At 32.2% G+C, this 71885-nt stretch overlaps 8 protein-coding genes across 9 annotated transcripts in view; 7 read left to right on the plus strand and 1 right to left on the minus strand.

The window, feature by feature from the left end:
• Positions 1-5021: 5021 nt before the first annotated feature.
• On the plus strand, positions 5022-16347 carry LOC133316791 (histidine kinase 4-like). The gene is made up of 12 exons (XM_061518568.1): positions 5022-5123; positions 5806-6224; positions 6335-6568; positions 6652-6821; positions 7507-7725; positions 7809-7995; positions 8077-8128; positions 8233-8462; positions 8656-8754; positions 8956-9671; positions 14797-15300; positions 15799-16347. Exons 2-12 carry the CDS (start codon positions 5880-5882, stop codon positions 16055-16057), a joined length of 3015 nt encoding a protein of 1004 aa, XP_061374552.1. The 5' UTR covers positions 5022-5123; positions 5806-5879; the 3' UTR covers positions 16058-16347.
• A 559-nt stretch (positions 16348-16906) lies between these two features.
• On the plus strand, positions 16907-17179 carry LOC133316817 (dehydrin DHN1-like). Its single transcript, XM_061518601.1, has one exon. It carries the CDS (start codon positions 16907-16909, stop codon positions 17177-17179), a length of 273 nt encoding a protein of 90 aa, XP_061374585.1.
• Positions 17180-21331: 4152 nt separating this feature from the next.
• Positions 21332-21889, plus strand: LOC133316818 (B3 domain-containing protein At2g31720-like). The gene has a single exon (XM_061518602.1). It carries the CDS (start codon positions 21332-21334, stop codon positions 21887-21889), a length of 558 nt encoding a protein of 185 aa, XP_061374586.1.
• Positions 21890-28081: 6192 nt separating this feature from the next.
• On the plus strand, positions 28082-28639 carry LOC133316819 (B3 domain-containing protein At2g31720-like). Its single transcript, XM_061518603.1, has one exon. The coding sequence runs from the start codon at positions 28082-28084 to the stop codon at positions 28637-28639; it is 558 nt and encodes a 185-aa protein (XP_061374587.1).
• Positions 28640-31029: 2390 nt separating this feature from the next.
• LOC133316794 (26S proteasome non-ATPase regulatory subunit 1 homolog A-like) lies at positions 31030-37550 on the minus strand. Its single transcript, XM_061518570.1, has 13 exons — positions 37249-37550; positions 36635-36704; positions 36224-36329; positions 35864-35975; positions 35601-35769; positions 34703-35175; positions 34465-34600; positions 34109-34357; positions 33804-34024; positions 33466-33724; positions 33125-33357; positions 32535-33054; positions 31030-31899 (listed from the first exon to the last, which is right to left on the minus strand). The coding sequence occupies exons 1-13, from the start codon at positions 37392-37394 to the stop codon at positions 31576-31578; spliced, it is 3018 nt and encodes a 1005-aa protein (XP_061374554.1). The 5' UTR covers positions 37395-37550; the 3' UTR covers positions 31030-31575.
• A 7949-nt stretch (positions 37551-45499) lies between these two features.
• On the plus strand, positions 45500-46780 carry LOC133316820 (eukaryotic translation initiation factor 5A-4-like). The gene is made up of 4 exons (XM_061518604.1): positions 45500-45627; positions 46256-46378; positions 46518-46574; positions 46664-46780. The coding sequence occupies exons 1-4, from the start codon at positions 45505-45507 to the stop codon at positions 46778-46780; spliced, it is 420 nt and encodes a 139-aa protein (XP_061374588.1). The 5' UTR covers positions 45500-45504.
• A 7775-nt stretch (positions 46781-54555) lies between these two features.
• Positions 54556-57743, plus strand: LOC133316812 (receptor protein kinase TMK1-like). The gene is made up of 2 exons (XM_061518595.1): positions 54556-56806; positions 57253-57743. Exons 1-2 carry the CDS (start codon positions 54556-54558, stop codon positions 57741-57743), a joined length of 2742 nt encoding a protein of 913 aa, XP_061374579.1.
• Positions 57744-67837: 10094 nt separating this feature from the next.
• LOC133316830 (THO complex subunit 2) overlaps positions 67838-71885 on the plus strand; it is a 22254-nt gene continuing 18206 nt past the window's right edge. For both annotated transcript variants that reach the window (XM_061518613.1, XM_061518612.1), the window contains exons 1-7: positions 67838-68104; positions 68244-68369; positions 69170-69211; positions 69351-69410; positions 69589-69651; positions 70743-70823; positions 71767-71838. In XM_061518613.1, coding sequence (XP_061374597.1) covers positions 67970-68104; positions 68244-68369; positions 69170-69211; positions 69351-69410; positions 69589-69651; positions 70743-70823; positions 71767-71838 — 579 coding nt within the window. In that variant the 5' untranslated portion in view covers positions 67838-67969. The remainder of the gene's footprint in view (positions 68105-68243; positions 68370-69169; positions 69212-69350; positions 69411-69588; positions 69652-70742; positions 70824-71766; positions 71839-71885) is intronic.

A 71885-nucleotide genomic window follows, 5' to 3' on the forward strand; every position in this document is an offset into this window, starting at 1 on the left:
GGTTGGGCTATCTTACTAGCCATATCACATGGCCGACAACCCCACAAACACACTTTTAGTGGCACAAAAACTACATAGGCCCCAAACGTGGCCAATTTTACTAGAGGACAAATTCAACTCTTCAATTTCACTGTCTTGTGCCCCTCATGTTAAAATTAATTTACTTTTGAGAGTAGGAGGGGCGAGGGTTTCAACTTTAAGGGGGAAAAAAAAAATGGTCCCCATACAATCTTTCCCACATTCCATCACAAGATATTCCTTTTCTGCTCGGGTGCCTACCTATGCTACTATTTCAAATCTAATTATAAAGATATATAAAGGGAAAAACACTTCACATATTACATAAAAAATGTTTTCTTATGTCGTAATTTTTTACTTTTGCCTACAATATTATTATTTATTTTTTTAAATATGGGATCCACCATTATTTGAATCATGATATAAAAAAACAATTCTAAAAAATTAAAACCTTTAAATCAAACTAACTAACTCATAAAAAACGGAGTGTTTGGGAAAAACTTTTAGGTAAAAAAAATATCATTTTAAATGATATAAGTTTGTGTCTTTTTAAATGATTTAAACAAAGTCTAATCGGTAAGATTTTGTATAAATTTGAAAAAATTACTTTTTTTTTTCTCTTTTCAGTTATATCGCTGAGTGTAAAGTGAAAAAAAAAACTTTTCAGATTTACACAAAATCTTATTGATAAGACTGTCATTAAAAGAACACAGCTCCTTTTTAACTTAACCCAAACTTTTATTATCTTTTCAACCTACTCTATTACCTGTGGTTCGTTTTCCTTTGCCAATTATGGCGAATTTGAGGTAGAGAGAATGGAAAGAATTGCACGAATCTTGAATTGCATGAATCTTTTATCTTCTCCTTCCCTTTCAGCTAAGTTGATATTTAAATATTCCTTATGCATAATAATCAGACTTAGATATGTGTACATAACATTGCCTCTTTAATAATTTTTTCCTATTCTTTTTAGGATTTTATAATTCTCATTCAACATGAAAATTAAAATTTTCCTACGTACCCTTCGATTTCCGTGCTGACATGTGTATTACATTTAATTTTTTTTAACACATGGATCTCACATGCTTTTTATCTCTACAACATAAGATTTCAATTTTCATTTCCGTCCTGACTTAAAGTTTCTCTATCACATAAAGGGATAAATGATAAAAAAAACTTTAAATCAAAGAGATAAATAATTCAAAATTTTAAAGAAGGGATAAATGATTACGAAGAAACTTACATGAGATTTTTAAAGTTTTTTATTATTATTGTTATTAGTAGTAGTATTATGAGTTATTTGGCTATGTAGCTTATGCTAATAAGTCAGGTTGTCTCTATTTGGAAAGGTATCTGTGCATTTAGTATTGAAAAATATTTAAAAAGTAGATGACATTATGAGACCCACATGCAAGAGAAGTTTTGGAGTATTAAAAATTACAAATTACAACAAAGTAACATGTATCTAAGCTTTTATTAAGGAGGCAAAGAAAGAAAGAAAAGAAAATAAAAAAATAAAAAAGACAACATCTATAATTTATCATTATTAAAAATGTTGGTGCATTGGCTTTGATTAGACATTCTTTGATCCAATTTTATTATTTCCCCTCCCCCTCCTCTCGCTGCGCCCCGTTTCTTTCTTTCTTTTTTTTTTTTGTTTTTTTTTTTGTTTTTTTTTTAAGCTTTGGTTCTATATCACTAATTGTTTGTGTTTGGACATAAAAGCAAAAGCTTGGTACAGTTGTTTACAACTCAATTAGAATAATATGTAATCAATATCTATCATTAATTAATTTGATTAGTATTGTAAGGTATAGGAGTTAGGTCACATTAATTAAAGTGTTGCACATGAAATTTACATTTAAATTTATATAAAAAGAGTGACGATGGGAATATTTAAAATAGAGAAATTGTTATATACCAAAGAAATAAAAATAAAATAGACAAATTGCTCTCTTTTTTTGTCTTTATTTAATAAATGAGAATGGAATGAAGCTTTCATTTGATCTTAACAGGTGGTGAGTTCTCAATTTAGTCCATAATAATTTACACAATCAATTATCAATATTTAATTTATTTTATATCAATATTAAGTTAGCTCGAACTACTTATTTATCGACTCGTTTAATATACATATTGCTGTAAACAAAGAGAATGGCTATTATTTTTCGTTTCTTGTTTTTTAATCTATGGATTTTTTTTACTTTTATTATTCATTTCCTATTTTTTGGATTAAAAAAAATAATAATTGTTGTTTAAAAATAGAAAATAATAATAATATAAAAATAAAAAAGAATAAAAATACTTTTGGTTTATCTTGTTTAAGTTTGATTTTGTATTTGTCATTTAAAGAATGTAACATTTATATATTATTGTAACGTTTTTATCTTTGGATGTATTTTATTTGAAATAAACAAGGAAAATAAATAAAAAGTAAAAGGAATAAAACAAATATTTTTGAAATCATTAAATTTTTATCGTTCTCTGATCATAATTAAAATCCTGACACTGATCTATATTTTTAAAAGATCCATTTATAAAATAAAAGGATTTTCAATTTTTTTAATTAAATAAAAATAGTGATGATTTTTTTTTAAATAATTTTCTTGTCCCTAATATATAATGATTATCCAAAAAATTCTTATATATTTGTACTCAAATTCATTCTTCTATTATAAGCAGATTTTGATAATGCACAAGATTCTGATTCAGGTTAAAAAATTAAGTAAATTAAGGAATATTAATTTGATTTTTGTTACGAATTATGTAAGTTCAGGAATGTCGACAGTGGAAAAATTGAAAAAATTTAATAATTTTTTTTAATTTTTAAAAATTAATTTAAAGAATTAAAAAATTTAGATGAAAGCATAATTTATAGAGGTGACAATTAAGATGGATAGAATTTAGCACAAATACGAGTATACTTAGCTTACGTAAAAGAATATGAATTCAAATTCGAGTTAAAACCTTAAATATAAATATGACTTACTTATTATATAAATAGACACGATGTAATACGACACGAATAATCATGTCAATTATGTTACTTATCATATGAGTTGATATGACATAGTATGAACAACATGTAAGAAGTTAATTTTGGGTTTGTGAATTAACATGCATTATGATACAAATTTTTTTGGATCAATTTTTATCAATACGAACACAATATAAATTTGAAAATGAGTGAATCTGAATATAAATTTTTCGAGCCATATCAACTAGTCATGTTAAAACTCTTACCCTCTGGAAATTTTCAATACATTCTCCTTCTGGAGATTATTTTTAGTACATCCGATATATTTACAGCTTCTATTAAAAATTTGACATTTGAATTAATTTTTTTTTCTTTTTCATATATATATCACAAAAAATATGTCATTTTGATTGATCCATCGTACCAAATTAATAGTATGATGGATGTATCGTAAATATTTCGCCCCTCTTGATTATAATAATAAACATAAATTAGAGAAAGTTGACCGTGGAACGCAACGAAGGAAAAGTACAATTGTACAACTAATTGAACCGAACGTCACGGGCAAAAATCTCTTTTGATTTTAATTGGTTTTGAAAATTGAAAAAAAAAAGAATTTTTTTGGCAAATAATAGTTGGTTTTTATGTTTTGTATCTTTTTGACATTATTTTTTTATTTGTTGTTGGTCTATAGTTGAACCAGGTCTCAAGACATTTTAAAATTTTATATTGTTTAAATGAGGATTTTGATTTTGACAACTCTAAGGTTTTGATGTATAAAATGAGCATTACTGCACTTCGGAATTTATTTCATTAACAATAAGTCAATAAGCAATGCGTGCATTGTCACAAAATGTCTATTTTAGGCAAAGGTTTCAGAGGAGATTATACTTATTAACCTTTTCATTGAAAAAAAATCAATGATTCAGTTAATGTCATTTTATTGTCATTAATTTAATTTTAATTCATAAAAGCAAACGATTTATAAAAACAAAGAGGCTATAAGTATAACCTGATAATTCCATAACATTCTATATTTAATTTGTCTAACTAACAAAAGTAGGGAACTGATCTAACCGATTGTTGGGAAAAGAAAACCTAAAAAAATAACTAAATTAACTGTTTGAACAGTGTGAATGTAACAAAAGGTTAGAATAGAATGGCTATTATGGATAATGGAGTTAATGGAAGGTAGAAGAATAGTTCAGTTCCACACTCCACAGTCCAAAGTTATAATACAAGCAAAGACATGGCAACTAATTAATTATTTAACTAATTAATGTTGATTATCTATCGAGGGCTTTTATGGAATTCAAAAAATAAAGGACGAGTCTTTTTGGTAATTCACATAGGAATAAGATCCGTGCCTTGTCGCCATGTCATTATCGCTCAGATTTGTGATTGCGATTTCAAGTTTTTCGTCATTTTTTTTCTCTCTCTCCTCTGTTCCTAAGTTTTTAACGTTGCCAGCACAGAAAAAGTAATAAAAAGAAACGGTTGAAGTGAGAAAGACCCAGTAGAGAAAAATGATTCGGATTGCATGATAGCGTTGCGGGTCAAGTGGGGAGTGTGGAAATTTCCAATCTTTCATATTCATATTCCAAAGTAGGAAATGGCAAAAGTAACTGGGTTACTTCAGTCTTGATCCACTCACTGTTATATATTCTTGAAGCCTTTTCAAACCAGTTCGTGTTCCTCCCTTCTCTGAAATATTGGGTTTCTTCTCAAGTTATTAGCTTGAATGCGAGTTCTTGAAAACAAATGCATATCAGTATAGTATTGTTGCAAAGAAGGTGAGACTTCAAAAGGGTTAGAGAGAGAGAGAGAGAGGGGGAGGTGTCATGACTTGACTTGTGTACCATTTATGTATATTTGTGTGCACATGTGAAGTAGTAGATGTAGAAGGTAGACAAGAGCGTATCTGGGAAAATCGTAAAAATTCGATTTAGTTTTGTTATGTACTTTAAATTCTACAAAGAAAACTAAACAACATAAAAGAAAAGTAACCACATAATAAAAGGGTATAAAAAACAAACCAGTACAGACAGTACAGAGAGAGAGAGAGATGAAGAGGAACCAAACTGGTTTCTATTGTTCATTGTACAGCCACCTTCTCTTTCCTGTACAGGTAAACATTGTTCCACTCAAGTCTCAACAACCCCCCCATTCATCTCTATATCTTTTTCATTGGGTTCTGTGCTTCGCTGTATGTGTATGGTGTTTTGGGGGTCAATCTCTGGTTTTTATTATTATATGCATCTCTGTCCTTAAGCAGAGACTAGTTTCACGCCTACTGAACATGATTAGAGTTCTCTTCATTTTTTTAATGTGATCTTCAACTCCCAAAAGCCTGTTAAAAAAACACTAAAATTTTGGCTGTTGGGAGAGGGGAAGGTGGTTCTTTGAAATTTGAGCTGTTTTCCATCTTTTGAGACCCATGCTTGTCTCTCACCTTTGTGAATTTTCTTCTTTTAAATTCTGGGTCTATTATCTGAGATGTCTTTTTTTTTTCTGTTTTTTTTTTGGGGGGTTAATTTTTGAAATGGGCTTTGATTATTAAGAGTGAAAAAGAAAAGAAAAGAAAAGAATTTGGCCAATCATTCATCATGCTTGGTTTGCTTTTGCTTCTCCTTTCCGAGGTTTGAATCACGCAAAACAATGCTGTAATGATGCTTTACTTGGAATTTTGTTCTCTAACCTTTTTTCTTACAAACATCAGAGAAAAGTGTCTGAGATTTTGTTAGTATTTTCAGCCTTAAACAAAGTGAGCTCCTATATAAGTATTTTTGGGACTTTTCCAACTTTTGTAGATATGAAGAGGGCAGAAAGGAAGCAAGGGAAAAAAGAAGCCCAGAAAAACTAGGCAGAGAGAATAAGATTGCTTATGGGTCTTGGTTTGAAGATGCAAAGCCACCACCCTGTGGCTCAGATGAGGTTGCATGAACAAACGGGGAGCAAAAGAAAATACACTTTCATTCAGGCACATAGAGCTTGGCTTCCAAAGTTTCTGCTGCTATGGATCTTGCTGATGGCTCTAATTGGTTGGTGCATCTACAGTAGAATGGATGCTGACACCAAAATCAGAAGGAAAGAGGTTCTGGGTAGCCTCTGTGATCAAAGGGCAAGAATGTTGCAAGATCAATTCAGTGTTAGTGTCAACCATGTCCATGCCCTTGCTATTCTTGTATCAACCTTCCATTACTACAGAAACCCTTCTGCCATTGACCAGGTTTGTGCTTGATCTTCCATTCCTGTTTGGATTTGGAACTAGTTAAGCCTATTGCATCGGTTTTCCCACTCTTATTGCATATATCTTGACTATTGTTCATTGTCTATCAGGAAACCTTTGCAGAATATACAGCCAGGACAGCATTTGAACGGCCATTACTGAGTGGGGTGGCATATGCACAAAGAGTGGTTAACTCGGAGAGAGAAATATTTGAGAAGCAACATGGATGGGTTATAAAGACAATGGAAAGAGAGCCTTCACTGGTTAGAGATGAGTATGCACCGGTTATATTTGCTCAAGAAACTCTCTCTCACCTTGAATCTCTTGATATGATGTCCGGGGAGGTAAATAACAACATTTGTGAACATTACTCTTTTCATATTGTGTATAATTTTCTTAACTGCAATTTCACATTTGCATGATGCAGGAGGACCGAGAGAACATTTTGAGGGCAAGGGCCACAGGGAAAGCCGTTCTGACTAGCCCTTTCAGGCTTTTGGGTTCTCATCATCTTGGTGTGGTTTTAACATTTCCTGTTTACAAATCTATGCTCCCTCCAAAGCCAACAACGGAAGAGCTCATTAAAGCAACAGCAGGGTATGTCCTCGTTTCTCTTCTTTTGGGCTTGTCAAGTTTGGTTTGAGAATCTTTTGGTGGTTTTTTTGTCTCATGGCTCATATAAGATATACGAGGATGAGCTTAGGTGCATTATTGCATAAATAATGCATTTTAAAAAAGCCCCAGTGGATAATTGCACGTCATTTTATCTAAAGTAAGGGAAATTCTAAGGAAGACTTGCTGGTAATATTCTCCTCAATGTTCAAGTCTCAACTAATGATCAAAAGATGTGACAGCCACTTCTGCTTCATTTCCATTAATTATGAGTCTAATGCTAATCAACGAAAGCTATTGTACTACATTTTAAAGGTTATCACATTCCCTGCAACCTGATTATTACTTTTATGCTACCAGTTTTTTTCCCGTCAATGCTACCTTCAGTATCATTGGCACAGCTACTATCAGTGAGTTTGAGGAAAACTGTTGCCATTATCAGCCTTGTGTATGGTTATATTTTGTCTTTGCGTAGGTTTAAATTATCAGATGCAATGGTAATCTGATTTTTATTCTTGTCCTGTCTCATATGTAGTATGAATTCCATAATTGCTTCTGTGGAAAACTTAAGAGGATGAGTCTGTTAACTTTGGTTCAATCTGGTGGCTTTATGTTTACCCTAACCTTCCTAATGGCATGGTGTATTAAATAAACTTTTAATTGGAAGCAGATATGTTGGAGGATCCTTTGATGTTGAGTCCCTCGTGGAGAATTTACTTGGTCAACTTGCTGGTAACCAAGCAATTTTGGTGAACGTATATGATGTCACAAACTCTACTAACCCCCTAATCATGTATGGCAACCAATATGAAGAAGGTGATATGTCTCTTGTCCATGAAAGTAAGCTTGATTTTGGAGATCCATACAGGAAACATAAAATGATATGTAGGTAGGTGCTTCTGGCTGTTGTACATTTTTTGAAGGGAGTTTCAATTTTTGTCAGCAGACACTTATCATCAAATTTTTGAACAGGTATCACCAGAAGGCACCAACAAATTGGATAGCACTTACCACAGCATTCCTATTCTTTGTGATTCTTTTATTAGTGGGTTACATTTTATATGGTGCTGGAAATCATATTGTCAAAGTAGAGGATGATTTCCATAAAATGGAGGTATTAAAAGTCCAAGCAGAAGCAGCTGATGTTGCCAAATCACAGGTACTTTTCCCGGCATATTGTTAGCACGGTTCTTTGATTGCTTACTGATTACTAAAACTGAAATTTTGTTTTTAATGTCAGTTTCTAGCTACTGTCTCTCATGAAATTAGAACACCCATGAATGGCATTCTAGGTAACTTCTAGATTCTCTCTCTCTCTCACCTTAAAAAGTAACATGTTTTCATACTTTCCACTTTCTCATTAGTGATGTTATCATTAAACTCCATATAACTATAGGAATGCTTGGTCTGCTTCTACATACTGAATTGAGTTCAACCCAACGAGATTATGCTCAGACTGCTCAAGCATGTGGGAAGGCTCTGATAGCATTAATAAATGAGGTTCTTGACCGAGCTAAAATTGAAGCTGGCAAGTTAGAACTGGAAGTAGTTCCATTTGACCTTCGTTCCATACTTGATGATGTCCTTTCTCTTTTTTCTGAGAAATCTAGACACAAAGGTTTAGAGGTATGTCTAATTGTTGCTAAACTTATCAAGTTGCAGAATTTCATGATTCTATTTCCTTTTCCTTAATTGGGGATCTTATTTCATTTTCCTCACTGTTTCACCTTTCTGGGTTCCTCTATCATGATGATGTTCCTACTGCGATCCCAATTACAACTCTTCCAACCTGGACTTGATATGGTTTTGGGAAGTTTAGCTGGCAGTTTTTGTTTCTGATAAAGTTCCAGGTATTGTTATGGGAGATCCTGGAAGATTCAGACAAATAGTAACAAATCTTGTTGGCAACTCTGTTAAAGTAAGTGAAATTTTCAAAGTTTATTCGTCTAATGTTATTTGCGTTTGCATTACTAGTATGCATGTTGTGTGAGCTGTATAATTTTTTTGTAAGTATGAGGGGAGGTTTCAATTCTTCAAGTTCGTTTTCTCTATTCTATCCAATAATTTATTTGCAAGGTACTTGTCGATAACATTACTGATTAACTTCAATATCTTGCAGTTCACTGAACGAGGACATATATTTGTTAAAGTCCATCTAGCTGAAAATATAAAGTCCACAGTGAATGGAAAATTTGAGACTTATCGTAATGGAGGATCGGATGAACATGTGCATATATCTGGTGGTTATAATAACAAAACCCTAAGTGGATGTGAAGCCGCTGATGAACGGAACAGCTGGGATAATTTTAAGCATCTAATTGCCGATGAAGAATTTTTCTTTGATGCTTCAATTGAAAAGGTGGCCTCTGGTGAATCTTATGAGCAAGTCACCTTGATGGTCTGTGTGGAGGACACTGGAATTGGAATTCCTTGCTCAGCCCAAGGTAGGATTTTCATGCCTTTTGTGCAAGCAGACAGCTCGACCTCTCGACACTATGGTGGTACTGGCATTGGCTTGAGTATCAGTAAGTGCTTGGTTGAACTAATGGGTGGTCAGATAAACTTCATAAGCCGACCCCAAGTTGGGAGCACATTTTCATTTACTGCAGATTTTGGATCTTATAAGAAAAATTCGGTAACTGATGTGAAGAAACTTAATTTGGAAGATCTGCCTTCAAGTTTTAGAGGACTTAAAGCCATAGTAGTTGATGGAAAACCTGTTAGAGCAGCTGTGACTAGATACCATTTGAAGAGACTGGGGATACAAGCTAAAGTTGCAAATAGCATAAATAAGGCTGTTTCTTTATGTGGGAAAAATGGTTCTTTGACCTCAGGGTAAGTTTTTCAATTTCCCTTTCTTGTGTCAATTATGAGAAAACTGAATGTTATAATAAACAAAAGCAGTATAAACATTTAGTAATTGTTGTAACTTATGCTTGCAGTATTGTTCTTAACCCCTTGAAACTGAATTCACCATATTCATTTTAGTGTATTTTCTGCAGTTTAATCAGGGAGTATGCCCAGCTAGCATCCTACCAGTTTTTTATGGTTATCTGTATATAGACATGTCTTACTAAAATACTGAGTTGCCATAGCCAAATGGATTTTTTTTTTTATTTTTTTTTTGTATTGGAGTGGGTTTTCAAAATGTTTTTATGTGATGTTTTTGGGAGAGTTATCTTCAATTGGATGTCAAACTATGCCTTTAAAAAGCTTTATGTTGATTTTTACTTGTTAAACACATTCTATTTCCCCATTGTGTATTCCTTGTATTATTCTTCTAACTCGGAGAGAAATTAAGAAACTGTGTTGGCTGATTTTTTTTTAATTACTTACAGATATTGACAGTGATTTTGTTGTGAATAAATGCTGTACTAAAGACTTATGTTTTTCTTTCTCACAGTTCTTTGATATGTGTTGTTGTACATAGTATAGAAGTCCCACATTGAGTGTGTCTCTTTGTATTCTTCAATTGGTTTGCTATATAATAGCACCAATGTTGTGTAGTTTAATATAACAAGGCTTACAATGAATACCTCTTGTCTCTTGGTGATTAACATGGTATCTAGAGCCTAACAAGAGGAATCCTAATCCGCGTTTTTTTTTTCGGTGGACCACTGTCTGCTGAGTAAAATAATTTTTTTTTTTTTTTCCCCGGCAACAGTCATATCTGTCAGTTTCCGGCTTCCGTATATCGTCTACGGACCTGTCTGATCACTGCCGCCATTAGGCACCACTGTCCACCGCCGTTGACCGCCGTCTCCGGCGACTTTTCCGGTGAGTTTTTCGGTGAAACCCATATCGATCTGATCGCCACGAGAAGGCGCTCCTTTCTGTCCAGGACCCATCCTCAGATCCTCCTCCACGCGCTCTCACGCGCGTCAAACAGCGGCTGCAACCCATTTTGTTGCAGCGGCGCGTCCCACTCCGGTTGGCCGTCGGACCACCACGGTTCCCTTCGTCTTCTCCTTGCGCACTTGGATCTGTCCTCACTTTGTTGTTTCGACTTCGTTTCGGCTTCCTACGGTGTCTTTTCCCTTGCTGGTCACTATTCACAGGCGGTTCTTTGCTTTTCGTTGCTGGTTCCATCGCTGGACTCTGTTTGGTCTACGTTGCTTCGCATTCCACCTAAGACTTCTATGGAGCCTGCAGTATCTGCTCCCTCTTCAATTGACCCATCTGCCCTTGTCTCCAAGGGTTTTGCACGTGGAAGCAAACCCTCTACGAGACGCTTTCTCTGCACTCATTGCAAAAAGTCGGGCCATACTATTGATCGTTGCTGGGATCTTCACGGTCGCCCTCCTCGCTCCGCTCATTTTGCTCAGACTACTGTTCCTGCCTCGGACTCTGCCTTGATTGCTGGATCACAGCCACCTCCTCGTACCACTGCCTCTAGTGCACACACGGGTAATTCCTTTGCTGGTGTTTCTCACTCGCCCTCTCATGGTCCATGGATTCTCGATTCTGGTGCATCTGACCATATTTCTGGTAATAAGTCTTTATTTACCTCTCTCTGTACGTCTGGTCTCCAGCCCAGTATCACTATGGCTAATGGGTCACTGGTTCAGTCCCAAGGGATTGGCACTGTTCTCCTTTTTCCTTCTATTCCCATTGAGAATGTGTTTTATGTTCCTCATTCTCCTTTCAACCTTATTTCCATTAGTCGCTTGACTCAATCCCTTGACTGTATTATTTCTTTCACTAAAGAGTCTGTCATTTTGCAGGATCGGAGCTCGAGGAGGACACTTGGCGTCGGATCTGAGTCCAATGGCCTTTATCAGCTTTCAACTTCTGTTCCAGTGTGCTCTGTTGTGGATTCTCCGCTTACTATCCACGCTCAGTTAGGTCATCCAAATCTTGCTAAGCTCCAGAAGATGGTCCCACGTTTCTCAAATTTATCTAGTTTGTCTTGTGAGTCGTGTCAGTTAGGGAAGCACACTCGTAGTTCGTTTCCCGATCGTGTCAGTCGTCGGTCTTCGTCTCCTTTTGCTTTAGTTCATTCAGATATTTGGGGTCCTAGTCGTACCGTTTCCACTATGGGGTACAAATATTTTGTCACTTTCATCGATGATTATTCTCGATGTACTTGGTTATTTTTAATCGGTCTGAATTGTTTTCTATTTTTAACAAGTTCTTTAATGAAATCCTTACTCAATTTGGTGTTTCGATTCGCATTTTTCGAAGTGACAATGCTCGTGAATATTTGTCTCATCAGTTTCAAACCTTCTTTGCATCTCACGGCATCCTTCACTAGACATCATGTTCACACACCCCTCAACAGAATGGGGTTGCTGAACGCAAGAACCGTCACCTAATTGAGACTACTCGGACACTTTTGTTACATGGTCATATCCCATTCCAGTATTGGGGCGATGCTGTCCTCACAGCTTGTTATCTCAATAATCGGATGCCTTCCTCCGTACTTCATAATCAGGTACCACATTCTGTGTTGTTTCCCCATCAACCTTTGTACCCACTCACTCCTCACATCTTTGGTTCTACTTGTTTTGTCCACAATCTCAGTCCTGGTCTTGACAAGTTATCTGCTAAGTCACATAAATGTATTTTCCTGGGTTACCCTCGCTCACAAAAGGGTTATCGTTGTTATTCTCCTAGTCTTCGTCGTTACTTTGTCTCGGCGGATGTTACATTCTTTGAGTCTATTCCATTCTTTGACTCCTCCTCCCATCCCAGTGATTCTGTTGCTACTCAGCTACCTTTACCACCTGTTTCAGTTCACTATATACCTTCACCATCTCCTTCTTTCGATGTCCCCGTCCTTGTTCCCGCCCCTGTTCCCCCCCTCCAGGTCTATCATCGTCGGCAACGTCCCCCTGTTCCCCAGGACCCTGCCCCCACCGAGTCTGCCCCTATTATTACTGAGGCTCCTGTGGACTCACTTCCGTCATCATCTCCTCCGGCAGCTCCGATCCTTCCGTCTGACATTGATGTGCCCATTGCACTCCGGAAAGGTACTCGTGATTCTCGTCCCCCTCCCAGGTATTTAATAAATTTGAGTTATCATCGTCTTTCACCATCCCATTTTGCTTGCCTCTCTTCTCTTTCTTCTGTATCTGTTCCTAAGACTACAGGTGAGGCGTTATCACATTCTGGTTGGCGACAGGCCATGATTGATGAGATGAGTGCACTTCAGAGTAATGGTACCTGGGATCTGGTTCCCCTTCCCTCTGGGAAGTCTGTTGTTGGCTGTCGATGGATATACACGGTTAAAGTTGGTCCGGATGGTCAGGTGGACCGTCTTAAGGCCCGCTTGGTGGCTAAAGGTTATACTCAGATATTTGGCCTTGACTATGGTGACACTTTTTCTCCCGTGGCGAAAATGACTTCTGTTCGCCTCTTTATTACTATGGCAGCCATTCATCACTGGCCTATGTATCAGCTGGACATAAAGAATGCTTTCCTCCATGGTGATCTGCGGGAAGAGGTTTATATAGAGCAACCTCCTGGGTTTGTTGCTCAGGGGGAGTCTAACCTAGTTTGTCGTCTCCGAAGATCCTTGTATGGTCTAAAGCAGTCTCCCCGGGCTTGGTTTGGAAGGTTTAGCACTGTTGTGCAGCAGTTTGGCATGACTCGAAGTGAGGCTGATCACTCAGTCTTTTACAGACACTCTGATTCAGGTTCTATTTATTTGGTAGTATATGTTGATGATATCGTCATTACAGGTAATGATACTCATGGCATAACTCAGATAAAACAACATTTGTGCCATCATTTTCAAACAAAGGACCTTGGAAGACTCCGATATTTCTTAGGGATAGAAGTGGCCCAATCCATAGATGGCATTGTACTATCACAGAGAAAATATGCTATGGATATTCTTGAGGAAACAACATTGTTAAATGCTAAGCCCGTTGATACTCCTATGGATCTAAATGTCAAGCTTTTACCAAATCAGGGGGAGCTATTTTCTGATCCAGAAAGGTATAGAAGATTGGTTGGGAAACTGAACTATCTCACAGTTACTCGACCAGACATTTCCTTTGCAGTCAGTGTAGCAAGTCAGTTCTTGAATTCTCCCTGTGAAGATCACTGGAATGCAGTAATCCGTATCCTCAAGTACATCAAGACTGCTCCTGGCAAAGGTCTTCTCTATGAAAACAAAGGTCATACCAGAGTTGTAGGATACTCAGATGCTGATTGGGCAGGTTCTCCTATTGATAGAAGATCCACTTCTGGGTATTGTGTATTCGTTGGAGATAACTTGATTTCCTGGAGAAGTAAGAAGCAAAGTGTAGTTGCTAGATCAAGTGCTGAAGCAGAATATCGCTCCATGGCCACAGCTACCTGTGAACTCATCTGGTTAAAATAGCTACTGAAGGAACTCAAGTTTGGAGACACTGGCCCAACATCTCTCATTTGTGATAATCAAGCTGCTTTGCATATTGCTTCAAATCCAGTGTTTCATGAAAGGACTAAGCACATTGAGATAGATTGTCATTTCCTTAGGGAAAAGGTTCTCTCAGGAGATATAGTCACTCGTTTTGTCAACTCAAATAATCAATTAGCTGATGTATTTACTAAGTCTTTGAGAGGACCTAGGATAGACCAGATATGTAACAAGCTTGGTGCATACGATCTATATGCTCCAGCTTGAGGGGGAGTGTTGTTGTACATAGTATAGAAGTCCCACATTGAGTGTGTCTCTTTGTATTCTTCAATTGGTTTGCTATATAATAGCACCAATGTTGTGTAGTTTAATATAACAAGGATTACAATGAATACCTCTTGTCTCTTGGTGATTAACAATATGAATATCTGTTTACTTTTCTGGTTGACCAACATCCTGGTAACATATTGATTATTTAGACGTTAAATGACAACAAATATTATGCTGTTTTGAAGAATACCATTTGGAGAAGATATGGAATAAATAAAAGACTTTTTGTTTTTGTTTCATAGTTCAGTTCATTGACTGAGTTAAACTACTTGGATATGGCAGATTATTTCAGCCAGATATTATTTTTGTTGAGAAGGATTCATGGGTTTCCGGAGAGGATGGGTACTACAATGTGTGGCAACTGGACTGGAAACAGAATGGGCATATGTTTAAGATGCCTCAAATGATCCTTCTTGCGACCAATATCAGCAATGCTGAATTTGATAAAGCTAAAAGCGCAGGTTTTAGTGACACAGTGATTATGAAGCCTCTGAGAGCTAGTATGGTGGCTGCTTGTCTTCAACAAGTTCTGGGGACGGGGAAGAAGAGGCAGCTAGGGAAAGACATGTCTAATGGTTCCACTTTTGTACGAAGCCTTCTTTGTGGAAAGATCATCTTAGTGGTTGATGATAATGCAGTAAATCGGAGGGTTGCTGCAGGTGCTTTAAAAAATTTTGGAGCTGATGTGAAGTGTGCAGAAAGTGGCAAAGCTGCTCTTGAAATGCTTCAATTGCCCCACGATTTTGATGCTTGCTTCATGGATATTCAAATGCCAGAAATGGACGGGTATGCTTGTTTTCATGGATATTCCCTGCTTAATATTATTGTATATATTACTACTATTTGAAATTTTTGCTGTATTATTTGAATATAATCTAAGATTGTATGCATTTTCTTTAATCAGAAACTAATCAATTAAAAGTGTTAACATGGTAGCTGCTGTGTTAATATGAAATCTTTTGCAATTTATATGCATTCAACTTGGTTGGCTAGTTGAGGCTTATCGACTATAGTATTGGTGTGGGAAGCATCATAACTTAATATATGGTTTTTATTGGTCTTTGATTGCTATCCTTATCTCTGCAAATAAACTGGCTAAAGTGAATGATTAAATATAGCAATTAACAAACTATCTTTTTAAACCTTACGATTCCCTATGAACCTTCTTGTTATTGGCTCTGGCTCTGCCATCCAAGGAATGATGTCACACTACTAACTCTTCATATATTTGAGATATGCATGGGATTTGATAAACCATCTAAATAAATATTACAATGTTTGCAGGTTTGAAGCAACTCGACGAATTAGGATGATGGAGAGCGAGGCAAATGAGGAGATGAATAGTGAATGGGGTGAAGGAAATGGCAGGAAAAGTGAGTTCCATGTACCTATATTGGCCATGACAGCTGATGTAATCCATGCTACATACGATGAGTGCTTGAAATGTGGGATGGATGGATATGTCTCAAAGCCTTTTGAGGAAGAGAATCTCTATCAAGCACTTGCAAAGTTTTTCAAGTCCAAGCCTATCTCAGACTCTTGACAGAAGAATGCTGCTTCTGCGCACAACTTCATTGGAACTGGCATTTTTTCATATTTTGCTGGGTAATTAATGCTTTCATGCAGCAGACAGCAACAGCTGATTTCCAAGATACTTGACGATTCTTGATGCACTGATGATTTCTAACCAGCTCAAGTTTGACCGGACACGATTTGAATCTGAGTAAAATTTATACCTCATAACTCTCTCCATCCCCAACTTGTGTACAGATTCTCTTAAGGGATGACGAAAATTATGTAAATTCAATATTTTTCTTTTGCATTTCAATACTTCCCCTGTCAGAAGTGTTTATCTATAGTACTTTTTTGAAGGTATGAAAACACAATATTGGTTTCATTTCTTTTAACATGTCTCTTTTGGACAAAAATAATTTGACCTTAAAAGTAGACAATGCATAAAATCTAGTACAGTATCAAGGAACAATTCTCTCTACCACAACATTCTATTAAATTTGAAGCATGAAAAATTGCATAAAACAATGGGAAACATATTTTATGATATTTGTTGCAACACACAAAAAAAGTGAATATGATTCACTAAATAAGAGTTAAAAAAAAAAATGGATTTCCAAATACTGACATTTTAAGACAAAGCTTAAAACAAACACATTACAATAAGTAATAAAGATTAACGAACTATCCCTGCTTGTTTTATGATGTGTTACACGTTTCTTCAAAGATATGAAACTTTGCCACGTGGCTATCACACGAGCAATCTAGAATGCCACTTGTCAAGATTTGGTTCCAATTACAGTGACGAGGCTAGTGAAGACTGTTTCTATATATATAATGTAATCGTTATTGATTAGCGCAGAAACATAACGTGATAAAAATGGCACACTATCAGAACCAGTACGGTGCTGTTCCTATAAGCAAGGATTCAGTTCAGAAGGAAATGGAGACCGCCGGAGACACCACCGGCGTTGGTGGTGGCACACAAGTCTTGTCAGATGAATATGGTATTGGTAGAGCCACCGCTGACAGTACTAGCGGTGTGGGTGGTGCATCCTATGCAACGGATGAGAACGAGCACCATCACAAGAAGAAAGGAATAATGGAGAAGATAAAGGAGAAACTTCCTGGAACACACCACCACAACAATTAATAGCATCATGGTTATGTATGTTATGTTGCCATATATAACTAATAGTGTGTATTAATTACTTACTTACTCTCATGTACTGCTTTTTTTTTTAAGAATAATAAATCTTTTACTTAATTTTAACGGTTTCGAGTATAAAAAGTTATACCGGTGTAAATTGATTTTGTCGGGAGTGAATTTTTTCACGTGAAAAAGTAGTCATGTTTTTTTTTTATCACAACCATTCATTCATAATGAGATAAAAAAGAGAAAAAAAGAGAAAAGTATATAATTTTTGAATGAGTGATCATCATCAAAAAAAACATGACCACATTTCAAGTGAGAGGATCCACTTCAAGGAACAAGCAGGAGGCTACAATTAATTAAATATGAAAGACACTCTAAATGAATAAGATAGGCTCAAAGGTTTAATGAAATTTTGTGGGCTGGTCAAAGAGCAATTAATTATAATCAAGTTATCTACCATATGACACTATAAACTAGGAGTATATTCTCTCTTTTTTATAATTATTCATGGCAAGTCAACTACGCTGATTTTATCATTCCTTATTCTCTCTCATTTTTTTTTTTTTTCTCGTCTTTTGATCAAAGAGCAATTTAATTTAGGCAATATCAGTAATAGAAAAATGTCAAAAAAAAACCATCTGACCCCTTGTGATGGATCCTAAATTAACACACGTGACAATGACGACCGGGTTGGATAGAACCGCACTTTTAGAACGTTTGATTCGCATAACAGAACAAAAAATAGTTAAATGAGAAAATTAGGCTTTGTTTGATAACTGTTTTCAAAAAGCACTGCTGTGTCTGCTCCCTGTGAATCCTTGAAGGTAACATATGCAATCTGACTGCTCCTCTCAGTTTCCCTGCAAAATTACCACGAAAGATATTGAACCAACCAGCAATCACTGTATGCTCTCAATCTAAGGGCAAAACAGTATAGCCACAACAATGAAAACATGCTAACGAGCTAAGCATGGTTTCTTAAGGCATTCCTTTTCATAGCGTGTTAATATAACAGATCCAGTAGAATAGACCAAGTACAACAACAAGGACATTATGCCCTCTGATGCACTACATTGAGAAACAGAGTGGACTTGAGATTCATCAAAAAACCAGAATGCATTAGCTGTTTCAAAGGTAATAAAGGAGCCATTGAGTAGCAAATGAAATGACATGTAAAATACAAACAGAGAAGAAACACCACATAAAGCCCCTGAATTCCAGTATAAAATACTGGAGAAAATAATTAACATTATTTGAATTAACTTGTCACTGCTTCAAGACGAGCATATCTTACAACTGCAAAAGCTAAATCATCTGTGATTTGAGGTTATATCACAATTTTTTTACAGAAAAAATGGCATATCAGGGTCAATAAGCAAAGGCATCCTTATGTATCAACAAGGGCAGTGGGGCACCGTTCAGTTAAAAGAATAGTTTTGAAGAATTAACCAAAATAACCAAAAAATTCTCAAAATCAGCAGACACATTTTGTCAAATTAAACTGAAATTAGTCTTCTTAGAGTCTGCTACTGTGACAGGCATGCAATGCAAGCATAATACTGAAAACATAATATGGATTCCTGGATCATGTGTTCTGCTATCATAATAATAAGCAATGTTATTGTGTAACAATTTCTTCCTTACATTAATTGTCCAATATGGGGTAGCTATAGATGGAAGAATAGCATCAACACCTTGATCTCTACCCCAGTAATGATACTCGGTATCGTCTCGTGGAACTTCACCTCTGCGATTGCCATAACAAATCACAAATCAAATCTTTATTTGTTTTCCTTATTAATAATAATTTTTATTTTTATTTTTAATTTAAATCACAAACCAAATTTTTATTATAATAAAAAAATTACTATAAAAAAAATTTAAATCACAAATCAAAATTTTATTTATTTTTTATATTAAATCACAAACCCAGAACTCATAGGCTTCTGAGTTTAACCGCTCTTATAATACCATTCTTGTAAATTTAAATTGTTTGTGAGAAATATAATATGTCAAATGAGATGTCATTGCGTAGATCTCGAAAAGTTATGTGGAATCAAAAAAAGAATTACCTAATTTCGATACCCGAGTCAAAAGTCATGGCCTTTAGAAGTTTTATGATTAAATCATTATTTTTTTGGAAAAAAAAATATGACACGTGTCTACACCTAATAAGTGACGCCTAAATTAGGCGTGATTGTCTCTTGAGTGACACCCAATGCAATAAATGTGTAATTATTTACAAAACTGTAATAAATGCGTAATTAATTTATTAAAAAACATTAACTTAATATTTTTGCCTCACATTTGATACATGAAACATAAAAAAAAATGGAGGATAGGACCATTACTACTTTTAAAAATGGTAATTTTAAAATGAAATCACATTCTATTGTTTAAAATTAAATTAAATTTGAATAACATAAATGTGCTTGTGAGAAAAATAAACAGGATTAATTTTTCTTGCGTATATTTTTTAAATTTAATTTTTAATAACGTTAAAAAAATGTTAGTCATTGAAACAGAGCAGCACTGTTTTATCCAGGAAGAACATTAAGCACCAAATCAAGAAGAAAACTTCTTTTATGAAACAACTGGGATCACTGGTTCGTTCTTTTTGTCTTTTGATATAAGTAAGACACGTTCAAAACAAAAAATTTGAATCCTCCAGACTAAACAAGAACAATTGAACAAAATTATCCAACATTCGTAAAAGACTATGGCTTACATACTTACCCGACATTCTCTCGACAATTGCTGCTTACACCTAAATTTCAGAAAAGCAATAAAAAATTAGGGAACTCCAAGAGTTAAGGTACATTCGGATACCTAAACCATAAGAATGATTGTGGCTTACATACTTATCCAACATTGATCTCTCGACAATTGCTTCCAACCTTTAGTCCACATTGATAGATTCACCACTTGACTCTGCTGCCTTAGACTTAAGACTAGTGTATTCATCTATGGCTTTAGCTGAAGATAGAAGAAAATAAACAAAATGTCCATTAGAAATTATTATGTTTTAACTGTAGCTTGAAATTGATTTATATCAACAACATTATTTTTAAGTTTATTAAAATGAAATAAATCAAACCAATAACAAGTAACAACTGAACCAATTTCACCAGTCAGAATCCTGGGAAACAGCAAACAAAGGACCAGCTCCAAGGGCATAAGATAATGAGTCATTAAGTTCACCCAAGTAATAAAAGATCTGAATATCAACGAGTGCAACAAAATTAGATCATAAAAGACAAACCATGAGACCAACTTCAGTATCTACGAATAACAAATTATGGGAGTGAGAAAACATATCTCCCCTGGTGATGGCTATAGAAGCTGTGTTAAAAATCAAAAGGGGTGAAAGCCAATCTTTATTTCTTAAGTCTCAAAATATAATGAAAAACAATGTTTTTTGAAAATTATTAAGGAAATTGTCTTTACTGATATCAAATCAGAAAAGATATGAAAATGTTAATCACTTATTTGGACAGCTATTTATTTGAAAGATAATTATCTTTATCGATATTAAATCTTTAAATAGCTGAAAGTTAATTATCTTCACCGATATTAAATCTTTAAAGATACAAAAAAAATAATTAAAAGAAATAAACCGATTTACACATATATTAAAAGATTACCTCCTTATTTAACAAAAAAAAAGAAAAGATTACCTCCAATCTCGGAAGATTTTAATTCTGATGATCACTATAAATTGATCAGAAGCCCATCACTCACTCACTCACTTGACCGTGTTACATAAACCTTAAACCAACCATCTTTTGCTTGCTCTCTTCCAAACCCACCGCCGAAACAGAAACCTTCAACTTGTGCTTTGCCACCATGACTGAGAGGGACAACAAAACTATGTGGGAATTGGTGGGGAAGATTACAGATTGGGAGACGCGTCAAAAGATGTCTTCCAAACCCTTTAGGCCTCACTTTTGTGATATACTTCTTTCGCGCGTTGCACCACAGTTTTATAACGATGAAGAATTGGCTCTGATTAAGAATTGTTTCCAAGAAGAGGATGAAGAGTTGCAACAGCAACAACAGCAACAAGGAGAGGCGTCAAAGACAAAGCCGCCAGAAAAAGAGAAAGAGAAAGAAAAAGAGAAAGAGAAAGAAAAGAAAAGAAGGCGTGAAATGCTTGATGACGATGAGGAATGGCGCCCCACTCCCTCGTCGCTGAATAATAAAAAATCAAGAAAGACAACAAAGAACAATGCATCGTCGTCTTCATCACCGCCAACACCATCACCGCCACAGTCCTCACCAACCCCACCGGTTCTACCTGAGGAATTCAAGAACCATATGAGAGAGCTGAACGGCGGCGGCAGCGAGATGCAATTTGTGATGAGCAAGAATCTCTCCAAGACAGATGTGAGCGCCAAGCACAACCGTCTATCGATGCCTCAGTCAGAAATATGTTGTGATTTCTTGACTGAGGCTGAGAAGGCAACCTTGCATGAGAGGGAAGGAAGGCTTCTTCGGGGTGTGGAAGTGAAGGTGTTGGATCCATCTTTCAGGGAACATACTTTGATACTCAAGAGGTGGGAGATGACAAGTACAAGCATTTACTCTCTCAACAAAGAATGGAAAAGCGTCGTCTCTCAAAACCGTTTGCAAGAAGGAGACCAACTTCAAATCTGGTCTTGTAGAGTCGATGCCCAATTATTTCTTTTATTAAATAAATTAATCTGATCTCTGATCTGATCAACAATTTCAATTCAAAGCACAGTGTCTTTAGTGACAAAGACACACTATTGTCTGTCTGTCTGTCCACGTAACGTAGGTATATTAATATAGGTGAGGTGATTAGTGATACATCAGGGAATGGATTACATGTTTTTGAGATTCTATTTTCGTTCTTTTCCGTCCGTTGCTTTTCCATGATCAGTTACAGATATAAAACGACAAATATTGCTCTCTCTTTTTAATAATTAAAATTTATTATTTGTACATTACTTTTTTATATTAATCAATAAAAGCAGAAATAAAATATGTTAAAATATATATTTCTTATTTCATTATTTTAAAAAATGTAAAATACATAAATAAATAAATACAAGACAAATGTTAATATGCAAGTTAGGAATTAATTAATACTTTAGGACGAATACCCAATAGAGGATGGGGTTTTCCAATTATATATTTCTTTACCATTTTATTAAGATAATTTTTTATGTGAACCGAATTTTAAAACAAAAGAAATATATTTTAAGGTAATTTAATTATTAATTTTTTTACTGTCATAAGCAAAAATGTAATTATTAATTTTTTTTATTCGATTTTTGTTGGATTTACCTCAATATTGAATATTTTTAATATGTATCTCTTATTTATGTATTTTATTGTTTCATTTATACTTTTCATGTAACGCCCCAATTTTGACAATCAGATTGTTAACTTATTTATGATGATGCCTTTAAGCGCAGATAATTAAATCCTGAAGCGGAAGACTTAACGTTTACTATCTATGTAATTACCATTCTTAATTTATACTTTTATATTATCTATACAATCTTATACCTGCATAGAATTTCAATAACTAAGTATCCTATAATATCCCTAATCCATTTAATTAGAAAAGGGTATATGATTAAATATTTAATCATGCATAAATGGGTTAAATTAAGTAAAAGACCTAATTAAATAAATTATGGTTACTTTTGAGGTAAAAAGTACAGTCAGTGATAGGGGTGTTCATCAACCGATCCAAACCGATTCAAACGGCGAAAACCGAACCGAAAAACCGATAACCGAATAAACCGAAAACCGAAAAATCGAAAACCGAAAGAAAATCGCAAATTTTAATTGGATTGGATCGATTTTCGGATGGGTTGATCAAAACCGATCCAATCCAAACCGATCCAATATATTAATTATTCTCTACCTACTTGTCCTTTCTCCAATCATAGCTCAAAAATTTCTAAACTCAAGACCCATTAACTCATCAACTAAACCCAAAGAAAAACTTATTCACGTCTCATCAATTATAGTATTGTTTACTGATATTTTTGTATTTCAAATTTTTTTTTTACAAAGCCAATATACAAAAGATTTTATTTGCACAATAATCATGAGACTAATTTTAGGATATTCAAAAAACCGAAAACCGATCCAATCCAAACCGAAAAAAATTGGATTGGATCGGATTTGAAAAAAAATCTAAACCGAATGGATGATTACATGATCAAACCGAAGAGATTAGATCGGATGAGTTTTGCTTCCAAAACCGATCCAATCCAGACCGCGAACACCCCTAGTCAGTGATATTTTTGTGATAATAATGGGTGTAGAAAAAATTGAAAGAAATTTGCTTGGGCCACCATATAGGGTTCGGCCATATTGGGCATTTAAGGGTTAGTGTGCAAAAAATTTAATTGCTTAGTTTGTGGAGGATTATATGTATTTGGAAGTGTGAACTTAGTGATTAATTGGAAAGTATAAAAAATAATCATTTGAAATATTGGGAAAATTATTTTGATGAATTTTTTTATAAAAACATAAAATTATAGTGATTAATTGAGATTTTAAGTACCATAACTTGGTTTACTACTTTTTTTTTAATATTAAGTTTACTACTTCTTAAATCCCTAAATTTTAAATTAAGTTTCGTCACTGTCCTTTTTTTTTTAAGGTGTAATTCCAATAGTTTATTCGCAAATTTTTTTATTTATTAATGCTAAGCTTACGGAATCTTAACATGTTTTTCTTTTAGAAAAATTAAGGATTAGATCCTAATGAATAATCATTTCAAGAAAAATGCCGAATATTATGATGGTATATTTTTCTTCTGAGTAGTATCATATCATTCTTAATAATAATTGTGAAAAATGTTTTGTGTGAAATAACGTTGCTCATGCTTCAATTCAAGGTTTGGAAGAGTTTCCAATCTCACTAAGTACTTGCAAGGAATTACTGATCTTAACGTGTTTAACAAAATGTTCTACATGTAAATTTTATAGGTTTAAGAAATAATTTGTATCAATTATCTATTAATATAATATTTGAAAATTAAATATTAATCTTTTGCTTTAAACAATTTCTCAATCTCTTAAATTATTTATAAAAAATCATATATTGATAACTTGCATCACATTTGAGGCAAAAAAATTAATTTAATGCTTTTTAATAAATTAATTACGCATTTATTACAGTTTTAAAAATAATTACACATTTAATGCATAATATGACGCCCAATTTGGGCACTACCAATAACGCCTAAATTGGGCGTCATTCAAGATGCAATCCGCCTAATTTAGGTGTCACTCATCAAGTATTGACACGTGTCATACTTTTTTTTTCCAAAAAAAAAATAATAATTTAATCATAAAACTTCTGAAGGCCATAACTTTTGACTCGGGTATTCAAATCAGGTAATTCTTTTTTTGATTCCACATAAATTTTCGAGATCTACGCAATGACATCGTATTTGATATTTTATTTCTCACAAACATAATTTAAATTTGCAAGAATGATATTATAAGAGCGGTTAAATCCAAAAGCTTATGAGTTCTGGGTTTGTGATTTAATATAAAATATAAATAAAGATTTGATTTGCGATTTAAATTAAAATAAATAAATAAAGATTTGATTTTTGATTTGATTCGTAATCTGAAATAAATGATGGCTTATGAATGTTTTTCAAAAATAAAATCATTCTTCCTTAGAGATTAGAATATTTATTTAATTATTTCCTTTAATAATATAGATTTTTCAAATTGATTTTTGAGTTTAAATAACAAATCAAATCTTTATTTTTTTTTCCTTATTAATACTAATTGTTATTTTTAATTTAAATTACAAACCAAATTTGTTTTATAATAAAAATAAAAAAATTATTTTTTTAATTTAAATCAGTCATCAAATCTTGATTTATTTTTTATATTAAATAACAAACCCAGAGGCTTCTGAGTTTAAAAATATGACATGTGTCAACACTTGACACGTCACCAATCACGTCTAAATAGGGTTTCAATCAAGAGACAATCACGCCTAGAGTCGGCAAAACGGGCTCGGCTCGGCGGGCCAACTCGCTAAATGGGGCGGGGCGGGGCGGGCAGAGTTTTTCAACCCATCTCAAAAGCAGGGCGGACTCATTTTTTGGCGGGTTGATTGCGAGCATAGACGAGCCGAGGCGGGTCAGTGTAAAATAAGCTTAGGCTGGCGGGCCAACTCGCCCAACCCGCCAAACGGGGCGGGGCGGGCTGAGTTTTTGAGGCCAGATTCAAAAGCGGGGCGTGGCGGGCTGACTCATTTTATGGCGGGGCGGGGCGGGGCGGACCGCCCACTTTGCCACCTATAATCACACCTAATTTAGGTAATTTTATTTTTGAAAAATATTTATAAGCCATCATTAATTTCAGATCACGAATAATAACTCAGAAGCTTATAGCATTAATCATTAATTTCAAAAATAATATCTTTCTTCCTTAGAGATTTAAAATATTTATTTGATTATTTCCTTTATTTCTACGGATTTTTCAAATTGATGTTTTAGTTTAAATCACAAATCAAATCTTTATTTGTTTTCCTTATTAATAATAATTTTTATTTTTATTTTTAATTTAAATCACAAACCAAATTTTTATTATAATAAAAAAATTACTATAAAAAAAATTTAAATCACAAATCAAAATTTTATTTATTTTTTATATTAAATCACAAACCCAGAACTCATAGGCTTCTGAGTTTAACCGCTCTTATAATACCATTCTTGTAAATTTAAATTGTTTGTGAGAAATATAATAGTTCAAATGAGATGTCATTGCGTAGATCTCAAAAAGTTATGTGGAATCAAAAAAAGAATTACCTAATTTCGATACCCGAGTCAAAAGTCATGGCCTTTAGAAGTTTTATGATTAAATTATTATTTTTTTGGAAAAAAAAATATGACACGTGTCTACACCTAATAAGTGACGCCTAAATTAGGCGTGATTGTCTCTTGAGTGACACCCAATGCAATAAATGTGTAATTATTTACAAAACTGTAATAAATGCGTAATTAATTTATTAAAAAACATTAACTTAATATTTTTGCCTCACATTTGATACATGAAACATAAAAAAAAATGGAGGATAGGACCATTACTACTTTTAAAAATGGTAATTTTAAAATGAAATCACATTCTATTGTTTAAAATTAAATTAAATTTGAATAACATAAATGTGCTTGTGAGAAAAATAAACAGGATTAATTTTTCTTGCGTATATTTTTTAAATTTAATTTTTAATAACGTTAAAAAAATGTTAGTCATTGAAACAGAGCAGCACTGTTTTATCCAGGAAGAACATTAAGCACCAAATCAAGAAGAAAACTTCTTTTATGAAACAACTGGGATCACTGGTTCGTTCTTTTTGTCTTTTGATATAAGTAAGACACGTTCAAAACAAAAAATTTGAATCCTCCAGACTAAACAAGAACAATTGAACAAAATTATCCAACATTCGTAAAAGACTATGGCTTACATACTTACCCGACATTCTCTCGACAATTGCTGCTTACACCTAAATTTCAGAAAAGCAATAAAAAATTAGGGAACTCCAAGAGTTAAGGTACATTCGGATACCTAAACCATAAGAATGATTGTGGCTTACATACTTATCCAACATTGATCTCTCGACAATTGCTTCCAACCTTTAGTCCACATTGATAGATTCACCACTTGACTCTGCTGCCTTAGACTTAAGACTAGTGTATTCATCTATGGCTTTAGCTGAAGATAGAAGAAAATAAACAAAATGTCCATTAGAAATTATTATGTTTTAACTGTAGCTTGAAATTGATTTATATCAACAACATTATTTTTAAGTTTATTAAAATGAAATAAATCAAACCAATAACAAGTAACAACTGAACCAATTTCACCAGTCAGAATCCTGGGAAACAGCAAACAAAGGACCAGCTCCAAGGGCATAAGATAATGAGTCATTAAGTTCACCCAAGTAATAAAAGATCTGAATATCAACGAGTGCAACAAAATTAGATCATAAAAGACAAACCATGAGACCAACTTCAGTATCTACGAATAACAAATTATGGGAGTGAGAAAACATATCTCCCCTGGTGATGGCTATAGAAGCTGTGTTAAAAATCAAAAGGGGTGAAAGCCAATCTTTATTTCTTAAGTCTCAAAATATAATGAAAAACAATGTTTTTTGAAAATTATTAAGGAAATTGTCTTTACTGATATCAAATCAGAAAAGATATGAAAATGTTAATCACTTATTTGGACAGCTATTTATTTGAAAGATAATTATCTTTATCGATATTAAATCTTTAAATAGCTGAAAGTTAATTATCTTCACCGATATTAAATCTTTAAAGATACAAAAAAAATAATTAAAAGAAATAAACCGATTTACACATATATTAAAAGATTACCTCCTTATTTAACAAAAAAAAAAGAAAAGATTACCTCCAATCTCGGAAGATTTTAATTCTGATGATCACTATAAATTGATCAGAAGCCCATCACTCACTCACTCACTTGACCGTGTTACATAAACCTTAAACCAACCATCTTTTGCTTGCTCTCTTCCAAACCCACCGCCGAAACAGAAACCTTCAACTTGTGCTTTGCCACCATGACTGAGAGGGACAACAAAACTATGTGGGAATTGGTGGGGAAGATTACAGATTGGGAGACGCGTCAAAAGATGTCTTCCAAACCCTTTAGGCCTCACTTTTGTGATATACTTCTTTCGCGCGTTGCACCACAGTTTTATAACGATGAAGAATTGGCTCTGATTAAGAATTGTTTCCAAGAAGAGGATGAAGAGTTGCAACAGCAACAACAGCAACAAGGAGAGGCGTCAAAGACAAAGCCGCCAGAAAAAGAGAAAGAGAAAGAAAAAGAGAAAGAGAAAGAAAAGAAAAGAAGGCGTGAAATGCTTGATGACGATGAGGAATGGCGCCCCACTCCCTCGTCGCTGAATAATAAAAAATCAAGAAAGACAACAAAGAACAATGCATCGTCGTCTTCATCACCGCCAACACCATCACCGCCACAGTCCTCACCAACCCCACCGGTTCTACCTGAGGAATTCAAGAACCATATGAGAGAGCTGAACGGCGGCGGCAGCGAGATGCAATTTGTGATGAGCAAGAATCTCTCCAAGACAGATGTGAGCGCCAAGCACAACCGTCTATCGATGCCTCAGTCAGAAATATGTTGTGATTTCTTGACTGAGGCTGAGAAGGCAACCTTGCATGAGAGGGAAGGAAGGCTTCTTCGGGGTGTGGAAGTGAAGGTGTTGGATCCATCTTTAAGGGAACATAGTTTGATACTCAAGAGGTGGGAGATGACAAGTACAAGCATTTACTCTCTCAACAAAGAATGGAAAAGTGTCGTCTCTCAAAACCGTTTGCAAGAAGGAGACCAACTTCAAATCTGGTCTTGTAGAGTCGATGCCAAATTATTTCTTTTATTAAATAAAATAATCTGATCTCTGATCATCTGATATCTGATCAACAAATTCAAAGCACAGTGTCTTTAGTGACAAAGACACGCTATTGTCTGTCTGTCTGTCCACGTAACGTAGGTATGGATTAGTGATTAGTGATTAGTGATTAGTGAGGTGATTAGGGATTACATCTGGGGGAAGTGTTTTGATTTTTTTGTTTTTAAAACAGTTTTGTAAAATAGTTTATGAAAACTGAGATTCGACAATATGCTCTCTCTCTCTCTCTCTTTTCTCTTTTCCGTCCGTTGCTTTTCCATGATCAGTTACAGATATAATAAAACGACAATATTTCTCTCTCTTTTTAATAATTAAAATTTATTATTTGTACATTACTTTTTTTATATTAATCAATAAAAGCAGAAATAAAATATGTTAAAATATATATTTCTTATTTCATTATTTTAAAAATGTAAAATACATAAATAAATAAATAAATAAATACAAGACAAATGTTAATATTCAAGTTAGGAATTTATTAATACTTTAGGACGAATACCCAATAGAGGATGGGGTTTTCCAATTATATATTTCTTTACCATTTTATTAAGATAATTTTTTATGTGAACCGAATTTTAAAACAAAAGAAATAAATTTTAAGGTAATTTAATTATTAATTTTTTTACTGTCATAAGCAAAAATGTAATTATTAATTTTTTTTTATTCTATTTTTGTTGGATTTACCTCAATATTGAATATTTTTAATATGTATCTCTTATTTATGTATTTTATTGTTTCATTTATACTTTAGATGTAACGCCCCAATTTTGATAATCAGATTGTTAACTTATTTATGATGATGCCTTTAAGCGCAGATAATTAAATCCTGAAGCGGAAGACTTAACGTTTACTATCTATGTAATTACCATTCTTAATTTATACTTTTATATTATCTATACAATCTCATACCTGCATAGAATTTCAATAACTAAGTATCCTATAATATCCCTAATCCATTTAATTAGAAAAGGGTATATGATTAAATATTTAATCATGCATAAATGGGTTAAATTAAGTAAAAGACTTAATTAAATAAATTAGGGTTACTTTTGAGGTAAAAAGTACAGTCAGTGATATTTTTGTGGTAAAAATGGGTGTAGAAAAAATTGAAAGAAATTCCCTTGGGCCACCATATAGGGTTCGGCCATATTGGGCATTTAAGGGTTAGTGTGCAAAAAATTTAATTGCTTAGTTTGTGGAGGATTATATGTATTTGGAAGTGTGAACTTAGTGATTAATTGGAAAGTATAAAAAATAATCATTTGAAAAACCCTCCACTTTGAATTCGGCCTATAGGGTTATGTGGGGGTTGATATTGTTAAAAATTATTTTGGTGGTATGTTTAGGTTCTAATGCATGGCTTCAGTATGATTTTGAAGTGAAATGGTTCAAGAAATAATGAGAGACATCTTGACTCCTTTGTATGTGTTACATCGGCCTTGTGAAGGAAAAATAAGCAAAGTTTAGGCTTAAATGGTTATATGAATATATGAGTAACTTGGGGTCAAGTATGGGTTCTAGGAACCAATGGTTGCGTAAAAAGAATTGATGAAAATCCCTAGTTTCCTTTGTTATTGGCTTCGGCCATTGTATGATTTTGGAACTAGGAATTGTTAAAAATTGTAAAAGATATTTCGGAAGCTTAGTTGGGTCCTTCAAGGACCCTAGGTAAATATGAACCAAGGTGGTTGCTTGTTATGTGAGTAATCGTCATTAAACCGGTTTTAAATCAAAACCGGTTATAAACCATAAACCGATTTCAAACCAGTTTAGAAAATTAAAAACCGGTTTTAAAAGAAAAAACTGGTTCGGTTTGAAAACCAAACCATTTAAATCCGGTTCGGTTCAGTTTTTGTTAAAATCGGTTATGAACCGCTCCACGCACACCCCTAGTGGTGGTGACAGTGACGGTAATAGTGATGGTTGCAACGGTGATAGTTGTGGTGGTGGTGATGGTGGCATGGTGGTAGTGATGGGTGGAGGTGACATTGTGGTGGTGGAGTGTGGTCACAACAGCACTAGTGATATGACGGCAGCAATGACGATGGTGGCAGTGGTCGTGTTGGATGATGGTGGTGATGGAGATGACGGTAGAGATGGAAAGTTATTAAGAGAAATATGTGTTTCTCATTTTGTGTTCCCAAACAAAAAAACAGAAGTTTTCTAATTCTATTTTCTGTTCTCCAGCACAAAAATTAAACTGATTCATCCCGAAAACAAAAAAATAAACCGATTTTACCAAACAAGTTTTCTATTCAATTTTGTTCACGAGAACAGAAATTAAAAAAAAATAATAATAATTCCGAAAAAGTTGTCATTCGGACCCTTCATCACATCTGATTGAATCATTCTTTAGCCCTTTTGCAGAGGCCATAACCTTAATTCGTTATAAATTGATTACACAAAATATAAATCTAACCCATTCACTTGTGTTTTATACAACAACTGCACATAATGAATCAGAGACAAGTGAGCTTGATTCATTTCAGAAATTCGGGATTGCGAACTGTTAATTGTAAGCATGAGTTAAGAATCTTTTTGAGAGAAAGAAACTCTTAACAATGCTACTACTCTACGAACAGAATCCTTGACCCAAATTTAGTGACAGAAATTGGAGTGTTCAAAAACAAATGGGATACTACAAAAACACAAAATACTGCCGATTGGCCGCACGCTGCTTCGGTGCCCCCACTTCTTTGAAAAAATATAGTAATAACAAGTTCACAGATTGACCACATAATGGAGCAAAGATCACACTAGTAGTGCAATAACAAAAAAGAAATTCCACGCCCCGGAACCCTATTTCAAGTGGGCAACATAGCAGTAGTGCCTCGAACCATTCATGTAGCTACTCTCCTCGGGAGAACCAATTTTCAAAGCACCATGATGAATATTTGGACTATTACGAATCAGGACCAAGCTCATGAGGTGTACTCAAATGGTTGAGGAGGTTGAGGTTCCTCATCCACAGCCATAGCTGATGAAGAACTCTGTAATCCTGCGGCCGAACCACCAGTGGCTGACGTGGTAGATGAGGGTGTGTCGGTGAGAGCGAGCACTTCTGGCTCGGTGGGACGCAAGTCTTTAAGAAGCACAAATCCTGAAGGAGCTAACTTAACTGGAACGTATCTGCTGTCCTGCAAAAATTTAATAAACTTCTCCTGAGCAGGAACCACCCTTGCAGGATTTGTCAGAATCTCAAAAGAAGGCTCAGGCTCTGATTTCTTTTCAGTTGGGCTATCAACCTTCAAAAAATGCAGAAGTTTAAAAATGTCATTTAGTATATAAATAGAAATTATAGATATTTCACCTGAAATATACTTGTGATGTGACAAGTCATGTATCTGACAACATATTGCAATCAACAATATTTGCAAGAATAATATTAATTTTGCATTAAACATAATTTTTTTTTCTACCATCAGGGCCCTACATGCAAAAAATTAGCATCCAGCCCAAGAGGCATAGTTCAAGGGGCACCAAGTCCCTTCGGAGACCTAATTGGTCTCAGGATCAAATCACAGCCAAGTCATCTTGCCAGCAATTTAGCTACCATACAAAACAAAAAATATTAACTATAAGCTAGTCAATAAAACTTCCCAACCATCAGAGCCACCATACAAAACAAAAAATTTGAGGCAGGGGTGATCAGTATCCATCCTCCAGACTAAACAATGAGGAAGAAAACAAGGAACACTCTTAGCAGCCAATACAAATCACACATATTGCATTCTAGCAAGCAACCTAAAGAATAACTTCAGCCCCATCCTTATCCTCTTGATTTTCTAATCCTCTAACAGTCATCTACATGGTGGCATGAATTCAGAAAGATCTAATGAAAGCCTTCATTAACTAATAAAACAAACATAATATGCATTACCTGCATGGTGTCTCCATCCTTCTCAGTGGAAGACTTTCCTTTTCCAGCACTTGGAATAACTGATGTAGAGTCAGTACCAGATGAGGTCTCCGCATTAGCCTTTTGTTCTTCCACTTTCTTAGCCCTAGCTTTGGCCTTAGCTGATGTTGACAGAACAGCTGTGGGAAGTTTCACAGTTGACGTAGTGGTGAGAACTGTAGTAGGCTTAGGGTATTCAAAAAGTGAAGGCTTTGCATGTGACAAGAACTCAAACTTTGGAGACTTCAGATCATAGTTCAGACCGATAAAAGCAGTGGGAGAAAAGGCCAAGCTTATGAAATAGATAAGAGGGTACCAATACCAAAACTGGCTGAAAACTGCAAGACCAACCACTGCCGTAATTTTATCATGTTTTGTCTTAGAAAGTAATCTTATGGTCACATTTCTTCCGCCGGCATCAAGGATTCCAGATGCCAAAATTGCTCCCATCTTGCTCATGGTATCCTCATGCTTGTCCAGAATAATTTTCTCCAATTGTCGCCTAGAACACAAGGAATGTCAAAAAACAAGAAATTCATTGCTTCGATGTACACAAAATAGGAATTCCTTACCTGAATGTTCCAACACGTGAATCACTAGCTTCACTGATCTGAACCATGACCATAGCCATGGCTATGAGGGCACCTTGACGAACAAAATCAACAACATCCAATGTCAAGGGCTCCAGCAAAGATATAGCCTCACTGAGACCTGTACCCGCACAGGAAATGCCCACAGCAAGAGCCGCTCCATATCGAACATGTGGATTGTAAGATTCTGATAGGAGGGAAACAATTCGTGGAGTCTGCAATGTAGGAATGTAGCATTGCAAATCTCAACAAAATTACCCAAAAAAGCATACAACCACGTAAAAGTAATTCAAACAAGGAGGAAAAAAAAGGATAATACTAACCTGCTCTGGATCAGAGTACAACACAAATCCTAATGCTAGAACTGCAGTCCTCCTGACATCATCACTCACATCAGACACAGCGAAGTGCAGTAACTGACGAATGGCCTTATTGTTTGCTGTTCCCCTGTAAGCCAAGGCCAATGCATACATGCCACCGTAACGCAATATCGGATCCTGATCCCGAGTCATCTGCTCAATCAAAGTGTCTGCTTCTTCTTCTCTTCCATAAACCGTAAGAGCTATTCCCAGTGCTAACCCCCTGAAACATTAAACAACCATATAAATATCAAAGCAAGAGAAGCCACGGTTTCACACCTTGTTAAGTGAAACACCTTTACCTTATGATCTTTTCATGTTGTGTCTCATGTGCATAAGTGAGCATCTCATTTGCCTTTTCACTGCCTGTTCCAACCATGAGTAAGCCCATACTGATACCAGCAGCTTCACCAGCAACAGCACTATCAGTGTAGAGAGCATTTTTTATTTCTTCATAAATATCCTCATCAGCAGTTCCTAGGGATGCCAACCCAAGACCTAGACATGCACCATGTTGAATAACCTGCCCCATAAAACTCACATTAAATATAACCATAGGCTATTTTTAATTTTTTACAAAAACAACATGATCATCATTTATGAGCACCTCAACAGTAGTACTGCGCAGGCTATCACGAAGAAATTGTTTGATGCCCTCTCCATGGTTAGCGTGAATAAGACCAAGGGCATACAGAGCACCACCTTCTGAGTACGGACTACCACCGCCACCAGTCCCACCCTGAGGTAAGTAAGGTGCCATCAGTGACCTTCCCTGCTGCAAATGGCCTCTATGGATAACACCGAGACCAGCCGTTGCACTAAATTTGGCCCAATTAGTAGCTCTGCTCAACCAATCCTAAAATTTTCAAGGGATAAAAATATTAAGAATGGAAAGCAAATAAACTGCACAGGAAATTGTGCGGATGGGGGGACAAAATGAGAAAGTGAGCTATAATAACTAACCAAATTTTCCCTCAGGAAAGTATCCACTGTTGTTCCAGCATGCATTATTGCATTGGCATATATTGTTGCACTGTGGCAGACACTATTCCTCATCTCCACGGATTGCTTTATTGTCTTCAGAATAAGGAGGTCGGATCTAAATGCAAATTTCATCCAAGAAGTATAAGAGCCTCAAGGAGAATTAAACCAACAAAGAAATAATGATGTACTAAAATATGACAAAAGAAAATTGCCTCACTTGTTATGACTGTAAAGGAACTGCAGAGTCAACTGTATTGAAGTTTCCCCAGACAAAATACCCTTTATTCTGTTTAATCTCTCAGCATACATTATTTCACTTGGATCCTCAGGCACGTTGACAATAGAAGCCAAATCACCATCTGTCATTTGAACATCATCTGGTCCGTTCACACTGGCATTCTGATTAGAATCTACATCACTGGGTTTTGGCTGTGCAGATTCTGAAGGCTGAGACTTTGATGACGCTAGGCGATCTCTAACATTTAGAAGAAAAGCTTGGTGCTCATTCTCCACCAAATCAAAAGCTATTTGAAATGCCAAAAGAGCATCATCTTTGTTTTCAGAACGTAGAAGTTTTTCTAATGTGCTTGCTACACCCTCTGGCTCATCCAAGAACATAAGACACTGACAAATGCTCAGATAATCTGGTGAAGGAAGCTTTTGAAATATTTTAACAAGGAGACGGAGAACCTGGACAGAAAGAATGGGGATCAATGTAAACCTTCTGTCAGAAACACCATTGTTAAAGAGTCTTACATTATGCAAGTTTCAAGTCATGTGTTTTCAAAGAACAAATTTTATTCATTCCTACAATTTTTTCGTTTCCAAATTCACATAGTATTTCATCAGATCTTCCACATTATTGACAGCATAAACCTGTCTCGCAGGCTAAATGTTCATCTAGTTTAAGTACCACAGTTGATAAAGATTCAAGATTCCAATTAAGTATCAAAGCCCCAAGAGATAATTTCAAAGATAATTAAAACCACAACTAACCTCAATAGAATACAACCCCATAACTAAATTGGAAGGGAGGTAAGAGGAAAAGAAAAATTCACCAGATACATGCAATGCATAGGACTTAAATACAACTACATAATCTTCGTTTCCCTTACCTCCAGTCTGTATTCCCTGAGATTCACAAAGGAGTGAGAGACATAAATGCAATATGATAGAGTTCCTTGAATGTTGTCGCTCTTAGTGATTGCTTCCTCTAGTTTATCCAATCTCCTGCATTCAATGGCAGTTCCCATTGCTTGCTGGTATTTTCCATCCACGATACACCTAAATTTCGGAAAAGCAATAAAAAATTAGGGAACTCCAAGAGTTAAGGTACATTCGGATAACTAAACCATAAGAATGATTATGGCTTACATACTTATCCAACATTCTCTCGACAATTGCTTCCAACCTTGAGTCCACATTGATAGATTCACCACTTGACTCTGCTGCCTTACACTTAAGACTAGTATATTCATCTATGGCTTTAGCTGAAGATAGAAGAAAATAAACAGAATGTCCATTGGAAATTATTATGTTTTAACTGTAGGTCGAAATTAATTTATATCAACAACACTATTTTTAAGTTTATTAAAATGAAATAAATCAAACCAATAACAAGTAACAACTGAACCAATTTCACCAATCAAAACCGACTTTCATAAAAAAAAAGGATGCCCCTGGCAAGGTCTGTAGCTTTATCCAAAAAAAAAAAAACAAATCAGATAATAATTCTCACCAAGAAGAGTATGCACATAGTCAGAATCCTGGGAAACATCAAACAAAGGACCAGCTCCAAGGGCATAAGATAATGAGTCATTAAGTTCACCCAAGTAATAAAAGACCTGAATATCAATGAGTGCAACAAAATTAGATCATAAAAGACAAACCATGAGACCAACTTCAGTATCTACGAATAACAAATTATGGGAGTGAGAAAACATATCTCCCCTGGTGATGGCTATAGAAGCTGAGTCAAAAATCAAAAGGGATGAAAGCCAATCTTTATTTCTTAAGTCTCAAAATATAATGAAAAACAAACCATGACAACTGAGCTACTTGAAGAAAATGATTTCATTAAGCAAAAATGGCATAACAAGAAATTTTCAATAGAAGATGCTAGTTCAAATAATTAGCAGAACAATAATACCTTTGATACAAGAAGTGCAGCAAGTTGCCTTTGATGTTGATCAAACTCCTCATCTTCATACAAACTCTCTCTGTTTAACAAGTATAACAAAAGACACATGTTTAGCCTTCAACATTCCCATTTCAAACCATTCGCACCAAAGATTCAAATAAACCAAACAACAGACGGGAGAACAATCGTGCCATCAAGCTAAATAAGGACAGAAAGCTTCAATAACAACCTTCAAATTGTAGTATAAAGAAGCTTCAGCTACAACGATTTCATTATTGACTGAGAAACTATACTTGCAAGACTACATTGAATAATGGCTTTTATTACTAAATGTATATGGGAAGTGAGTTGCTACATGAATGCAATGGACCCCTACAAATAGAATTTTAAATACTGGAACGTGATTAAAGCCGAATACTAGTCAACCATTATAATTAAACAGTTATATATTTTTTTTCTCTTAATTATTGATTAATATATTCAGAGAAACTAAAAGGGCATATCAATTGAAACCAAACTACTTTCACCTTAAAAGGCATAACCACATAAAGAAAAACCACCCGAAAACCCCAAATCGAAGGAATTCAAGTTCAGAGATTGAGAAGGAAAAGGAAAATGCGTACATGAGGGGGACACTAGTGGAGATCTCGGGCCAGAAGCTGTCAACCAATTTGTTGAGGTTGGAGAGAGCGTGAAGCTTGAGCTCGAGATGGGACTCGTTCAGCATCGCCAGCATCCCACCAGCGGAGCTCACCAACGTCGTCGCCATGATTGCGCGAAGGGGATTACAGAGAGCAACACAATTTCAGTCTTTGACGAACAATTCCAATATCTAGGTTTAGGGTTAGGGTTTGGCACTTTGCGATCTCAGAAGATGGAACGAAGAATGAAATCAAAAGAGGGGTCTGTGACTGCGTCGCTTTTAAAGTAGCATCTTCAAATCTTATACAACAAGAAATGCATCAAATATTCAGTCTCAATATTAAATATTAGAGATGCGATGTCTATGTTTAACCGTTACATCGATTTATATTAATTCAGTAATTATTTTTATTTTTATATATTATTATTTAGTGAAAGCATTAAATATGATGAATTATAATCATACAAAGATAAAAATAAATATAAAAAATTAATTATAGAGAGAAGAAAAAGATTTTTAAAAAATTAAATCATAACATTTGAATCAACATGATTGATTTATCGGTGATACATACTGGTAGTGACATTGATAATGATATTAATTGGTAATAATAATATCATATCTCTAAATATTAATTCTTTTTCCTATATTTTTTTATTTTTATTTTTAATATACTTTTTCCTATATTTTCTTTAGTCGAAAACTTTAACCTAATTAATTTTTTTTTAAGCATGATTTTTTATTTTTTATTTTTTTGTAAGCAAAAGGCTTGAGCCAAGACAAATGAAGCGACAAAACAAAAAAATAAAGCCTAACTACGGTAAGACATGCTTGCGATATCTTCCCATTACATCAGCAAGAAGCAAGAAACGAAATCTAGAAGGGGGAGCCCGCCAAACCATATGGTCTACCTGATCATCTTTGTCTAAAATATGATTTGCCAATCAGTTAGCACAAGCATTGCCTTCCCTAAGAACATATTAAAAAGTTATTGTCCAATCTTTATCTATACATGTCTGTATTCGATAAATCAAATGATTCTCACGGACTGTTACACTTTGATTAGTGAACACAGTGATCACACAGGCTGAGTCACTTTCATTGATTACATTTTGATGACCAGCATTCTAGGCCATCTAAAGACCCTTGAAAACACCCTACAATTCTACTCTAAATGATGAACATACACCCAATTTATAAGCACAACCTCCAAGCCAATTCCTTTAAGCATCTCGCATTACATCACCACACGCCGCAGGACCAGGGTTACCACGAGAAGCCCCATCCGAATTAACCTTTATAACACCAGACTTAGGAAATTGCCAAAAAACTTCTGATATAGTTGTTCTTCTTCCCTCAATATTATGAGATGATTTACTAATAGCATCATCCACCTCCTTCACTAGTCTGTGAATATTAGCTTCCCTGACATTCACTAGATCCGTAGTGCCACCATGCAAAACTTCATTGCGCCAAATCCAAATTTTCCAGCAGGTAATAAAGAAAATAGTGAACCAATGAGCACCCAAAACATCAACTCTTTTCGAATCAAAATTGTAAGAGATCTATCGATTCATATCACCACTAAAAAATGGCTCAACTCCCCATGATGTATTACTTTCAGCCAAAGTTCCTTAATAATTTGGCAATCCCTGAGAGTATGAGATAAAGACTCACTCTCAAGATTACAAACTGGGCATAAGTCGCTACCTACTCCCCACTTAGTCGCAATACACTTAGTAAGAAGACATTTATGAATCACTTTTCACATAAAAATTTTAATTTTTTGCGAACCCTTCCATCTCCATAAAACAGACCACAAATCACCAATAGGATTGAAAATAACGGCTTGCGCAAGAAGGACATCATAAATAGCCTTCACAAAGATAGTGTTAGCTTCTTCCAAGTTCCACGTTAATCTATCATGCTCATCAGTCTCTATCGAAGGAAGAATACTTTTCGGATTATTTGAAACATCATATGGGAGCAGGTTCTTCAACATTTCATAATTCCAATCACCAAAAGGCAACACCATATCAACAACTTTAGCCTTTAAATTGCTCATAGACTCCTTATCGGTTATATAATCTAGCAGGGAAATATTTTGATAAATCCATTAATCTTGCCAAAATTTGATATCTTTTCCATCCCCAAGATCATATACCATCCTATTCTCCATAACCTTCCAGACCCGACATAAATTCCTCTATAAATTTGAATCATCACTACGCACCTCAAACAGACCATTATTTCATTTAGCCGTCCCATATTTAACACGAAGAACCTCGACCCATAAGTGATTTGGTTATGTAAAATACTGCCAAGCTTTTTTAACTAAAAAAAATCATTCATATCAAAACTAATAGCATGATGAGCTTTTTTACTATCTATGTCACCCCAAATGAAACCTTTTTCCAATCTTTCTATATCAGAACAAATGGAAGATGGAATCTTATAGCTTTGCATCTGGAAATAAGGAATAGATGCTAAGATCAATTGAACTAATGTAATCCTCCCCACTTGAGAGAGACATTGCTTTTGCCAAGCATTAAGCTTACATGTGATATTATCTACTATACCAACATAATGATCCTTTGAAACCTTACTATGTTGCATCATTGCACCAAGATAGCGCCCTACATTTTTCACTTGCTTGAAACCACTTCTCTGCACAATTCTTTTAGCCACTTCATCACTAGTATTCCTAGAGAAAAAAACACTAGTTTTCTCCACACTGAATTTTTCTCGTGAAGCTTCTTCAAACAAGTTAAGACACTTAAGTAGCACATCCAATTGGTCCTACCTGGCCTCCATGAAAATCGTTAAATTATCAGCAAAGGCTAGATGAGATATAGGGGGACCACCTTTTCCACTTTCGTTGTTTTCCATAAGCCCCCTTTTAAGCATGGTTCAAATTGATAATATTACAGGTAAAATTTGTTTAAAGTTAGAAATTATTTCACCATAAATAAATACTACGGGGCGATTAATAATCATTTGATATTATATCATTTTCATTTTAATTTATTAAAAAAATATCATACATTATATTAATAGTTTAATTTTAGTGAAATTTAAAGTATAAAACAAATATCAAAATATTTAGAATTATGAAAATATGAGAATAATTAATTTAGATAAAATTTGAATAATATATTAGAATAATTTTTAAAAACAAATTATACATATTTTATATAAAAAAAGTTTGAATTTGAATTTAAAAAATAATTTCAGAAAAGTACGTTTTACTTTTAAAAAACAACTAACTGAAAAATTAATCTATTCTGATTGAATATATAAATTTGGATTATTCTATAAATTGTCTGCTTGAAAATATTTTATTTAATAAAAAAATTTACTTTAGTTTCTTATTGAAAATGGCCATCTCAGAAGATGGAACCAAGAAGAAAGATTAAAAGAGGGTTTATCACAGTAATATATATTAGAATTTGCTGCAATGCTAATAGGGAATGCATTATTTATTTATTTTTAGTTTGTGATGTCAGAAGTGCGGGAAAAAAATCTAGTATCAATATCATATAATACTACGCATTAATGGGGTATGTTTCAATAAAAAATTTACATTAGATTAGATTATCATGGTTTTAAATCTACGAGATTTATTTATATAAAAATTTAAATATATATAATTTTCTTAACTTAAATATCGATGTAATAAGATATATTTTTTATATTTTTGAATTGTTTATAAGGTTTGGTGTTTGTCATTTTAAATGACATAAGTTATGTCATTTTAGAGGAGAGATAGACACAGAAAAATAGAAATAATGGGAGAGAGAAAGTGGATGGTTTTTTTTAATTTAAAATTTAAATAAAATTTGTTTTTCTGTGTCTGTCTCTCTCTTAAAAGGACAGAGTGTTATGTCATTTAAAATGACAAACACTTTTCCCTTGTTTATAATGTTAAAAGTTTTTTCTTTTATGATGATCAGTGTATAGGTCATGTTGTGTTAATTTTTTTTTTTCATTATATTTTTGTATCAAGTTATTTTTTTAAAAATTATTTATATTCATGAAAATATTTCTCTTACAAAACAAAAATGGAAATAAAATTTTGTTGAGAATGCAAAATGTTATTTTTAAGAAAATTGAGTGATAGTTTGTCCACTTTATCATTCTTATCCCTAAAAATGGGATTCCCATAAATGCAGTCCAGTTAAGATAAAACTTCTCTTATACTAAATGCCAACTTAGAGATCTCGTCGTTCTAAAAACTAGCAATTATCTTTACTAAAAAAAAAAACTAGCAACTATATCGTGTATGGAATGCTTTTAATGCATGAAAAATATTAAAAAATAAATTAATAATATTTTTTAAAAATAATATTTAAGAGATAATATTTTTTTTTTTAAACAAGAGATAGATATTTAACTAAAAAGTATATATCAAAATAAAAAATACATAAAAATATAAAAAATATATAGATAATTAACTCAAAAGAATTTAAATCAAAAAATAAAGAATATTGTGTCATTCTTTATGAGAAAAATAGATTGAGAACGTTAAACATCCCTAAGAAATTAATTCCTAACCTATAAAGAAGTAATGAAAGTTGGAAATAGAAAATACTGAATTTAGGGGGGAAATGGCAATTTTTCTAAATCATTTTTAATCGATTAATTGATGAGTAATATCTAAAAATCAGACAAAAGACAAAAAAATAAAAAATAAAAATACAACCACTCCATCGGAAACATCGCTCCCAATCCCGTATGGCACCTGCGACTGCGAGGAGTAAAGCGCGTATGGGAGCGTTTGGTAAAGTATAATTTTTTATATCCCACAATCACAATTTTTAGGAATCTAATGAAAAAATAAGTTTTGTGAGGATATTACTAAAAAATTATTTGGTAGGCTAAAATATTTTAAATGTGTTTAATCAACAAAAAATAAATCCATAAATGCTATTTAAAAAATTTATAAAGGTTAAGAACTAAACTTAGTTCGGAATGAGGGGGACCCCTTTCATTTAAGAAAAACTGTCTATTTCGAACGTGTTCGTGAAACTTTTAAAGCAGAAACACACTGGTTTTTTTCAAAGTGAAAAAGGTGGAACTATATATATCATTAATATTGAAGAAAAAATAATTAAATAAAATTTTACCTCTCTACTTGCATTCACTTGTATTTAAGTCTAAAATTACGAAACAACTAAGTAATGGACAATTATTTATTAAGAATATTTCTACATAAATCACTAATTCAAAGCTCTTGTGGATTTTTTTTTTAATCTGTTTATTCCAACACAATATTTGGTGTTTGACCAAGTCATGATCATATCTTATATTCTAAGACAAAGCCATTCTTTGGCAACTTCTGACACGTGGCTGCTTCTCCTTCTGACACGTGTTTGCTTTCACACTCCACAATTCAAAAAGTTTCTTTTTTGGGTAATTCAGGGAATAAAAAAATTCAAAAAGAAATTATAATCTGGACTCAAAATTGATGGTCACGATTTGCTGTCCAAAATCAATGGTTTAGATCTGTTCTAATCTTTATTGGGACACAGCTCATAATCCTTTTCAAATTTTAAATGTGGAAGAAAAGAGAAAAATTTAAATTTTGAAACCTGACAACTCAGTAAATGTTCAACTGCTTTTTTCATTGAAATTGTTAAACATTTAACAAAACCCTAAACGCCTTCTCATCTTCTTCTATCTCCTGTTCTTCTGTTCTTTTTTTTTTTCAGCTGCTATATCAGAGGAAAAACTCATCCTTTATGTTCTTAGTCGTTCTTTTTTTATCTGTTTGTCGTTTTTTATCAGTGCACAATTTTTTTGTTCGTAGTTCTTTCTCCTGTTCTTCATCGTTCTCTTTTCGTGCAGATTTAATCAAATTTTTCTCATTTTTTTGTTGTTCTTTTTGCATCTTATAGTGTTCCTTTGCGTTTTGCAGATTAGATCGAGTTTGAGTGGATATGCTTAGAAGCATTTGAATCTCTGATTTCTTTGAAGATATTCTTCACGTCATTTTTTTGAGTGTATATGGTTATCTCCTCTTTCTTCCATTTTTTATTATTATTTTTCAATAATTTCTTCACGTCATTTCCACTTTCTTCACGCCATTTTCATGGATCTGGAGAAATTCATGAAAGAAATTGATTTTGTTTCTATGAAGAATATATAATCGTAATTTCTGTTTAATTTTTTTTGTCTTTTAACTTTTTATTATTTATTTAGTTATAATGTTGTTTCATAGTAATGTTTTTTCTTCTTTTTTTTGGCTCACATGTGTTTGATACTTATTGTTCTATTTTTTCTTCTGCATCCAGTAACTGTTTTCTATGAACTGAGTTTTGGGGAGACAAAACTGAAGCAAGGTATGGTGTTGAACTCTGGCATGGATAGGGTAATTTTTTTTACCACTCTACATCATTTCTTTTATCTGCATGTGTCATGATTTATGAATTGTTCATGCTTTCTGCATATCTTATATTCTAAGACAAAGCCATTCTTTGGCAACTTCTGACACGTGGCTGCTTCTCCTTCTGACACGTGTTTGCTTTCACACTCCACAATTCAAAAAGTTTCTTTTTTGGGTAATTCAGGGAATAAAAAAATTCAAAAAGAAATTATAATCTGGACTCAAAATTGATGGTCACGATTTGCTGTCCAAAATCAATGGTTTAGATCTGTTCTAATCTTTATTGGGACACAGCTCATAATCCTTTTCAAATTTTAAATGTGGAAGAAAAGAGAAAAATTTAAATTTTGAAACCTGACAACTCAGTAAATGTTCAACTGCTTTTTTCATTGAAATTGTTAAACATTTAACAAAACCCTAAACGCCTTCTCATCTTCTTCTATCTCCTGTTCTTCTGTTTTTTTTTTTCCAGCTGCTATATCAGAGGAAAAACTCATCCTTTATGTTCTTAGTCGTTCTTTTTTTATCTGTTTGTCGTTTTTATCAGTGCACAATTTTTTTGTTCGTAGTTCTTTCTCCTGTTCTTCATCGTTCTCTTTTCGTGCAGATTTAATCAAATTTTTCTCATTTTTTTGTTGTTCTTTTTGCATCTTATAGTGTTCCTTTGCGTTTTGCAGATTAGATCGAGTTTGAGTGGATATGCTTAGAAGCATTTGAATCTCTGATTTCTTTGAAGATATTCTTCACGTCATTTTTTTGAGTGTATATGGTTATCTCCTCTTTCTTCCATTTTTTATTATTATTTTTCAATAATTTCTTCACGCCATTTCCACTTTCTTCACGCCATTTTCATGGATCTGGAGAAATTCATGAAAGAAATTGATTTTGTTTCTATGAAGAATATATAATCGTAATTTCTGTTTAATTTTTTTTGTCTTTTAACTTTTTATTATTTATTTAGTTATAATGTTGTTTCATAGTAATGTTTTTTCTTCTTTTTTTTGGCTCACATGTGTTTGATACTTATTGTTCTCTTTTTTCTTCTGCATCCAGTAACTGTTTTCTATGAACTGAGTTTTGGGGAGACAGAACTGAAGCAAGGTATGGTGTTGAACTCTGGCATGGATAGGGTAATTTTTTTTACCACTCTACATCATTTCTTTTATCTGCATGTGTCATGATTTATGAATTGTTCATGCTTTCTGCAGTTGAAGTTAGGAGATCCTTGCACTCAAGGTTGGGATTACCTCATGATCGTCCCCTATTAAGAATTGCTAATTCCTTGGATTTTTCAAAATTGAACAATGGTGGTATTGTCTCTCTACAGAAAGGTAATATGTACATCCAAATGGAAAGTTTTTTATCTTTAAATTAGTATCAGCTAAAACATACAGCCTCAAGGAATCAGCACACCTGAGGTACTCACTCACTCAATCACTCCTTTCAATATATGCTGCATCAAATTTGTTATTCTTCCCGTTTTTTCATTCATTCACCAAAGATTTTTCACTTCTCTGGTGTACAAAGTAAACAGCTTTTTGTTTCTCATTGCCTCGGAGTGATTGCAGATGTGGCCAGACCTTATTCAGAAGGCCAAAGATGGAGGCTTGGATGTTATTCAAACCTACATTAACTTTTGGAATGGACACGAGCCTTCTCCTGGAAATGTAATGTAAATGCTTTTCTTTTTCTTTTCTTTTTTACTTTATTATTTTTCCACTGCTCACCCATTTCTTTATGCATATATTTTGAAGAAAAAAAACAGTATTATTTTAAGGATAGGTACGACTTGGTTAAGTTCATCAAGCTGGTTCAGCAAGCTGGCCTTTATGTTCATCTCCGAGTTGAGACATGTCGGACGAGGAACACCATTTTGAGTCCAAGGCTGATGCCGGAGCCTCCAAGACCTATCCTCAGCAAGCTGGCACCATTCGCAAAAACGGTTACATCGTCATCAAGGCTCGCCCCTGCAAGGTCTCTTCTTCTTTTTTTGTTTACTCTTGATTTCAATCAAATCAAATCATTAATCTATTCTGCTTTGTTGTTTTTTTGGAGGAATTTATGTTTTTGTTTTTCGGTGTTTGATTGTTTGTTTTATTTAATGATGCTGGATTAATTTGATTTAGATTTTTTTGTTTTATTCTTTAGGGTTTAGTAATTTATTTTGGTCCCGATTATGTATGTGTTGGATAATTTGGCTTTTTAGATCTATTTGTGTTGTTGATTTAGATGATTAGGTTTTGGTCTTCAAGCAGTTCTCACTGTAAAAAGAAAAAAAATTGTTATCTGTTGAAATCTCAAATTCCATATGGTGTTCCTTTTTATGCTTTTGCTTGTGCTTCCTATATTGTATTTTTAGGATGTATGATTTGAGTTTTTCTTTTTATCATGTGGTTAATTGTTTTTCTTAGATTTCGAACTTGTGCATTTAAGCAACTAACCAATCGATGTTAATTGAGTTTTTGCTTGCGTATTTGATTGTTTTGTGTGGATTATTTTTTAATGTGTTGGGCTGAGTTCTCTTTTTGGTACTTTTTGTGATACTAATTTATGGTTTTTGTGATACTGATTTATGGTTATCAATGGGTTCTCTTTATGATAGGTTGTTGAAGTTTCAACTTCCAAGACTGGTAAGCATGGTCATGCTAAGTGCCACTTTGTTGGAATTGATATTTTCACTGGCAAGAAGCTTGAAGATATTGTGCCCTCTTCCCACAACTGTGATGTATGCACTTTTTATTATGTTTCATCGTTCTTCAGTTCTGTGATTTCTTTCTTTGATGACACTTAACTGGAACTTTTGCTCTGTTGTTGTAATCTTATTATTATTATTATTATTATTATTATTATTATTATTATTCTAGGTTCCCCGTGTGAATCGTATTGACTACCAGTTGATTGATATTTATGAGGATGGATTTGTGAGTTTCTATTGACAATTCCTTTGATTCACCCATTAATCTTATTTTGCTTCTATTATCTAAATCTCTACTTGAATGATATGTTATAGGTGGGCCTGCTTACTGATAATGGTGGCACCAAGGATGACCTGAGGCTTCCAACTGATGAGAGTCTGCTTACTCAGCTTCAAAGAATCAGCTTCTTCGTTCTGTCTTTGATGGAATAAATGTCAACTATTGAATGGTGCTTCTCAAATAACGCATTTGCTATCAAGTGTATTGTTATTGTTATTATGTCTCTCTTTTGCCTAGGAAATAAGGATTGCTTTTAATTAAAGTTATTGATAATAGGAATCACTTTTAACATAAGGTTAGAAGAAACATTCAATGACATTAAAAGTTATACTTTGGAGAATGAGCCAAAAACTATGATGCACAACATCTGTATTATGCTAAGAAAAATTCCACTAACTTTTAAAATTTGAATTTTAAACTTAATATAGGTGAAAAAAAATTCAGCATTAATTGATGGCAAATATTTGTATTAATACTCCATTTCTTTTTCAAAATTCGAATTTTAAACATGATATAGGTGGGGAAAAAGTTCAACATTTTTTAATGGGAAAAAATTCGAATTGTAGAGTTCAAAAGAAAGTTAAAATAAAAATGTCAAATTTTATTGTATCAAATTCTCAAAGAATAATTTGTAATGAGGCTTTGGGATGTAGAAGTGAATTGCTGTTTTTTTTTTTAAGTGGATGCCACACCATTATAATAGTTATACAAAATTATACAGAAAGGCTCACAAGGAATTTAGATATTATCCTTCTTATGCATCTTAATTTTAAAAAATATATTAAATTTAGATATCATTAAAGAACGCAAATGTGGAGCATTTTCTTATATATTAATTAAATTTGTGTTTATTATTTTTAAAATTTAAAGTTTCATTTTTTATTATACTTTGATTATTGGAATTCAAAGTATGTCTTTTTTTATCCAAAAAAAACAAAAAAAAAACGTCTATAACTACTACAAACATGTTATGATACAATTTCAATGTAACAAAATAAGTAGTTTTAATTCAAATTTGTGTTTATTATTTTTAACATTTAAAGTTTCAATTTTTATTATACTTTGATTATTGGAATTCAAAGTATGTCTTTTTTTATCCATCAAAAAATAACATTTATAACTACTAAAAAGAGATTAGGATACGATTTCAATTAAAAAAAATAAGTAGTTTTAATTCAAATTTTTGTTTCTTATTTTAAAATTTAAAGTTTGAATTTTTATTAACCTTTATTCAGTGGAATTCAGAAAATTTCTTTTTTATCCATCAAAAAATAACATTTTTTTTTGGTGTGGAATAACATTTATAACTACTAAAAACAGATTAGGATACGATTAAAATCTAAAAAAATAAGTAGTTTTAATTCAAATTTTTGTTTCTTATTTTTAAAATTTACAGTTTGAATTTTTATTAACCTTTATTCAGTGGAATCTAAAAAAAATAACATTTATAACTACGAAATACATCCCAACGTACAATTTAAATCTACAGAATCAATATTAATTTTGATTCAAACTTTTTGTTTTGATTTTTTTAATTGAAACTTTGAATATGTGTTTAAAAAAATATAAAAAGGAGCTCAAGTGTGTAATATGGAACGACTGTATATGGAAAGTGTGGGTCATTAAAACAGTGTCATTCAGTTCTGCATGATCTACGTAAAGTCATGATTTTTTTTTGGAAATCGTCCATTTCTTTAAAAGCATGCGACTCTGTCATTGAGATTTTTTTCAATTAATAATGATAACACTGGATGTGGGCAGCCGATGATATATCCAATGGGTGAATTTACCTGCGACATTCCATGTTCCAATGGATGTGGTCAGCCGATGATATATCCATCATTAAACACAACGCGTTATACGAAATGGTGACATTGAAGCGTCAATGTGAATCGTTTGGGTTTTGAATCGTTCTCAGTGTCACTCTCTTGATTGTGCAGTTGGGTATTTAAATTCTGATCTCATCTTCCACTTTAAATTTGAATTTTAAAGGGTGGGAAAATATTTGAACAATTGTTGGTGTCTGCCACAACTCATTTACTATTTCATTACTTTCTACATGGGTAATTGTTAACCATATTAATGCTGCATAAAAAAATATTATTTACTTAAAAAAAATTAACATAAATATTTTATATGTAAATCTAATCTAAAAATTATAAATTAAAAGATAAAAAAGATTATTTTTTCGAATAATAAGTAAAATTAATAAAAAAAAATTACATCTATCATTCTGTATAAAATAAAATATAAAAATTTAATAACTATAAAAATGAATGACCATTCAGTGACCACTTACCATTCAACTCCTGCATCGTAAAAAGATGTTTGCCATTAAGTATTTTACAGATTATTTTAATGTTTCTCATTACTTTTTGCATAGAAAATTGTTAAGCATGTTAATAATATTATTTATTATATCTATTGGAGGGAAATATTTAATATATATAATTCAAACTTTTTAAATTTGATTTTTGAACTTGATAGGTGGGAAAAGAATATAAAGCAAAAACTGAAATTATAAAAAATTGGAATTTGATTAAACAGAGTATTCTAATTTTGTTTTTTATATAATGACCGTGTTTCTAATACAAACACGCGCGCGTGCGCACACACACACACATATATATATATGAGTTTGGTGTTTGTCATTTTAAATGACATAAGTTATGTCATTTTAGGGGAGAGATGGACATAGAAAAATGAAAATCATGGGAGAGAGAAAGTGGGTGGTTTTTTTAATTTAAAATTCAAATAATTTTTTTTTCTGTATCTGTCTCTCTCTTGCCCGCCCCGGGTGCCAACACATTTTTATAATTAAATTCCTAATTTAGATTTCAATTTTTGTAAATATAAATTTATAAAATTCCAAATATTAACGACACAAATCCTTGCAAATTTTTTTTATTGTTATTATTTTGTAAATCTGATTGTAATAAATGAAAGTTCATCTATGAGATAAAATATAAAAATCTAGACGCAACTATAAGAGCCTTTTTTGTGTGGATAAACACAAAAACCTATTACATGCTAATAGTTAGAGGTGGCAAACTAGGCTCGGCCCGGAGGGCCGACCCACCAACACATTTTTATAAGTAAATTAAAATTTCATCCTTCTTTTATAATTAAATTCCTAAATCTGATTTTAATTTTTGTAAATATAAATTATAAAATTCAAAATACTAATGACACAAATCCTTGCAAAAAAATAATTGTTTATATAAAATGCTGATGGTTAAAGTTTGCAAACTGGGCTTGGCCCAGAGGGCCTGCCCGCCTCGCCTGCCAACACATTTTTATGATTAAATTAAAATACCACTATTCATCTTTTATAATTAAAAGCCTAATTTAGATTTCAATTTTTGTAAATATAAATTTATAAAATTTTAAATATTAACGACACAAATCCTTACAAAAAATAACTATTTATTATTATTTTGTAAATCTAATTGTAATAAATGAAAGTTCATCTCTGAGATAAAATATAAAAACCTAGACGCAACTATAAGAGTCTTTTTTGTGTGGATAAACATAAAAATCTATTACATGCTAATAGTTAGAGGTGACAAAACTGGGCTCCGGGCCGTCCCACCAACACATTTTTATAAGTAAATTAAAATTTCATCCTTGCCTTACCAAAAAAAAAAAGTTTCATTCTTCTTCTTTTATATTTAAATTCCTAAATATGATTTTAATTTTTGTAAATATAAATTGGTAAAATTCAAAATACTAATGACACAAATCCTTGCAAAAAAATAATTATTTACATAAAATGCTGATGGTTAAAGGTTGCAAACTGGGCTTGGCCCAGAGGACCTGTCTGCCCCGCCTGCCAACACATTTTTATAATTAAATTATAATTTTCCTATTCTTCTTTTATAATTAAATTCCTAATTCAGATTTCAATTTTTGTAAATACAAATTTATAAAATTCCAAATATTAACGACACAAATTCTTACAAAAAAATAACTATTTATTATTATTTTGTAAATCTAATTATAATAAATTAAAGTTCATCTAAAATATAAAAACATTGACGCAACTATAATAGCCTTTTTGTGTGGATAAATTTAAAAATATATTACATGCTAATAGTTAGAGGTGACAAACTGGGTTCGGCCCAAAGGGTCGGTCCACAACACATTTTTATAATTAAATTAAAATTTTATCCTTTTTCTTTTATAATTAAATTCCTAAATCTGATTACCAAAAAAAAAATTACTAAATATGATTTTAATTTTTCTAAATACAAATTTGTAAAATTTCAAATACAAACGACACAAATCCTTGCAAAAAACAATTATTTATTATTATTTTTAAATCTGATTGTAATAAATGAATGTCTATCTCTCGTATAAAATATAAAAACCTAATTGTGACTATGGCGTATTTATTTTTTACATAACTCATCGAGTAGATGACTATATTTGATTTGCATAATATTGATCACTTTGGATAGCAGTTTTTTGTTTGTGGTTGACATTTGCAAAGTTCTGTGTCAATGCTGTAGTTTTTTTCAACTGAAATATAAAACAAGATAACAACACATATTTTTGTAAGTATAAGATTTGCAGTGCAATTAATTAACCACGGCGGACGGCAAATATTTTGTTCTTTTTCTCCCGAGCATCGCACGGGTAATTCACTAGTTTCTATATATGATTGATTGTGTGGAGTCGCTTACAGAAAGGTTGAAGGGAGATTTTAATATTTAGGGAAGACAAAAAAAGGAAATGAAAGAAAAATACTGATTTTATCCATAAAGAAAATAAATAAAAGGAAATGAATGAAAAATAGGAATAATTAATATACGGGAAAAGTATTTCTCTGGTCACCGGAGATAAAGTTATCTCCAGTGAGCTCAAAACGACGTCATTTTAGAGTTATAAGATTAAAAAATTATAATGATAAATACTAATATAACCCTGCAATATATTATAATTACAAAAACACCTTGATTTTCGCCTCAAAACAACGTCATTTTGGGCTCACTGGAAATAATTTACCTCTATTGAATGGAGAAATCCTTTACCCTTAATATATTTATATAATTTGTATTCATTTAATTTTCATAACAATCATGCTTGTATCAGTGTATGTATTTATTCAGTTTGCATATTTACAAAAATAAAATAAAATAACTAACTTTAACTTAATTGCAACTCAAGCATCATCTCCAAGTAATTGGTATTATAACTAATTTCGTGCGATGCCCGGGGAAAAAAGAACAAAAACTTTGTCGCCATCGTTGGTTAATCATCGCACCGGTAAGTCTAACACTTTCATCTTGCTATCAAGCTCTCAATGGTATTATGGTATAGGAATAAACATAAAGAAACAAAAAATAAAAAAGCAAACCTATTATTTGAGAATTATCTAAAATAAAAAAAAAATTGTCTTACTATTTTTGAACTTTAAAAGGTTACAACATACACACAGAACTTTGTAAATATCAACTACAAACAAAATTTTGCAATTCAGAAGCATTGATTATTATTCAAATCAAATATAGTTATTTACTCAATAATTCAGTCTTCAAATATAACTACCAATGAACCTTCTACTTTGCATTATTATTCAATATGATCTCGTCTTATTGATTCAACCGTACACAAAATTTGCTACAAAATAAAATCAATCAATATACATGAAGAAAAAATTTAAATATTGTGTTGATTGCTCATTTTGTTTAGATGAACTTTTATTTATCACAATATGATTGTTCATTTTATTTAAATGTTTGTTTCTGAAATATTTACAACAATAAATCTAATTATCTTAACCATACAAAGACAGGTTTGTTAGACAGTAGATATAAGCGGGGGAAATGTGTTCGCAGGCGGGGTAGGCCGGCCCTCCGGGCCGAGCCCATTTTGCCACCTCTAATTATCAACGTTTTATATCATTATATAAAAGAAGGATGAAATTTTAATTTAATTTTAAAAATGTGTTGGTGGGCCGGCCATCTGGGCCGAGCCCAGTTTGCCACTCTAACTATTAGTATTTAATTTGTTTTTATATTTATCCACACAAAAAAGCTCTTATAGTTGCGTCTAAGTTTTTATATTTTATCTCAGGGATGAACTTTCATTTATTACAATTAAATTTACAAAATAATAATAAATAATTATTTTTTTGCAATGATTTGCGTCGTTAGTATTTGAAATTTTATAAATTTGTATTTACAAAAATTAAAATCTAAATTAGGAATTTAATTATAAAAGAAGAATAGTGGAATTTTAAATTAATTATAAAAACATGTTGGCGGACTGGGCGGGCATCCATAGAAGGTTGTGTACTTTCTCCAAATAATAGCTTTTAGTTATTCATTCATGACATAATAAATTGTGTTAATTATACTCTTGCAATAAAAAAATAAAAGTTTAATTTATTTCTTATATATATATATTTTTTTACTTTTTAGTGATTAAATTTTTGTAATTTGTTTTTTTACAGAATGATAGAGGTCATTTTATTTTTATTTAAATTTTAATTTAAGTTATTTTGTATTAGTTATATATTTTTTATATAATTTTTTTCTCTTGTAATTTATGATTTTTATACTTTTTATTAAAATTGGTTATACATGTATATTTAAAATTTTTATGTTAAATATTATTTTAAAAAAATACTTGTACAATTTTTTTTTCTATTTTTGTATTATGTTTTTAAGTTAAAATTTTAATAAATTTTCTTTTAAAGTATAAATACGTCATTTCTTATTTTTTATTTAAATTTAAATTATTTTTTATCAACTATACATATATTATATAATTTTAAATATATTTTTTGTTTAATATATAATTTTATATTAATCAGCCCAAGTTTAATTTGACCAACTCATCTTAAAATTATTATAATATATAATTACGTATTATTACACAATTAACTAATTTTATTCTAACTCATGTTAGTATATAAAATAATTTATATGTCCACCAAAAAAAAATTTATTTTTATTGTTACATATTATTTTCCCCACATTTTTTTAGTTATTGTCTTCATATAAAATAATTAAATAATCTTAAGCATGCTGATAGGGTTCGATTCATGGTCGTGCGTATGTAAAAGACATTGTTGAAAGAGATTTACTCACTTGATGTGATCTTCCGCCTCGAAGGGATTAGTCTTCGGCTGTCGGCCGAAGAATACCTTGAGAAACAAAAAAAAAAATAATTAAATCAACTTTTTTCAAACATAATTTAATCTTTAAAGTGTTAATAAAATAGAAAATATTTTAAAAAAACAAATTTAAAATCTGTTTTTTGCCCTTTATAATACATTCCTAGGATAATCTTTAAAGAGATTCTAAATTAAAATTAGTGAAATAAATTTCAATTCGGATGATGGGGACAGATAGAGAAAAAAAAAAAGGGTTTGATGAGGGAGAAGTTAGAAAAGAAAACCTAACAAACAAAAGGAAAATATCGTAAGCCTTATCGCCCTTTTAAGTTTTAACTTTTAACGAACACAACTCAGTAGAAACCATAACGTGCATTGCCCTCGTCTCGGAGGAGTGAGATTGCAACATGCATTGCAAGCCATTGATTCTCAAACCTCCAAACTATGTGGGGTCCACACACGCATGTTTTCCCCCCACCATTTTCTCTCTATCCAAACAAAACCAACTCTGCAGTTTCTTTCTTTCTTTCTTTTCCTTTGTTGCACCCTCTTCCATTTCTCCCTTTAAATCCAAAAAAGCGAGTTTTTCTCTCTCCAAAATTCGCTTTTTCCGTTGAGGGGGTTCCTCCCTCCTCCTCAAAATGCAATGTGATCAACTCCCTCCTTAAACCCTTTCGGGGATTCTCTGTTTTCTTCGTCACCCATTCTTTTTTTTTCTTTTCTTTTTCCATTTTTGGTTTCCTCTTTGTTTTTATTTTCTTTCACTTTCTGGGCTGATTTTCTCGAGAAAAAGAGATAAAGAAAATGGGGAAACTCGAACTGGGTTTTGGAGGTTCTTTGGTATTTCGTCTTCTTTTGTTGGTTTCTGTTATGGTTGTTTCTGTTCAATGTCAGGATGCAGAGGTGATGAACATGCTGAAAAACATGATCAATGCCCCCATTAGCTTCCAATGGACAGACACTGATGTATGCAAATGGAGGCACATTCAATGTGATTCAGGAAAACGTGTTACCGCCATTCAAATTGGGAACCAGAACCTTCATGGCTCTCTCCCCAAGGAACTGGAGAAGCTCACAGAATTGGAACGTTTCGAGTGTCAAGGCAACAGTCTCACAGGGCCATTCCCTTACCTTTCAAAATCCTTACAGAGGCTGATAATCCGTGACAACAATTTTACCTCCATACCAAGCGATTTCTTCAAAGGCATGGATAGTTTGCAAGAAGTGAGAATCGACGACAACCCTTTCCCTCGGTGGCCGATTCCTGACACTCTTAAGGATTGTGTTGGACTTCAAAGTTTTAGTGCTCAGAGTGTCGGCTTTGTTGGGACAATCCCAGATATTTTTGGCAGAGATGGTCCCTTGACAGGTTTGGTTTATTTGGCTTTGTCTGGTAATTCTCTAGAAGGTCCTTTGCCTGCAAGTCTCTCGTATAGTTCAATCGAGAACCTTTTGTTGAATGGACAGACTAGCGCCTCTAAACTCAATGGTACCCTCGCTGTTGTACAGAACATGACATCTCTGAAGCAAATTTGGGTTAATGATAATGCATTTACTGGTCCTGTACCAGACTTGTCACACCATGATCAACTGTTTGACGTAAACTTAAGGGATAACCAGTTTACTGGTGTTGTTCCACCCTCCCTAACGGGTCTTCCAAGTCTTCAGGTTGTGAACTTAACCAATAATTATCTTCAAGGATCCCCTCCCATGTTCAAAACTGGGGTAGCTGTTGACAATAATATGGATGGGGGGAGAAATCAATTTTGCACAAAGGTGCCTGGGCAGCCATGCAGTCCCCTTGTAAATGCTTTACTGTCTATTGTTGAACCTTTGGGTTATCCTCTCAGGTTTGCTGAAAGTTGGGAGGGTAATGATCCATGTGCTAATAAATGGACTGGGATAGTTTGCTCTGGTGGAAACATTTCTGTTATCAACTTTCAGAACATGGGTCTATCCGGCACGATTTCTCCTAATTTTGCCAGCCTTACATCAGTGACAAAATTGCTTCTTTCTAACAATGGTCTCGCTGGTACCATACCAAGAGAACTTACTAGTATGCCTCTTCTGCAAGAGTTAGATGTTTCCAATAATAATTTATATGGCCACGTACCACCTTTCCATGATGGTATGGTTGTTAAATTTGGTGGGAATCCTGATATTGGAAAGGATAAACCCACTTCTCAAATTGGCTCGGGCTCTGGAGGCAATGATAAGAAACTCAGTGCTGGAGCCATTGTTGGAGTTGTGGTGGGGTTTGTCTTTTTACTTGTTCTTGGAGTTCTAATATTTCTTAAGTTCCGGAGAAAGTTGAAGCATGCTGGAAAAGTTCAAAATCCAACTGGAATTGTGGTACATCCTCGTCATTATGGGGATGGAAATGCTAGGAAGATAAGTGTTACGGGTGCTGGTGTTGGTGGTGAAGGAACTGCTGCATTAAGCCCCAATTCTAATGTCTATCAGGTGGAAGCTGGTAATATGTTAATTTCAATTCAAGTTTTGAGAGAAGTTACCAACAATTTTAGTGAAGAAAACATATTGGGGAAGGGGGGTTTCGGAACTGTATACAAAGGAGAATTGCATGATGGGACAAAGATTGCAGTGAAAAGGATGCAATCGGGAATGGTAGATGAGAAAGGGCAGAATGAGTTCATGGCTGAAATTGCAGTGCTTACTAAGGTTCGACATAGACATTTGGTTGCACTCCTGGGTTATTGCTTGGATGGAAACGAGAAACTTCTTGTCTATGAATACATGCCTCAGGGTGCTCTAAGTAAACATTTGTTCAACTGGAAAGTGGAAGGGATAAAACCACTAGAATGGAAGACTAGGCTTTCTATTGCCTTGGATGTTGCTAGAGGTGTTGAATATCTTCATGGTTTGGCTCAACAAATTTTTATCCACAGGGATCTCAAACCATCCAACATTTTGCTGGGAGATGATATGAGGGCTAAAGTGTCAGACTTTGGATTGGTTCGGCTTGCTCCAGAAGGAAAAACCTCATTTCAAACTAGACTTGCTGGAACTTTTGGATACCTGGCACCAGAGTACGCAGGTAGACATTTAAATTATCTTTTTAAAATTGTGTTGCCTATGACTAATTTTAGTCATCTGGAAAAACAATTACTTGCTATGCTTGTTTATATCTGACTTCTTATGCATCAAAATTTGATTAAAAATTCCTTCAGATGTTTTCACTTATGCAATGTGTATATGCAAGCTCCAATAGCAGATGATCTATCTGGGTCATGAATAATCCAATCATTGTTTCTGAAAATGAGTGACATGATTGTTGTTGTTGTTTACGCCTTGCATTGCCAATAATTGGCCGCTGCATATTATATAGAAACAAGCCTTTTTGGCCAGTTAAGTTGTGGTTCCTTTCTGTAATGATCATCAGGATGAATAGTTATTGACACTTTAGCATAGAATTCAGTTTTTATCCTTTCTCGTTCAATTATCCAAGGCAATAATATGGGAATTTCATGAATGATTGAGCAGCTACTGGTCGACTTACAACAAAGGTTGATGTATATAGTTTCGGAGTGATTCTTATGGAGATGATGACTGGAAGGAAAGCACTTGATGAGAGCCAATCAGAAGAGAACATCCACCTTGTTACATGGTTCCGTAGGATGCTACTGAACAAAGATTCAATTCGAACGATCATCGACCCAACAATCGAAGTTGATGAGGAAACCTTAGCAAGTATTAGCACTGTTGCAGAGTTAGCAGGGCACTGCAGTGCAAGGGAGCCATATCAGCGTCCTGACATGAGTCATGCAGTGAATGTGCTATCACCTCTTGTTGAGGTATGGAAGCCTTCAGAACCAGATGCTGATGACATATATGGGATCAACTTTGATATGACATTACCACAAGCACTCCAAAGGTGGCAGGCATTTGAAGGAAAGAGCACCCTGGATTGTACTACTACTTCTCCTTCACCATTGCATACTAGTGGAGACAACACCACTCACCCATCTGCATAATGGTTTCACCAGTACCCTGAGCCTAATGGTTTCTTTTCTTTAAAAACAAAAAATCCTGGTTTTTAGATGCAAGAAGATAGAGGTGCTGAAATCAGAGTTGATCTTTTGTGTTTTGTTACTTTTGGAGGATGTAGATATGATTACACCATTGGTGCTTGCACATGCACCTTGCATAAGGGAAAACATGGAAAGAAATTTTCTATTACATTTAACAGTAGTAGCATAATAGTATATTTGCTGTTTTTTTTTAGTTAATATTTTTTTATTAATAATTACAAAAAATATCACATTGTCTTCATTGTTTAGTGACTTGCAAAGGAACAAAATGAAGCTTACTAAAAAAAAAGGAACAAAATGAAAACAATGTAGTATTTTTAATTTTCTTTTTCTTTTTCAACTCTTCTGGTTAATATTTAGTTTCTCTCCTTTCCTCATAATAAAAATCTTCTTTCATCCCCAAAAATAAAATAACAAAAATAAATCGAGTATAACAAAATTAGACGCATGTTTAGCAAGCTGACAAAGCATAAATACATCGCATGGAAAAGAAAGTGTTTTAACGCTCAAATGCTTCATCATCTATGGGGTATGCTTAATTTTTCCACACCTCAATATTCAAATATCATAACCCTTTAGTTGCAGAAAAATTCGGTACAGATGTGGGGTATAAATTTTAACGAGTGAACAACACAATGCGGAGAGCCTCTGATATTGATCTAAGAAAAGCTGCACGTGAAAAATGGAATAATTTAAGGGTTTATTGTTTCTCTATATAGATAAAATTATTTTCATCGATCTCAAAATTATGTCACTTTAAAAATCAGGGGAATTAAAGAAGAATATTTTTTGTAAAATTCATATAACTAGTATATTACTCGTGCGATGCACGGAGAAAAAAGATCAAAATTTTTGTCGTCCGTCGTGGTTGGCTAATCGCACTGCAAACTTTATATTTACAAAAAATTGTGTTGTTATTTTGTTATATATTTCAGGTGAAAAAAATTACAGCATTGACATAGAGCTTTGCAAATATCAACCATAAACAAAAATCTGTTATTCATATGGATAAATAATTTTGCACATACAACTATATCATAATACACCATAATACTTTATAATACACCATGTTAGCATGAGAAAGGGATATAAAAAGAAAAATGCGTACAAATCATTGCTAACTATAACATTTATCAACAAAATCAAGGTAACGATAACACCAAGTAAATATGGATTTAAAATATCAGCTTTTACCTATAATATGAAAACGCTATTCATTCAGTGTCATTTCGTAGCAATCATTGGAGGGATGCGTTCAACACTTACTAAATATGTCATTTCTTGTGTGATTTTCGTTCCTTGTGCCTACGATACAGAAGGAAAAAACTCATTAAATAAGTAACACTAATATGTTAACACCCAAAAGTCATAGTATCAGCAAAATAAAAAGATTGGATTAAATTTTTTTAAGGACCAAAAAAAAAATGTTGTCTGAACGGGATTTGAATGAAACTTAATCAAATAAGCATGTATAAGTCATATTTTTTGCTTACATTGCAACAAATGCATATGAACAGAATCAAAGCAACTACATTAATCTTTGAAATAAACTTTCATTTATTGCAATCACATTTAAAAAATAATAATAAATAATTATTATTTGCAAGGATTTGTGTCGTTAGTATTTGGAATTTTACAAATTTGTATTTACAAAAATTAAATACAGATTTAGGAATTTAATTATAAAAGAAGAAGGATGAAATTTTAATTTAATTATAAAATATGTTTGTGGGTCGGTCCTCCGGGACGAGTCCAGTTTGTCACCTCTAACTATCAGCATGTAATAGGTTTTTATATTTATCCATAAAAAAAGATTTTTATAGATGCATCTAGGTTTTTATATTTTATCTCGGAGATGAACTTTCATTTACTACAATCAGATTTATAAAATAATAATAAATAATTATTTTTTGCAAGGATTTGTGTCGTTAGTCTTGGAATTTCACAAATTTATATTTACTAAAATTGAAATCAGATTTAGAAATGTAATTATAAAAGAAAAATAATAAAATTTCAGTTGAATTACAAAATATATTAGCGGGCAGGCCCTTCGGGCCGAGCCCAATTTTTCACCTCTAACTGTCAGCATTTTATACTTGCAATTTTTTTTTGCAAGGATTAGTGTCGTTAGTCTTTGGAATTTCACAAATTTTTATTTACAAAAAATGAAATCAGATTTAGTAATTTTTTTTTGGTAAGCAGGTTTAATAATTTAATTATAAAAGAAGAAAGATAAAATTTTAATTGAATTATAAAAATATATTGGCGGGCCACCCTCCGGGCCGAGCCCAGTTTTCCACCTCTAACTGTCAGCATTTTATATAAATAATTATTTTTTGCAAGTATTTGTGTTAATTACACTCTTACAATAAAAAAATGAATGTTTAATTTCTTTCTTATGTAATAAATTAAAATTTTAATTTTTATAGTTCTTAAATTTTAATAATTTTTTTTACAGAATGACAGACGTCATTTTTTATTTAAATTTAAAATTTAAAACATTTTATATTAATTATACTGATTTTTTTATAGAATTTTTTTCTATTTTAATTTATGATTTATATATATTTTTTAATTGGTTATACATGGATATTTAAAATTTTTATGTTAAATATTTTTTTAAAAGATACATGTATATTATTTTAATTGGTTATACATTTATATTTAAAAAATTTATGTTAAAATTTTAATTTATTTTTTGTAAAGTATAAATTATTCCATTTCTTTTTTTCTTTTAAATTTTAAATTTTAAATAATTTTAATCGACTATAAATGTATTTTTATAATTTAATATATTTTATTGTTTAATCTACAATTTTATATTAAATTCAAATTTATTATATATATCTTTTTTCACTGCATAAATATTAAATGTTGAACTCTTTTTCCACTGCATAAATATTAAATGCTGAACTCTTTTTCCACATATCAAGTTCACATAATTTTTCATTTAATTTATTTCCAAATTTCAAATTTATTTTACAATATAAATAATTTTGTTATTTTACAATTTTTTTACTGTTTTTGTTTTTTTTTATTCAGCATTAATAGGGCTAATAGTTATCCATGTAAAAAATAGTGGATATACAACAAAAGAAAAGTATAGGTCTTTTTACTCATAATATACAATAAAAGAAAAATAGTTGGACATTAAATGAGTTGTCATTTTTCTAAAAGTTTTTCCATCATTACAAACTTAAAAATTTAAATCCAAAATTCAAATTTAAACATAAATTCAAAATTTAGAAGAGTTGAGTTATTATTAATTTGGAAATTCCAAAGTAGTATGCAGTTGTCTGCCACAAAAAATTGTTCACATAATTTTCATTTAATTTATTTCCGAATTTTGAATTTATTTTACAATATAAATAATTTTATTATTTTACAATATTTTTTTTTAAGTTTTTGTTTTTTTTATGCAACATTCCTAAACCCTAACAATTACCCATGAAAAAAATAGTGGGATATAAAAAAAAAAGTAGAGGTCTTTTTTACTCATAATATACAACAAAAAAAAGTAGTGGGACATTAAATGAGTTGTCTGCCACAATAAATGATTAACTTAATTTTTCATTGATTTTTTATTTCGATTTTTAAAACAAATTATTATTTATTTAATTTTTTATTTCCAAATCCTTTCCCACCCTTCCAATTTGAAATTTAAAATTGAAATCTAAAATCTGAAATCAATTCAAAATTTGAATTTCAAAAGAGTGAGCAATTCCAATGTAGAAAGCATTTAAAAGAGCTGAGTAATTCAAATGTACAAATCAGTGGGACATTGAATGAGTTGTCTGCCACCATAAATGATTAACTTAATTTTCCATTGATTTTTTATTTTTATTTTTAAAACAAATTATTATTTATTTAATTTTTTATTTCCAAATCCTTTCCCACCATTCCAATTTGAAATTTAAAATTGAAATCCAAAATTTGAAATCAATTCAGAATTCGAATTTCAAAAGAGTGAGCAATTCCAATGTAGAAAACATTTAAAAAAGCTGAGTAATTCCAATGTACAAATCAGTGGAACATTGAATGAGTTGTCTGCCACCATAAATGATTAATTTAATTATCCATTGATTTTTTATTTCGATTTTTAAAAGAAATTATTATTTATTTAGTTTTTTATTTCCAAATCCTTTCCTACAATTACAATTTGAAATTTAAACTTGAAATTCAAAATTTGAAATCAATTCAGAATTCGAATTTTAAATGAGTGAGCAAATCCAATGCATAAAGCATTTAAAAGAGCTGAGTAATTTCAATGTACAAATCAGTGTGACATTGAATGAGTTGTCTATCACCATAAACGATTAACTTAATTTTTCATTGATTTTTTATTTCGATTTATAAAATAAATTTTTATTTATTTAAATTTTTATTTCCAAATCATTTCCCACAATTACAATTTGAAATATAAAATTGAAATCCATAATTTGAAATCAATTCAGAATTCGAATTTCAAAATAGTGAACAATTTCAATGTAGAAAACATTTAAAAGAGCTGAGTAATTCCAATGTACAAATCAGTGAGACATTGAATGAGTTGTTTGCAATCATAAATGATTAACTTAATTTTTCATTGATTTTTTATTTCGATTTTTAAAACAAATTATTATTTATTTAATTTTTTATTTTCAAATCCTTTCCCACCATTCCAATTTGAAATTTAAATTTGAAATCCAAAATCTGAAATTAATTCAAAATTTGCATTTCAAAAGAGTGAGCAATTCCAATGTAGAAAACATTTAAAAGAGGTGAGTAATTCAAATGTAAAAATCAGTGGGACATTGAATGATTTGTCTGCCAACATAAATGATTAACTTAATTTTCCATTGATTTTTTATTTCGATTTTTAAAACAAATTATAATTTATTTAATTCTTTTTTTTCCAAATCCTTTCCCACCATTCCAATTTGAAATTTAAAATTGAAATCCAAAATCTGTAATCAATTCAAAATTTGAATTTCAAAAGAGTGAGCAATTCCAATATATAAAGCATTTAAAAGAGCTGAGAAATTCAAATGTACAAATCAGTGGGACATTGAATGAGTTGTCTGCCACTATAAATGATTAACTTAATTTTCCATTGATTTTTTATTTCGATTTTTAAAACAAATTATTATTTATTTAATTTTTTATTTCCAAATCCTTTCCCACCATACCAATTTGAAATTTAAAATTAAAATCCAAAATTTGAAATCAATTCATAATTCAAATTTCAAAAGAGTGAGCAATTTCAATGTAGAAAACATTTAAAAGAGCTGAGTAATTTCAATGTACAAATCAGTGGGACATTGAATGAGTTGTCTGCCACCATAAATGATTAACTTAATTTTTCATTGATTTTTTATTTCGATTTTGAATTTATTATTTATTTAATTTTTTATTTCCAAATCCTTTCCCACAATTACAATTTGAAATTTAAAATTGAAATCCAAAATTTGAAATCAATTCAGAATTCGAATTTCAAAAGAGTGAGCAATTCCAATGTAGAAACCACTTAAAAGAGCTGAGTAATTTCAACGTAAAAATCAGTGTGACATTGAATGAGTTGTCTATCACCATAAATGATTAACTTAATTTTTCATTGATTTTTTATTTCGATTTTTAAAAGAAATTATTATTTATTTAATTTTTTATTTCCAAATCCTTTCCCACAATTACAATTTGAAATATAAAATTGAAATCCATAATTTGAAATCAATTCAGAATTCGAATTTCAAAAGAGTGAACAATTTCAATGTAGAAAGTATTTAAAAGAGCTGAGTAATTCCAATGTACAAATCAGTGGGACATTGAATGAGTTGTCTGCCATCATAAATGATTAACTTAATTTTTCGGTTATTTTTTATTTCGATTTTTAAAAGAAATTATTATATAATTAATTTTTATTTTCAAATCCTTTCCCACAATTACAATTTAAAATTGAAATCCAAAATTTAAAATCAATTCAGAATTCGAATTTTAAAAAAGTGAACAATTCCAATGTAGAAAGCATTTAAAAGAGCTGAGTAATTACATTGTACAAATCAGTGGGACATTGAATGAGTGTTCCGCCATCATAAATGATTAACTTAATTTTTCATTGATTTTTTATTTCGATTTTTAAAAGAAATTATTATTTATTTAATTTTTTATTTCTAAATCATTTCCCACCATTACAATTTGAAATATAAAATTAAAATCCATAATGTGAAATCAATATTGTGAAATCAATTCAGAATTCGAATTTCAAAAGAGTGAACAATTCCAATGTAGAAAGCATTTAAAAGAGTTGAGTAATTCCAATGTACAAATAAGTGGGACATTGAATGAGTTGTCTGCCACCATAAATGATTAACTTAATTTTCCATTGATTTTTTATTTCGATTTTTAAAAGAAATTATTATTTATTTAATTTTTTATTTCCAAATCCTTTCCCACAATTACAATTTGAAATTTAAAATTGAAATCCAAAATGTGAAATTAATTCAGAATTCGAATTTCAAAAGAGTAAGCAATTCCAATGTAGAAAGCATTTAAAAGAGCTGAGTAATTTCAACGTACAAATCAGTGTGACATTGAATGAGTTGTCTATCACCATAAATGATTAACTTAATTTTTCATTGATTTTTTTTTCGATTTTTAAAAGAAATTATTATTTATTTAATTTTTTATTTCCAAATCCTTTCCCACAATTACAATTTGAAATATAAAATTGAAATCCATAATTTGAAATCAATTCAGAATTCGAATTTCAAAAGAGTGAACAATTTCAATGTAGAAAGTATTTAAAAGAGCTGAGTAATTCCAATGTACAAATCAGTGGTACATTGAATGAGTTGTCTGCCATCATAAATGATTAACTTAATTTTTCGTTGATTTTTTATTTCGATTTTTAAAAGAAATTATTATATAATTAATTTTTATTTTCAAATCCTTTCCCACAATTACAATTTAAAATTGAAATCCAAAATTTAAAATCAATTCAGAATTCGAATTTTAAAAAAGTGAACAAAACCAATGTAGAAAGTATTTAAAAGAGCTGAGTAATTACATTGTACAAATCAGTGGGACATTGAATGAGTTGTCTGCCATCATAAATGATTAACTTAATTTTCCATTGATTTTTTATTTCGATTTTTAAAAGAAATTATTATTTATTTAATTTTTTATTTCTAAATCATTTCCCACCATTACAATTTGAAATATAAAATTAAAATCCATAATGTGAAATCAATATTGTGAAATCAATTCAGAATTCGAATTTCAAAAGAGTGAACAATTCCAATGTAGAAAGCATTTAAAAGAGTTGAGTAATTCCAATGTACAAATAAGTGAGACATTGAATGAGTTGTCTGCCACCATAAATGATTATCTTAATTTTCCATTGATTTTTTATTTCGATTTTTAAAAGAAATTATTATTTAATTTTTTGTTTCCAAACCCTTTCTCAATAGCATCACCGGTACTTTAACCTTCAAAGTTAATTTATGATCAGGAATCCCCGAACATGAGAATGTATTTAAGATATCATGGGAGATTTCGTCATCCTCAAGAGATGAATTACCGTCTTGTTTCAAAACCTTATCTGAACTCAATAATGTCCTTTCTTCACCCGGAATCACAGCCATTAGGTGCAAAATAGAGATCGTGGATGCATGTCCGTGAAAAAAGTTTTCTTTTTATTGAATTTAAAATTTTGAAATTCAGATTGTGCAAAATAAATACATAATTTCGAAATTTAATTGATAATCATTTCAAATTTCGAATTTCAAATGAGATGACCAATTCCAACATAAAAAGCAATTAAAACAGCTGATTTATTTTGGATACCAATGTGATGGGCAGTGGGACATTCAATGCCTTGTCTGCAACTATTATTCGATTTAAAAATTAAAATTCAATTTTTAAAAGAGTTTTTTTTCCAATTTACCCAATAAAGAAAGTTTGTATATAACCAAATTGTAGAATTAACCAGGGAGTGACACTTGGCAAAACTTTCCAGCAGTGAACTCTCCTTTATATATATATATATATATATATATATATAGATTATATTAAGATCATATGATTTTAATATGTTATTCACGAATTATTTGTTTATCAGGTGCAAAACATAAATTGGTATTAATTTTGTAGATAGAAATTAAAAAAAAATCAACGGAAAAGCCATTTCGTCAAAAATTGATACAATAGTTTTCAATGGAATTTAATTTATTTTTCGTCAAAAATTATTACAAAATTTTTCGACGAAATTTCATTTATTTTTAGTCGAAATTTTTTGACGGAATTTATTTCCGTAAAAAATTATTACAAGATTTTTTGACAGAATTTCATTCATTTTTTGTCGAAAATTTTCAAAGGAATTGCTAATTCCGTCAAAAAAACTGTTACCAACGAAGAAATATTCGACGACTTCATTTTCGTTGATAATTCTGTCGAAAATTTCATTTTCGACGAAATTTTAACTATTTTTGACGAAATTTTTCCGTCAAAAAAATAGCATTTTTGAATAGTGGTATAAGTATAACTCATTAATTTTTTTCACAATTCATAAATTGAAAATATTATTAAACATAAATATTTTTTTTACTGATAATATAAAATATTAAATTCTTGCCTAAGATCTAAAAAAAATTTTATTTATATTTTTAATAAATAAATACAATATTTGAATGTCAAAATACAAAATAATTATTAATTATAGGAATTAAATTTTTAGAAACTTATTCCAGGCAAAAAAAAAAACAATTGCAATTTTTAAAAAAAAAACACTCATTTAATGTTATTTTGAAATATGTTACTGAAATAATGCAACCAGTTGTGGGTGTAACTAATTGGATTTTGCCACGTTGCACTATCATGATTGGTGACTGTTTGTAGCCCCAATGAACTAGATGCACACTATGCGCATGCGCCACTAATTGGATGGGAAATAAGATTAACGAGGTATATAGTTGCGCACCAAACAGATGCGCAACACAGACTGAGTTGTCACATAATAATTGGGTACTCATAATATGCACAATTTACTATATTAACAGAGTAAAATATTTCAAAATAATATATTAAACAAAGGAAAAAATATTTATACTTTTAAAAATAATTATTCTAGTTAAAATTAATATTTTTATTTAAAATTCAAATGAAAAAATTCATACTTTCTTTTCATGATTTTTATTATGTACCCTTTTATCTTATTTAAAACGACAGTCACAAACCCTTAAACAAATAATTTTTTTAAATTGCAATTTTCAGATTGTTTTGCCACTTATTTTACTAAAACATATTGGAAGACCAACCTCATCATCCCAAGTCAAAATGATATCATATTTTGAATTTGAGATTATTAAGAAAAATAACACCCACCTGAAATAAATTTATGTAAATATACATAAAGAAAAAGAAAAATATATTTACTTTTAATAGAATTTTAATTCTCATTCACTAAAATTTAAAAATAAATACTCATAATCTATTCATCCATGAAAAGGATGAGAAAAATATTTATCGTTTTAAATGATGGGTAAAGGATTTCTTCGGTCAATGTAGATAAAATTATCTCCAGCAAATCCAAAACGATGTCATTTTGGGACGAAAATCAAGATATTTTTGTAACTCTAATATATTACAGGGTTATTAATCTTTATGATTATAATTTTTCAATCTTATGTCTCAAAACGACGTCGATCTAAGCTTACTAGATATAATTTTATCTTCGGTGACTGGAGAAATACTTTTCCCATATATAATTTTGTGTTATTGTTAATGAAATTATATCGTTTTGATATATTTTTGCATTTTTCGGTTATCTGTTTCCTTTTCTTCCTAATTTTATAGAAAATAAAAAATATAAAAAATAACAAAAATAGACCAAAACTACACAATTTTATTAAAAATGATGCGAACAAAAAGGAATTCAGAAACAATTGTTATAAAACATTTTTATTTTTTTTGTGTTACAAAAAAAAAAAAAAACATTTTTATTTTTTGTTGTAAAATGCAAAATGGAATCAGCTCCAATCCAGAATGTCTTCAAACGCTAACCCCTTGGTTCTCTGAAAACCCTAAAAATTTCCCAATTTGTGTGTCATCCATGGAAATGTCATTCTCTTCTTAAACCCCTATTTCCCGATTCACCTCCGTACCTCAAATCCCGCGCTCCCTTGTAATCAGAGAAAATGTCTCTCCCTCCCATAGCGTGTGTATACGTGACAGAAGACTGTGTTCGCGAATGGAAGAGTGGGAATCATGGCATCAAGGTCTCCGAACCTGTCCCAATGCTTCGCTTTCTCTACGAGCTCTGCTGGACTATGGTGCGGTTTTGAACCAATAAAGCATAGTTTTTTTGTTAGGTTTATATAGAAAAATTTAAAATTCGGATGGTGAATCCAAGGCTTTGATTTCTTCATTTTTGGGATGAAGCACCGATTTTTGGTTCTGGTTTGATGTCAGGTTCGGGGTGAATTGCCGCTTCAGAAGTGTAAAGTAGCATTAGATTCTGTCATATTTTCGGAGAAAGCTTCTGCTGAGAAAGTAGCTTCAAATTTTGCAGATATAGTGAGCCAGATGGCTCAAGATGTGAGTTACTGCTGCTTTTCATTGTGAAGTTGTTGTTAATCCTTTTCATTCCCCCCCCCTGCCCCCCTTCCCAGTCCTTCAAATTTGCTCCCTCATATCTTCTTTTTCAGTATATATGAGAAGGAAACTTTCTAGATGGTTGAAATGATTATTATATGGAAATCATTTTTCTTTTCTATGCTGTGAAGAGTGTGCCTCCTTCAGTTATATAATCCTTTCTTTTTCTCCTCATCTTCTCTCATTTGAATTGTCATAGTCAAATTTTGTTACTAGTCAAGGATAGGGTGCTAAATATTTTCTTCCCAATACTTCCCTTTAGTTAATTTCTCTTTTCTGTTTTATATTGCATGAGCATCATGCTCAGAGGAGTTTATTTAGAAATTCGGTTCAATTGCTGAGGGAAGAGGAATTTTTTTTTTTTTTAATCTTTACGACTATGATTATAATCAGTTCAAGTAAGAGATGTTTCAGTGGGACTTTTATCTGAGAATTCTTAATTTGGAAGATAAAAGATTTATTTAACAGTGATCTGATTGCCCTATCAGATGATATCATATGGAACTCTCATTTTAACCTTGATTTATTTATATGAAATTCTAAAAAATCTGAACATACTTCTTTCAATGTAGTAATGAATACTTAATGGGGTGTAATCATGTAAGTGCGCATTGTTGTTTTTGCATATCATTATGAGTGAGATATTGAATTATGTTTCAATTTCACGTGTTTGATAATTGATAACTATATTGTTTTAGTAAGCCAACTAAATCTACTTACGTTCTTAATCTCCTTGGTTACAGCATACAATGTCAGGAGAGTTTCGTTCTCGTCTCATCAAATTGGTCAGTATTTGATCTTGTATGCTTTGTGTGATACAAGTCTTAATGTTAAATCTTATCTTTTCTGAGCAACCATCTTGGTGCTCATTCCTTAGAATTTTTCTACAATTTATTATTGCTTATAAAGTTTTCATTTTTCTAGGCAAGATGGCTTGTTGAATTTGATTTGGTTCCAGTTAGGCTACTTCACGAACGTTGTGAGGTCTGTTTGTTTTTTTGTGGTTCCCATGCTCATTCATACTTCATATATCTCTTAATTTTTGTATTTCATTTTATGGCTTCTGGGTAGTTTGTTGAGGAAGTTTACCAAGTGATAATCTTTAATTCATTAGTAATTTCTTGTGTTTACAAAATTTTATTTATATGTTGTGCATTTGTAGGAAGAATTTTTGGGGGATGCTGAGTTGATCAAAATAAAGGCTCAGGAGTTGAAGGGAAAAGAGGTGAGCAGTTAACTTCTATAAATGCATGGCATAATACATGGGGCTTCTGCTTCTTTTTTCCCCATTGATTATTCCTATTTACTATGTTTTCTTTGTATTCTAAAATACTCATCGATTTTGTTTTAAAAGGAAAAAAACTGAGATTTTGTTCCAAAGGAAAAGGTATGGGTTGCTAACCCCCACTAAAAGGGAAGGAGGTTAAAAGTCCCTATATGTGTGTCTGTGTGTGTATAAACAGAATTAGTTATAATTAATAAGACAAAGAAAGTACAAGTACAGAGGGGGGATGGAGATAAGGTATCCTCTAAAACACATTACCACAAAAGGAAGATAGTAGAAAAACAACAGAAAAGCTAAGAATGCAGTAAGGCTGCCCTATCTCCCTGCATATCAACGACAGCTCCACACTTTACACCCTTGAACAATCATGGGCAGTATGACAGGAGAGGCTAAAAATGTAATCTTATGCAAAAGTAGACTTAACAGAAAGGAAGCACCCTTAAAGATGCATTTCGCCTTTTTCTTTTTACTAAAGCAAATATAAGTATAACAAACCAACAGGAACTGCTCCAAGGTAGAAGGACACACCCCTCGTTAAGAACCTCAAAAGATTGTTCCAATGGAAAGTAGCTGCCAATTGCCATGCATTGCTGAAATTAGTGAGACGTAGACTTGAAAATTAAACAAGTATTGAGAGAGAGCTATGTGAAGCTTATGATCTGTAGTCATGCAACAAATCTTTCCAAATTATCTGCATACCTATAATAGAAATGCTTTTGAAACAGCCTTGAGTAGAACGCCAAAGAAAAGCCATAAACAAAACCTTATGTCATTGTATATGTTAGTGCAAATGCAGACCCTTGAGATTTGGGGCCGACAACCAAATACACGTATGAATTGCATATACTGCACAGTACCATAAAATCCTCACCACCACCTTATTCACCAAAAAATGAGCATTTTTTTATCTTTAGCTATATTCTTACTTAGTCCTTGTGTTGCCTATGTCAAATATACAATAGCTATGTATAAGCATGATCTGGAAATTCAATTGTTGAATGTATTTGATTCACCCATGCTGTTGATTTCAGGTCAGAGTTAATACACGACTTCTCTATCAGCAAACCAAATTTAACCTTCTCAGAGAAGAGAGTGAGGGCTATGCAAAGCTGGTATAACACAATTTCCTATCGGTTGACTTTTTAGGATGATTTATATGAATCATTTATCACATATTACAGCCATTGAGATTTTGGCAGAAGAGAATCTCATCTTTTACATTTGTTTTGTTATTGCATTATTTTGTTTTATATGCATTGCATGGATCCTTTATACATGGATTTTAATAATTGCATGGCTATAAAATACTTAAATGTTTGCCTTTGGTTTAGGTTTGTTGGATTTATGGGTGTATGCATTTTGGGTCTTTTATGTTTCGGGCCCATACTTGAACCAATTGGCAAATTATTTCCATTGTCTTTTCTCTATGGGTCTTTGTTAAACTAGATTTTTAATGAGGTAATGTCAGATAATGACAAATCTTGAGAGAAAGGAGATTTATTGTTCGTTGAACTCATGCATGTGATCCAAAAGGTAGTTGGCAGCCAATTCCTCATTTTTGTTACAAGCAAAGTACACCACCAATACAATCATAGTTCATGCTTAGTCGTGAGTGTTGCATCCCTGAATTTTAAGAATTAAAACTAAGAATGGGATTAAGAGTCATGGAAAAAAGGGCTGACGATGTTAATATGGATGCATTTATGATTGTCCCTAGGTCTGTTGACTCTGTTGAGGTTGCACTAAAGCGGAAATAACAAGAGAAAATTCAGGGGTAACTTTATGTGTCTATGAGAACTGACCTAAAAGTAATGCTTGTTTTCTATTTTAGGTGCTTTGTTGTGAAATTCCTTTGTAGTTTTATTTTGACTGTGACATGGTTGATAATTGCAAGCATATTCTTTGAACATTGTGTGGGCTTTTTCAATCCACAATTTGTCTCTTTCTGGTGTTCTTACATATTGCATGATTAGGGAGATGCAACCAGGGAATGTACAAATGTATTCCAGATAAGATGCATTTGTATGCTGCATTCAATTTAGTTTAATTGTGTAGGTCACTCTTCTTTGTCGGAACTCCGAAGCTTCAACTCCAAAAGCATCTGCAGCAACAATTGGCATTATTAAGGTTTTAATGATTTTAAGTAATATGACTATTCCATTACAATATTTTTT

The sequence above is a fragment of the Gastrolobium bilobum genome, unplaced genomic scaffold (genome assembly GCF_033153095.1).
Source record: "Gastrolobium bilobum isolate Gb01-03AN ecotype WA unplaced genomic scaffold, APGP_CSIRO_Gbil_v1 utg993, whole genome shotgun sequence".
In the NCBI taxonomy this organism is placed as follows: domain Eukaryota; kingdom Viridiplantae; phylum Streptophyta; class Magnoliopsida; order Fabales; family Fabaceae; genus Gastrolobium; species Gastrolobium bilobum.

Bases quoted from the DNA above. Each gene is read 5' to 3' on its own strand.
- LOC133316819 (XM_061518603.1), top strand. From the start codon at position 28,082: ATGCTTGATGACGATGAGGAATGGCGCCCCACTCCCTCGTCGCTGAAT.
- LOC133316820 (XM_061518604.1), top strand. From the start codon at position 45,505: ATGTCGGACGAGGAACACCATTTTGAGTCCAAGGCTGATGCCGGAGCC. The intron at 45,628-46,255 runs GTCTCTTCTTCT...TCTTTATGATAG, and splicing joins TCAAGGCTCGCCCCTGCAAG to GTTGTTGAAGTTTCAACTTC. The intron at 46,575-46,663 runs GTGAGTTTCTAT...GATATGTTATAG, and splicing joins ATATTTATGAGGATGGATTT to GTGGGCCTGCTTACTGATAA.
- LOC133316794 (XM_061518570.1), bottom strand. From the start codon at position 37,394: ATGGCGACGACGTTGGTGAGCTCCGCTGGTGGGATGCTGGCGATGCTG. The intron at 36,705-37,248 runs GTACGCATTTTC...CTTGTTAAACAG, and splicing joins TCCACTAGTGTCCCCCTCAT to AGAGAGTTTGTATGAAGATG. The intron at 31,900-32,534 runs GTAATGCATATT...CATTTTTTGAAG, and splicing joins AGGATGGAGACACCATGCAG to GTTGATAGCCCAACTGAAAA.
- LOC133316791 (XM_061518568.1), top strand. From the start codon at position 5,880: ATGGGTCTTGGTTTGAAGATGCAAAGCCACCACCCTGTGGCTCAGATG. The intron at 6,822-7,506 runs GTATGTCCTCGT...AATTGGAAGCAG, and splicing joins CTCATTAAAGCAACAGCAGG to ATATGTTGGAGGATCCTTTG. The intron at 7,726-7,808 runs GTAGGTGCTTCT...ATTTTTGAACAG, and splicing joins AAACATAAAATGATATGTAG to GTATCACCAGAAGGCACCAA.
- LOC133316812 (XM_061518595.1), top strand. From the start codon at position 54,556: ATGGGGAAACTCGAACTGGGTTTTGGAGGTTCTTTGGTATTTCGTCTT. The intron at 56,807-57,252 runs GTAGACATTTAA...ATGATTGAGCAG, and splicing joins CCTGGCACCAGAGTACGCAG to CTACTGGTCGACTTACAACA.
- LOC133316817 (XM_061518601.1), top strand. From the start codon at position 16,907: ATGGCACACTATCAGAACCAGTACGGTGCTGTTCCTATAAGCAAGGAT.
- LOC133316818 (XM_061518602.1), top strand. From the start codon at position 21,332: ATGCTTGATGACGATGAGGAATGGCGCCCCACTCCCTCGTCGCTGAAT.